Source organism: Sceloporus occidentalis, unplaced genomic scaffold (assembly GCF_023333645.1).
Source record: "Sceloporus occidentalis isolate IW3139 unplaced genomic scaffold, rSceOcc1.0.p SCAF_24, whole genome shotgun sequence".
NCBI lineage: Eukaryota > Metazoa > Chordata > Lepidosauria > Squamata > Phrynosomatidae > Sceloporus > Sceloporus occidentalis.
This window is the reverse complement of record NW_028317004.1, coordinates 12309446-12381534: the sequence shown is the minus strand read 5'-3', so window position 1 is coordinate 12381534 and position 72089 is coordinate 12309446. Positions and strand designations below refer to the sequence as shown.

Genomic DNA, 72089 nt, shown 5'->3' with positions numbered 1-72089 from the left:
CCAAGGGCCAGGGCTTTACTTGGATTTTTTATGTGAGTATGTGACCTATTGATAGCTTTATGTAACGGAGTAAGGAATTCTGAAGACGAATGGAGTATGTATTTACACATTTGAATGCATGCACGTTATTCTGATGCTAAAGGACCGTTTATTGCCCCTGACAACCCTTTTAGACATAAATTCACATTAAAGTTATCTGCGAGTACTTTAATATACCTTCTGCATAAACAAAAAGAAAATAATATTCTAATATTTATAATAATAAAATAGGAACCGTAGACTAGTGATTCTTGCCACCGACTGGCTGCTTAAGCCCTACACTTCTCGTGTGCAGAAAATATCTGGGAGGCAGGGGCTAATGCATATGGAGGGATTATGTAGAATCCCCCCATATGTATTTGCACAGGGGGAAACCGTGAAAATATAAAGGGCCCTAGAGCTGTCATATGTATTAAAGTACATATAATGGCTGGAGTGTCCCTGGCAAAAAAAAAAAATATATATTTTGGCAACATTTCTTCTAAATGTATCTAAAAGTACTTTTTGTGAATGTGGCTTAATGTGGATTGGGAACATTGAGCGATGCCAACTACAGTCTGATGGTAATGGCCAGTATTAGTTAGAGTTATATTGGGTAGGGCTGGCCCATATCAGGCATGGTTGTCTTCCAAGTTCTTCAGACACATAATCCTAATGATCCCTTTGTGATCAGGTTGTGTTTGGTTCAGCTGGGTGTGTGGGGCACTAACTTTTCCACACCTGAATATTGCATGCATGGTTACCTAGCACATTCAATATTCAATTCTGTGAAGATTTATAAAACGCCCTTTGCAATTTGTGACCCATGCATTGGGCAAGACATTTTTTTTTAAGTCTGTCCTACCATTTTTTTGCCAGCTATATTCTGAAGTTTTTTTTGATTGTTTGAAAATGTGCTATCAGGGTTTAATTTGCATCCACCTTTGCATTAAGGGACATATGGCGTATTTGTGTTTTCCTATTCAAATTTGAGAATAAATGTGCCAGTTGGTATATGCCAGACTCCTGTCATATTCTGCTTGCCACGAAATGCAAGAAAATCACTTAGATACTAAAATAAAATAGGAGTTAGCTGCAGTCATTTTTTACTTATTAAGTTAACTGTTGTTGCACAAGTAAGTATTAGCATGTAGAAAAATCCAGATTATAGAAGGATGCATTTAATGTACTCTGAAAAATTTCCTATGCATTCTTTCAAAATGTAAAATAAATAAAGCACTTACTTGACGCAGAATTTATAGCCATGCTGCAATATCTTCATTCTTCCTCCATGATCTGACGTCTCTTGCCACTGACTGGCTGTTTATCAGTGGCAGGAAAGTACTTCCATTGAAATCAATGGGAGTATTGTTCTGTCAATGATGGAAGACTTTACACGTGCACACAGGGGTCTAAACAGACCCCTACATGTAGCTTTCCCTTAGCCAGCAGGAGCTGACCAGAGTACATCACATGCAGGAAGATGCATTTGGCCGAATGCATCTTTTGCAGGGCATATAGCAGGAGGTCGGGAAAGGGGCATTTACAAAAATTACCAAATGTGAAGTGACCATGCACCTGCCATATGCTTTAAAGAGCATATCATGGCTGGAGTGTCCCTTTAGTGAAAAAAAATCATTTACATTTATCTTTTACTTTGTCCAATTTTGCTGTGTTAACCACACTTTTATTAAAAGTAAGTAGCACACCAAAATTGGACAGAAAAATTCAATAACAATATTAATATATATATATATATATGATTGTTAACAGCAATCACACTCCTATCATGCCCAGGCAACCAGTACATGCTAGAACCTGGGCATGATAGGAGCGTGATGTGTGTGTGTATATATATATATATATATATATATATATATATATATATATATATATATATATATATATATATATATATATATATAATGTTGTGCTTAGCAGATTGCATGACATCATAACACAAAAGGAGATTTTGTGTTTAAGTACATATTATATATTGATATTATTATATACGTAATAATTAGTAATTCAGCTATACTCTCAGTCACATATAGAAGTTATCTAATGTAAGCTAATTTATGTATGGAATGCAGGCCTTTGTGGACCACTTTGCTTCAAATCCAGATAAACACTGATGTATATAAAACAACTGTGCTCCGCATGCTTTTTTTCTACACAACAAAAGGCCTCCCGGAGCGACGCCTTTGTCTCTTCTCCTTTGTAACAACATCTATTATTATTTCTAAAAATAAAGTGAAAGATATCCCCCCTTATCATTTATATGTTGAGTTTCAAAAGCTGAACTTGCGAGATAGCAGAGCAATGGTTTTCATCTTTTTCCCATCCCTGGCTCATTCTCCCTCAAACTCCTGTGTTAGCTGAAAGCTTTGTGCGGACATTGCTATTTATTAATAGACAGTGGCTTGTATGCTCAGTGTCTCTATCCTGTCATAGGCACTTAATGGCTGCTGTACAAACTGTGCCCCATTTTATGCCCTGTGTCCAGAATGCAAATGCTTCAAAACACTGCTATTGACATTAACTTTGATTGGCTATAGTGAGACTGGTTCCCGGATCATAGAGTAAGTTTGTCATTGGTTAAACCATACACTAAAGGCTATGTGGTAATTTTCTTTGAGGAAAGTACACCCTATTCTTGTGTCTCTATAACAGTGCTATATAATCTAAAATATTATTTATATATACAGTATTATGTCAGGTTTAGGGCTGCAACTAACGATTATTTTAATAATCGATTAGTTGGCCGATTATTTTGTCGATTAATCGGATAAAAAAATACATTATTTTAGATTGAAGAAAAATTGCAATAAAAAACGTACAATTTACACTTTCATCTCTTTATTGCAATGGCCTCTCTCTATTCACCTTCTTATTTTACTGACATAATAATAAAAGCTACAAGAACCCAAACACAGTGTTTCTCAAACTAGGTTTTAATACAGTTATTAGTAAATATTAATTCATATGTTAACTGTTTTTCATATTTAATAAAAACTGAGAAAAAAGCCTTGTTTACATTTTTTTTATTTACCAAACTGCCCCCAGTTATGCACATCTGACCCCCAGCTTGCCACTCTGCCCCCATATATGCCTTATACCACTTATATGCCAGATTCCGCTGTGCCCCTGATATGCCTTATACTCCTTATATGCCAGTGATATGCAACTGAGCCCTCTGATATACCTTTTACCCCCAGATTTGTTTTATGCCCCCCTGATATGCCTAATATCGATATGCCTTATACCCCCTATATGCCACTGAGCCCCCTGATACCTTTTACCCCCAGATATGTTTATGCCCCCTGATATGCCTATATGCCCTGAAATTCATAATACCCCCCATACACCACTATAACTCACCCATACACCACTCTGGCTCCTCCCCCTCCCATACACCACTGCCTCCTCCCCCTCCCATACACCACTCTGGCTCCTCCCCCTCTCATACTCCACTCTGCCTCCTCCCCCCTCCCATACATGACTTTGGCTCCTCCCCTCCCATACATGACTTTGCCTCCTCCCCCTCCCATATACCACTCTGCCTCCTCCCCCTCCCATACTTCACTCTGCCTCCTCCCCCTCCCATACTCCACTCTGCCTCCTCCCCTCCCATACATCACTTTGGCTCCTCCCCATCCCATACTCCACTCTGCCTCCTCCCCCCTCCCATACTCCACTCTGCCTCCTCCCATACACCACTCTGGCTCCTCCCCCTCCCATATACCACTCTGCCTCCTCCCCCCTCCCATACTCCACTCTGCCTCCTGTGAACCTCCGTTGCTGACAAGACACCAGGGAGCCGGGTAGAGAGGCAGAGTGCCGTATGGGAGGGGGAGGAGCCAGAGTGGTGTATGGGAGGGTGGCTCCCATACACCCCTCTGACTCCTCCCCCTCCCATACACCGCTCTGCCTCTCTACCCGGCTCCGTTACTGAAGGCACTTTCACTGCAGCTTCATAGAAGCCTCAGTGTAAGTGAAGGTGAGTAACGGAGTCTGTCTGTGCGATGCAGACCCTCACCGGCTGACAGAGAGGATGATCCTCTGTCAGCCGGTGGGGGTCTGCATCGCACAGACAGACTCCGTTACTGCCCTTCACTTACACTGAGGCTTCTATGAAGCTGCAGGGAAAGTGCCTGTCAGTAATGGAGCCGGGTAGAGAGGCAGAGTGATGTATGGGAGGGGGGAGGAGGCAGATGGGAGGGGGGAGGAGGCAGATGGGAGGGGGGAGAGAGACGGAAGTGAGAGACCGGCCGACAGTGAGGAGAATCCAGGTCCCCTGCAGCGTTGCGGGGGATCTGGATTCTAGTGTTATAATCCGATCTCTGTTTGAGGTCGGATTATATAAGGAGAGGAGTTTTTCAGAGCATTTGCTCTGAAAAAAACCTCTTTTTTTAATCGATAAAAATCTATTCGATTAATCGATAATGAAAATCGTTGACAACGATTTTCATTATCGATTATTATCAATTTTATCGATTAGTTGTTTCAGCCCTAGTCAGGTCACAAAATGTATATATCCAAAGATGTGCAAAATGGTCACCTAAACTATAAACAGCGGTTCATGGTAGGGAATTGTGTGAAGACCATCACTGGCTTTCATAAATTCTAATTTTCCACAAATACTTTCCCATTCAATCTTGTAAATTCCATCCCATAGCTTTGAGGAGATGAGACAAATTAAGCGATAGGAAATAAAAGCTATCACTGAATTGTGATTATAGCACTGACAGAAGCTGATTCCTAAATCAAGTTCTCACATGCCAGATTATTGTCATCTCTTTGGAGAAAGGTCAACCTGTGTAAGAGAAATGATGAGCAGGACTAACCCCTGATTCATCTTGAATACAATGAGCTTAACTCTTCCAGGCTGGTTATGCCGATCAATTACACAGATTCCTTCACGGCTGATCACATCGTGGGGACCTTACATGACATTTGAGCAACTATTTACATAAATGCCAGATGTGATTAAAGCACATTAATGCTAGTGTGCAGCCTGATTCCTATTAGGGACAAACAAGACAGACCAGGTATGGTGGAATGGACACACTTTAATGACTATGTTGCCCAAATCCTGTCTTTATCCAATTTGATGTTTTCATAGACCCATCTCAGTGCCCATCACTACTTGCACATATACAGTGTACAGAAAAAGCCAAGTTGGGAGCAGAGTGGTGCGACTGGAAGCTTATATTGTGATAACCTACTATCTTTTTATTTTGGGCAGTCCCCTTGCCCTGGTACTAATATGTGCATGAATGTAATTTCTAGTGTGCCATATACCCAAAAATAACAGTCCAGCTGCTACAATTGTACAGTGACTTCTGTGTAAACTTTGGGATCATGGCATGGATACAGCAAGTATTTTGATCTATACTTTTTTAGCTTATGAAAATTATATGTGTCATAATAAGAAGGTTCTTAAATCAAGCACAGTGCAAAATAGGCTTTTCTCCCAGGCTGCCGTGCTGAAATGCAAGCGCCATAACCCAGAAGCTGGCCGCCATGAGCAGCCAGGGTGCTAACACTTGCAAAGAGAATTTGGCAGCAGATAAGAAACATTTGGCCCATCCAAACATCCATGAGTTATATTTGACACAGTGACAGTCTGGTAAATATTCATTATTTACCCATTGTGAAGTCAATTGTGACTCCTGTTCTTCATTCTCCTCATTTTAGAAATGTTGCTGTTTCTGGTTATTGAGGGCTTTCCACACATATGACTAACATATGGTGGAGCTTTCTCCTACCAGGGCATTGGTGATCTCTAAGGAGATCTGTACAGGAGTTAAGATTCCACAACACACATTGGTTGCTCCATAACATGGTACCCTTTGACAGGGAGCCTGTGGTTTACCTGCATGCAGTGTTTAAAAAAGAGGTCACTGATGGTTTTATAAATAACTCTGAAACAGTTTGCTGTAGAGGAGTCATTATGATTTCTTTGCGTATATGATGGATCACTTTCCTTTTAAACTCTACTTCACCTTTAGCTTAAAATCAAGTTTGACATAGTGTGTGTGTGTGTGTGTGTGAATCTTTTATGTGTCCCTTAACCAGGCTTACTGTGGTGCATCTGGTAGAAATGGTGTCCTCTATTCTTGGGAGCTCTATCTAACCGCAAATAGTCTACTCTAATTTTTATGGTGGTTTACCGTTAACAATCTGGTCCTCCTTATTTATTTTCTTTTAAAATACCTGTTGTTCTGTTGAAAACATATGTTAATTTACCACTTTTTGTATAAAAAAGACAAAATAATTGTGTTTCTGTTTTGAAAAATATACCCTGATTGTATAAAAACATTTAATGTGATAGCAGGTAGGTTCTATTTAGCCCATCATGTCTATACATTTTACTGTTAACTACATACTTAGAAATAGAATGGTGCTTTTTAATGTCCCATGCGACTTCAAGTCGTCTTCCGTGTCAGTGTAAATGGAACAGCCCAGTGATGGCAATTGACCACTTAAATGTACCCTGGCAGAATTTTGGCTTCTCAGGGGCTAAATTGAAATACTGCTGTAGCTGACCAGTTGAATAGAAGAGTTGAGTATGTAATGTATCATGTACACCAACAGCCATGGGCTATAGACATGAAGAGTCAAGCCACACTTTGGCCAATATATATATATATATATATATATATGTATATATATACTCCATAGGTACTAGTATTAAAATCAATTTTCCAAAGGGCAGAAACCTTCAGGGTTCTTACTGTACTCTGCTAGTGTCAGAGTAAAGAATGCTTTTCTCACTTGTTGCATATTGAGATCTCTGCATGAACACAGATTACCTGAGGATATCTTTATGCGTTATTAATCTGCAGCTTCCATGATTACAGATTTTAGAACCAATAGGTGTAGCAAGAGGATTGTATATAATAATATAATCGCATTATTCAGTGCTTTGCAGAGTACATGGCTGTTTGTTAAATTTGAGTCTGATGTTAAAGGCTCTTGAACCTCTATATCTGTAACCGTGTCTCATTCTTTTTACCATGACAGTTAACATCTTTGTCCTGTATAATACAACTTTTTTCCCTGTTTTTGGGTGTGGGCAATGCAGAGAACAAAGCTTGAGGGGATTCTGAAATTCTGTCCATTCTAAAGTTGCCAAAGAGGCTAGGGAATAATTTTCCACTTCCTTATTTGTCCATAGACTTTCGACAAGACTGGACCACTTACACCAATCAGCCATAACATTATGTGGGTGGGATATATTATGCAGCAAGTGAACATGCAGCAAGCAGGAAAAATGGACAAGCATAAGGGTCTAAGTGCAACTCCAAAACTCCCACTCTTGTGGGGTGTTCCCGGTCTGCAGTGGTCAGTAGCTATCAAAAGTGGTCCAAGGAAGGAAAAGTGGTAAACCAGGGTCACGGGCGGTCAAGGCTCAGTGATGCACGTGGGAGGCGAAGGCCGGACCATAAAATCCAAGAGACGAGCTACTGTAGCTCAAATTGCTGAAAAAGTTTATGCTGGTTCTGAACACACAGTGCATCCCAGTTTGTTGTGTATGGGGCATGTGAGCATAAGAACTGGACCATGGACCAATGGAAGAAGACGGGCCTGGTCCGATGAATCACATTATCTTTTACATCACGTGGATGGCTGGGTGCGTGTGAGTTGCTTACCTGGAGAACACATGACATCAGGATGCACTATGGGAAGAAGGGAAGCCGGCAGAGGCAGTGTGATGCTTTGGCCAATGTTCTGCTGGGAAACCTTGGGCCCTGCCATTCATGTGGATGTCACTTTGACATGTACCACCTACTTAAGGATTTTTTGCTGACCATGTACACGGACACGGTATTCCCTAATGCCATCGGCCTGTTTCATCAGGATAATGCACCCTGCCACGAAGCAAAAGTGGTTCAGGATTGGTTTGAAGAACAACAACTTCAAGGTGTTGACTTGGCCTCCAAATTCCCCAGATCTCAAGCCAATCGAGCATCTGCGGGATGTGCCAGACAAACAAGTCCGTTCCATTGAGACCCGACCTTGCACCTTACAGGACCTAAAGGATCTGCTGCTAACGTCTTGGTGCCAAGAAACCACACCTTCAGAGGTCTAGTGGAGTCCATACCTCGACGGGTCACAACTGTTTTGGCGGCAAAAGGGCAACCTACCGAAAATTAGACAGGTGGTCATAATGTTATGGCTGATCGGTGTATACGCTCAGTATTGGGCTTGCTTTGAAGGCCGTAAGTTGCTAGGCGGATCCTGTTTTTCTTTTCTGCTTATTTGAGAATCCAGCTTCACTTAGCTGTGTGGGTGAAAATATTTTCCTTTGGTATCTTTTGAATTACTTTGCTGAAGGTTAGCTGAATGATTTCCTAGCATTTGACTGAAATTACAACTCACATTATGTGCCTTTTTTGTGTCGCCAGACATAAATTTATGTGCATACTGAATCGACCAAATGTTAAACATAGATTTTCTTTCTTTTTTTTACGTGAACATGCTCATGAGTTAGCAGTTCCCATGGTATATTTCAGAGTAGTGCCATCACGTAAATTTAACATAAGTAACCACCAGCTACCACAAGTTTCTCTTGTCATGCATGATTCATTAATTCTACTTTGACTCTATTCATCTGTCCATCGGTCAGCGTACATCATCTCCAAGTCAAATACAATCCTGATATCTCTTTTCAGGTTGTCAGTCAGGCTGTTGTACAGCTGTCATGTTCTGAACTTTGGGATCAGTGAAACCCCCTGCCTTACTGTGTCTCTCTGGGAGACATGACTTTCACTTGTTTTACCTCAATTACAGAAAGAAATCATATTTAACTAGGTTTTAGAAGTAGTGTCTTAACAAGATGCTCCTTTAGCTTCCATCCTTGAAAACATAAATATTTGTTATTTGAACGAATAGCACAGCTCTTATGCGCCACCTATTTTGTGATGTTTAAATGGAGGAATGCTGGGGTGTCGGATCAGCACCTTATGATTAAGGCTTGGCAGCTCAAAGCTGTTGTGTGTGCCAAATGTTTTGTTTGGTGGCACCTGTCCTTTTAAAGAAATAGTCCTGTTTGTCATTCCAGATCCTCATTTAAGATATTATTTGTGCTTCACTCCAAGTCCTGGGCAGTAATCTTCTGCACGTGTCTTAATGAGCTGTGCTTCTTTATTACACCAGTAACTCATAGTCATACAACATATGAAGGTTTGTTTGTTTGTTAATCAGGCGCTTTTCATAATAGGTTTTCAGGTAGACTGGAGGTTTGCAAGCTATTAAAAAATATATATATTTTGAAAGTGACAGGATACTTGTTAAATTACCTGAATACATTGCAAGGGCCCTCAACGCCTTATGTTTCTGATCATTGTCCGTATAAATCATTGTATGCAAAATCTGTTGGGGCTGCAAAAATATAAGATAGAGTGAAAACTCTAATTTAAGTTTAGCAATACCATAGTTGCAAACAGTGGTGGGTTGGCCCGGGGGTCAAGTGTATGTGTAAGGGAGTGGTGTGTTACCGTGAGTGTGTCTGTGTGAGCTGCTGCTCCGGTGCCTCTCTTCCACCATGGGGTTGTGTAAGGCAGGGCTTGACAAATTTGTTGTGAATCTAGGCGCCAGCTAAAAAAGTTAGGAGCCAGGATTTGACCTGGTGACCCTGGCAAGTGCTCCTAGAAGCCAGGAAGTGATTTCTTGTAACCATGGTGACCCGACGCCCAGGGTTTGTCGAGCGTAAATTGATACGTAGTGTGTATTGTGTGTCTATGTCTTAGCGTGAGTGTGTATCTGTTATAGTGTGTGTGTGTGAAAATGTGTACTAGATGAGGGGGCAAGGGGCCAGTGGAGCCACTTGGCTTCAGCCATAATCCCCACCCCCCCCCCCATCAAAAAGTGCCAGTTCTCCCTTGGCTGCAAAACAATATAAGACTACATTTTCAGCTTGAGCACAAGCACAAAGGATAAAGGAATTCCCCGAATTTTTGCGGCCCTCAAGGTCTGGAGTTGTGCACCCTTGACCTAAAACATAGTAGAAATTACCAAAGCAATGTGTACTTCAATGAGTCAATTTAAAGGACTACAAAGTGACTTACCATTTAGGGTTTTCTGTCTTTGATGGACTGTAATGACAGATACACCAAGTATGTGGGACATAGTGGCCAAATTAAACTTGTGTATATTATGTCAATTATTATTCGTTAATAATAAGGTCTCCTATAAGAAAAATAGAAACCTGTGTGTTTTTCCTAAAGTAAAATGTATGTATGCAGTTTCTGCCCTTTAAAATGCAAATTTCACGTGGCCCACCTTTTTTTTTCACTCTATGGGTTATTGATGGAACTTCCAGTCATTTAAATTCCATTGAGTTCAGTATGATGAATATATTAAGTAGAGCCGATCTACAAAATTATGCACGTCCCCCTTGTTATATGTATTTTATTAATTGGTACTTCATAATCCATGATTTTTTTTTTGTTAAAACAGAAGGCATTGTCATGTTTTTTATTCCTAACACCCCAAATGAAGTTGATATTGTTTGTATGGCTTAGATCTCCTGGAGAATAAAAGGGCTCAAAGCCTAGTACATTCATTGACATACAATGATCATAAAAAAAAAAGTATCTTGAAAGGAACAAAATAGTTAAAATCGTTAATGACGCAAATAAAATTAATCAATAAATCTTGACTTGTTAAAATTAAAGGGATTGGATTTTTTCTCTCTAAAACGCAGTGTGTGCTGGCAATTAAAAACCCAAGTTGCATTTATAAAACCTACAATTCATTAAAAACACCACAGGGAGAGAGCTTCAATGATTTTATAGCCTGCAGAGTATGAGTGGCTTCCTCTCTTAGTTTTATCTTGGTGTTTGTTTGCAAAACAGCTCTGTGACCTTCACAAGACATCTTTTTAGGCTTCTTCCTCTGATATTAGCTTTTTGTCTGAAAGGCTGGAACTGAGGAACATATTAATTTTAGGCACACAAGCTAAGTAAGATGAGATTTTGAATAATGGATTTTTATCAACACAGGTTACTGCTTTTACGATTATTTACAGTGTATTTTTTTGCAATTTCCTCACATCCTCGTGTCTCTTATTTATCCTCCTGCTTCTATTTGAACGTAACATAAAACAACATATTATCAAACTCGCAAGACTCTAAAGAAATTAAGCTTGCACTAATAAGTGTTCTTCCTCAAATCTCACTTTGATGTCTCTATGGGACAAGAATCTGGATAGATTACTGTATGCTGCTGCCTCTTCCAGGTGTATGTAATAGCATATTTGCCAAGGTTTTCCCTGAACGTTTAAGACCTTATCCTTTAGGATCCACCGAAATTGCTGGTCATTTATCTCCTGATAAAGTGCAGACACTGCTTGTCTTTCAAACATGCTGTGAACCAACATAGGTAAACCCTTCTTTTAATATTTGTCCAAAGCAGGACTGAAGTTGGAATTTTAGGTGTGTAGTGCAATCAGCTGTTGCAGTCAAGGGAATGGACGTCTGACTATATTTTTCGGAAGCTGACAAGAATGATATCTAAGGTCTAAGCCTAAGGCGTGATTTATATCTAGGGTGCCTCTAATCACATATTAAAGTAGGGTGCCCGAGCTGTCCCTGCAGACTATTAATTGTTCTTACTGTGCTGTCATCAACTATAGGAGCAGAAATTATGTAGCAGACAAGTAGGATATGTTAATGCTGGAAGCAGAATTCGGTGGTGGGGTTTAGTGTCCTTTTTCTCTGTCCTGCATTTTCCCAGCATTTTCAAGTTCATGTAAGGCCATATTCCCATAAGGTGCATTGGACAAGGATGTTTTCTTCACTGAAGCATGATCTCTATAATATAATTAATAGTAACCTTTATCTTGAGGAGCAGGAGGTCTTCTTCTGGGTGTACAACTCCAGGGGCATTAACAGGCCACTATTTTGTATATATGAACCTGACCACAGATATTTCCCTTAAACATTCATTATCTGCCTGTTTGTGGCCATCGTGGCCCATATTTGTATACCCCTGGTCAGTTGCATTTTGCCACAATTTTTTTTTTTGTGACATTGGCATTAATATTACAGAAAGGGATATTATGAAAAATGTCTCTTAATATTTTATTGTTGATGTCTACATTTTGTATGGATCTATTAAACAAATATGGATGTCTATTTAAAGAAAACAAAAAAAGCTGACTCTTTCTGGTCAATATTATCTGCTTAAAAGAATGCTGGAACATGATGTGAATAAAGTGCTTACCGGTTTTTATTTCATTACGTGTAAATGCAATAGTTAATTTAAGTATGTATGCAGTATAAGTAAAGATCAGTTGCTTGTAGAGACCAAGACAGTCCATCTGCTCCAGTTGTATACTAGATTGCGACTTGGATAACTGAAAGACAGATATAAACAAAAAACTTTAAATATACATTTACACTCACACTTTTTTCTTGGTCCTTCAGCTGTCACCTGTCATTGTTATTCCACCTTCAATTGTGGGTGCTCCAAATTCACTGTGTCTAACACTGTCCAGAACCCAGGCATAGAGTTTCCTTGAATATTTAGCTGAAGTTGTAGAACGTCTCATTTTCATTATCTAGATCAAGCTGAATACTCCCCAGGCGTGCCAAACATATGTCGATGTAATGAAACATGCTATCTTGTTTCACATAATTCGTAGGGTTGCAGGTTCTGCCTCCCAATGTTAAATGCATCTGGTATTGGCTGAGCCCAGGTGGCTGCTTTCTTGATCCGAGAAGCATCTAATCTTGGTGAAACAAAGCTGTTGACAGCCTTGTGCGATGCAGCTGGTGTTAGCCATCTTTACTATGATTTTGGCACATGCAAGCTGCCTTTAATGTTGGTTACATGCATTAGTTGTGATTGAGGAAAACTTTACCATAGTCTTCTAACAGAAGTAGAAGTTGTATTACCGGAATCTCAATAGATTTTTCAGAGCAGGCTTCTTCAAACTTGGGTCAGGACCCAATACTGGGTCACTGATTCAAGCCACGCTCCTCACCTACCGTGGTATACAATAGCATTTAACACTGTCATTTATTTCGAAGAAGTTCTGCTGTATTGAGATATCCGTAAGGCTCTTCTTGGCTCTTCTTTCCCTCTGAGCTAGAAGTCACTTGCCCTCCCTTATAAACACGCAAATATGGCCGTAAGTATATGTAATATTAATGTTGTAGGTCTTGGAAAAACTGCTTTAGACCATACATGATGTATGTCTTGGACTCCAGGTGTTAATATTCTACCTGGTTACTGCACAAAGCAGAAGCCTAATGTTAGACATTAGATATGCACAGATATATATTGTTAATTGGCGAAATAGTCGGCATTCCATCCATTTTAATATATTGTCACTTCCTTCTTAGTCTCATTTTTACGTCGTTGTAGTTGATGTTCTATTTTCTATACAACCACTCATTCCCTGGTCCAGTATGTTTAAAGAAAAGGAGAGTCCCAGTGGAATCTTTCTCTCTCTCTCTCTCTCTCTCTCTCTCTCTCTCTCTCTCTACTGGATGACTTTGTGGGAACCTACAGACCCCTGTCCCTTTTTAGGAAGAATAAAAGAGCAGATCTCAAAGCAGAATTTAATTACACTAAGAATGTTTGCTAATCTCTAAAGCTGTAGAGTCAAATGATAAAATGTTGAGCCAAACTTTACTTTTATTGCTGAAGTTAACACATTTTAATTATGCTTCTCATCAGTAGTGTTTGCACAGGGAATGCGGAGGCTAATGCATTGTTTTATTGAGTAGTAAATGGCAGAATAAGAACCCTGCTGTTGCATTCTTCTGGGTAAGCTTTCCAGAGGTTTAGCTGCATGATCACCATTAAGAAAGTTCTAAGGCTCACCATTCCAGGCAACATAAATAGCAAGCCCGTGAAATAAATAAATGTAAAGAATACGTATATGCTGCAAAGAAAAAAACCAAATTAATTACATTGCGAGTCCAAATTAAACATTTCCTTTTGTTTTGACATTTACATATGAGTTTGCTTTTTTTTTTTTTTTTTTTTTTTAACATTTTGGATTTCAGGATTGTGATTTCAGAATCTCGCCCGAATTAATAGCACTCTTAAGCTAAAGTCTGACATTGTATGCCTATGGTTTAGCACACTTTAGTGGAGAATTTAACAAATGCACTCCGTAAGGAGAAGCACTTTGCAATATTTAATGAATGTTGCTTGACTAAGGATTAGCTCGCTGGATCTAAAGTTTAGCATTGAATGCCAATTTTCAATTTCAGCAAATCTAAAGTTTTTTTCTCTTATATTTGTTTTGTTTGCTAAGTATAAATTAATTTTAAATTAGTGTATAAAAGATGATTACAGTACATTGAAAAATTATTATTATTATATAGGTGGCATGGCATCTGTATGTACATTGGGCAAACCGGCCATAGGAAGTAGCACATCACATAACAATTTGGGTTTATAGAAACAATAGGTTAGGCAGTTTTGTAAGCTGCCACATCACATGACATATCTGTTGTGACGCCTTAATTTATGTCCCACATCATCATTATATGGATTACAGTTAGGTTGAAATATAAGTATATTGTTGAGAAATGTGTGAATGATTGTCAGATCACATTGGTACTGGTACAAGAGATAGACACGTACTATAGAACGCCTGTCAACCTTTGGCCTTATGAATTTGGAACCTAATAGTTTCTGAAGGTTTTCTTTAAGAACATTAGTCCCCTGAACTCAGGTACAAGAAACATCTTTGGTCATTTAATATCACAATTTGAACAAAAGGTTGTTGTTGGCACTTGTTTGGAGAATAAGCAGCACTTTATTATAGTTAGAGTTGTAAGCTCACATTTACAAGCCAAGATCACTGAACTTTCAAATTTCTTCCAAGGGTTGCAGAATAATATAATGTTCTTTCCACTTTCCTCACTAAAAAAATAAGAGGATTGAATTACAGCTTGTATAGTTGGTAAATTAAACTAATAAATGGAGGTATGTGTTTAATTAATAAACATATCTGTGTTTGTGACAGTACTCTGACTTCATGTATGGTGCATCTGACGTCAGGTCAGGCTTGTTCCACCCCTTAGTGCCTGCAATCCTCCTAGTTGACATGCAACTGTAGTGAATACTAGGTTTTAGGTAAATTACACCGGGGAAACAATGAACTAACCGATATCCATGCAAAACTTTATGTACGTTTACCTGCTTTTCTGCTTCAAGTAACAAAAACCTGCTTGGTATACATTGCTAAATACTCTACTGGCAATACAAAAATGTTAATTGTTTTTAGTTTTGAGATAAGCACAGGGTGATAACATCTAAGGTTTAATAATATAATGTGTTTTATTTATTTATTTTTAAAGCTTATGCTCTCTGGACAAACTATTTACAATCACACTCTACTCACATATGCCTATGCCTATTGAGCCTACAAGATTCATGAAACCATTCTCGTATTGTGGTCTTATTCTTTAGCTTTTCCCATTTATACTCCCTTGCTCTTTGCTACCAGCTGTGTAACTGCAGCAGATGTTTAGTGTGAGTGCTTATTATGTAAAGCTGGATGGAACGATGAGGCAAAAGGCATGGCTGGAGCATTTATAAGTTATAAGAAAGGTCTGTAATTTTAACATCACTGCAATATTGATGACATCGTAGAAGGAATGTGAGAGGATCACAAAGTTACCTTTTGGCATAGCAACAATTGATGCATGTTCTGCTAAACAAACTTGGGTGTATATATATATATATATATATATATATATATATAAAAAAAAGCCCATTCCATAATGGCGATCTTATATTTAACATTTGAGCTTTCTGGAAAAGGATAACCACTGCGTCTCAGGTTCCAGTACGAGTGTGTTATGTGCACCCATGATGTCATTCTGCTTCAGACTGTGTAGAACCGAACCATGACACCATGGCATCCTATAAGAGCCAGCAGCTGAAGGAATCTTCTCTGTTGGTTTCCCTACATCACAGTGTCTACCTTGTTGATCTTATTACCTATAGACCTCGATAACATAAGTGGAAAGAAAATCACTGTGCACTAATATCATTCACAACTGAAAAGGGGCTGTGCATATATATGAATGTAAGTTGACTCTCTGTAATACATTAAGACCAGGGATAGCCAAAAGGTAGAACGCTGGCTATTGTGGAATTCTGACTCCAATGATTTTTGAAGACCGTAAGACTTATGTCGTGGGGCATCTGTGGGTTAGGGGGAAAAAAGCATTTGTTCTCTCTACTCCCCTACATGTAATGCTGTATGTTTTCTGCACATACTCTGTCTAGTCTTATCAACAGCATACACTAAATGTATATATAATATATGTTGCTTGTCATGTAAATCCACCAATATTGTTATTACTCTTCATTTATATAGTGGTATACTGAGACTTATTCCTTTGATTTTATCTGGCATGTCTATTACCCTTTCTTTTGGATTTTCTGGCTCTACATAAGTCAAGTGTGCAGAGATGGTATCTACACATTGTTAAAGGTCTGCTAATCGAAACATCTGATATCTCCTAGATGTCGTATCAGTAGTTGTCACTTGTAAAATTACAAATACGCTCACCGTAAAAACGAGCTTTGGTAGTTTGGCAAAATCCATTCTAATCAGCAAATTGAACTTTACTAAAATGTAAGTAGGTATTTGCTCTCAAAACAGAAAAATATCCCAATTCATGAAGAAAATGTGCAATTAATTACATATTATACAGGCTAAAATGTATAATTAAATAGGTAAATGTTTTGGTTTTTTTTGTCTACTTCTTAGATACGGTGTTTGCTTCTATTTCTGCATTTGTAGTTTTCTAAATTAATATTACATCAAAACTTTCCTAGTGTATTTAAAGTGGTTGGGTTCATGTTTTTCCATCTGAAGTAGAGCTCATTTGATTGATAAAAAAGAAAATTCCCCACTGCGCTTGAAAGAAAATTAAAGCCTTTTATTTAGCAGATTAAACCTAAAGACGTTGCTTCACTTGTAATGTAAACTGACAGTCAAACGTATATCTTAAAACAAATCTTTACAAACCACGGTGCGGAGGAGACTAAATTAGCTTAAAAGAAGAAAGACCAGTGAAATGAAATGCCTTGGTTTTTTCTCTCTCTTGCAGAACGTGTATAGATTTGTTTGATAACGTAATTGATTAGGTCAGACAATTAAGCCAATTTGTCTATTTAGATGTCGGTAAAATCCCCATTGCGTGTTCAAGTGTATTAAATAATCTTCAGATTGCTTTGCAAAGACTCATGCAAAACCTCCAGGAACATGCGTTTGTTGTAAATACACTTTGCTTCGCACGTCGTAGGGGGGGGGGGGGTTGGATTCTAATCTTGTCGTCTTGAGCAGCTGGGCTTGTGCAGTCCTCTTTTCCTCCTTCTAGGGGTTAATTAGCCTTCCTTTAAACCGTGGCCTATTTAGCCGTGGATCTTGCATGATTCAGCCTGGGCTGGCGGTACAAAAGCGGAACCATTAACTGGCGGGTGTGTCCAACTGCTTAATTAGCCAGAATAAAAAGGCCCTTTGTCGTACAAGCATCTGTTGTTCGTGACACACCTGACAGCCACATTAGACAAGGATGACTGGATAAAATTTTTACCCACACTCCCTACAGTCCAGAGCCCCTCATTTGCATCTGGGATGCATCAGTGACAGACTGCAAGTTTAGTCAGCTTATCACTGTAGATTAGTGTCTCTGATAAACAAACAGCAGAGAATAGACGGGAGCGTTAGGCGTTACTGCTTGTTCGGGATTTGGCTGCTTTTTGTTGTCATTGTCTTTTTTTTTTGTTAGATAGTGTCAACAGATCCCACTGCGTTTTAGAATGAGCTATACAGTCAATTAATAGATGAAACAAAGTTAAGCAGGGGCAGACGGTATGGCGGGTCCTACCGGCAGAATGTATGGTGAGGTCTAGGAGGTATGACGAGGTCTAGAGGCTGGAGGTATGGCGGGTCCTACGGGCAGAATGTATGGTGAGGTCTAGAGGCAGGAGGTATGGCGAGGTCTAGAGGCTGGGGGTATGGCGGGTCCTAGCGGCAGAAGTTATGGCTCCCTCTAGAGGCAGGAGATGTGGCAGGTCCTTGGGGCAGAAGATGTGGGCGGGTCCTTGGGGCAGAAGATGTGGGTGGGTCCTTGGGGCAGAAGATGTGACGGATCCTAGGGGCAGAAGATGTGGCGGATCCTAGAGGCAGAAGGTATGGCGCATCCTAGGGGCAGAAGGTATGGCGCATCCTAGGGGCAGAAGGTATGGCGCGTCCTAGCGGCAGAAGGTATGGCGCATCCTAGGGGCAGAAGGTATGGCGCATCCTAGCGGCAGAAGGTATGGCGCGTCCTAGCGGCAGAAGGTATGGTGAGGTCTAGAGGCAAGAGGTATGGCGGGTCCTAGTGGCAGAAGTTATGGCTCCCTCTAGAGGCAGAAGATGTGGGCGGGTCCTAGGGGCAGAAGATGTGACAGGTCCTAGGGGCAGAAGATGTGGCGGGTCCTAGGGGCAGAAGATGTGGCGGGTCCTAGGGGCAGAAGATGTGGCGAGTCCTAGGGGCAGAAGATGTGACGGGTCCTAGAGGGAGAAGATGTGACGGGTCCTAGGGGCAGAAGGAAAACTGCCTTTTTGAATAAGTTCAGATTTATACTTAGTGGCAGAAGGTTTTAACCCTGAACGTGCAGTAGCATTTTAATTCATTCTGTGAGGTCAGACTGTGGAACAAATAAAAGTATGCCTGGAGAATATTTAACCAAAGCTGGGTGACAGCAGTCACAAAGGAGCAGTATGAACCAAATATTTATTTAGTTGCAATCCGTTTACACGCCAGGATATCGAAAACTAGATAAGTTGTAGATATACAACATTAATCATTACAAGAATTCAACTACGTATGGTTAAGACCCAGTCTCTTGGCTGTAGATTTCCCTTGTCTGTATAATGACATTAAAAAAAACCAGCTGCAATCAGACTGCTCTTACCACAAAAAGAATAATTCTAACCTGCATGCCTAGTGTCCTTTCAGTGCAGTTATCCTCTGAAGCCATATGAAACCCTATATGTAACTGCAGTTCCCTTGAAAAGTTGCAGAAAGCCATGCGATGAACACTCTAAAGTTACCTATATTTTTATTTACAATCTCAAAGCTATTAACAGGTGTTCAAGGGTTTTTGTTTACTCTCTCGAACGCATAAGCTATCCTCAATATAAGATGAGACCAAGGACCAAATATTTGAGTCTTTTTTAACTGCAGGAGAAATTGGGTCCTAGACTAGATGGGCCAAATGGTTGTTCAATGCCGTCGAACTCTGTTTTATTGTACTTTGCATGGCCTCCATTCTTATTTGCTGAGAGTCCAGAAGATCCTTGTCTGGGTGCCAAGTCTTGTGTCTTATTAAGTGACTGTTGGGCCACTTGAGTTTGCATGTCTTCAACACAACTACCCAGACCTTTCACATATCAGAGATCTAATGCAGCTGTCGGGGTTATATTGTTTGTGATTTTTAAATTATATCATGTTGCTTTTGAATACAAGTTTTCTAGCCATATGTAGTGTTTTTCACCCCGGTTTGCCATTTACTGTGTCAGTTAGTTTCAGTGCAGGAAAATTCTACTTGGCAAAAAGCCATCGAATTAAAACTGCTGTGGCACCTACTTTGCTGAATGTTACAATTTTGGAAAGAAAAACAAAGCATTAGAAAAATAATCCCTTCAACACATTTTTGACCTACGTTATGAAAAAGCATGTCTGATTTCACTAATAATTTAAAAGTACATTCTTAATAGCAGATAATATGTAAAATTACCATGGTGTTGTTGAGTTTAACATGCTGATCACTGATTTCACCAAGAACTTCACAGGTTCTTATTCAAAATTAAAAGATAATGGTCTGAAACCTCATATGCATGCATAAATTCTCTCTATCATTTCCCAATATATTGAAATCAGGAGCTGATCAAAATAGGGGATCTGGATTTGTTCCCCTTTACTAGCCATAGAGCATCCCACTGAACCTAGTTACATCTCTGAGCAGATATACTTCTCTGTAATCACACTTGTTCTGTAGCCATCCCTTATTTTATATCATGATTTCATAATTAAAAGAGGATAAGTCCAGACAAACATACCCTCCTCCAATGTTCTTTGGTAGATGAGTGAAGGTTTTTCCTATCTGAAACCTTTGGCCACCTTCAAGCTTCAGGCTTGTGGTCTACTTTTAGTCTATCAAAGTCCAGTGTAGCGATTACAGCGCTATTTTACGTGTTTGCTTCACAAAGCTTGTATTTTGCTGTGATCACAATAATAATTTAAGTCATTTTTTTTAATTACAGAAACTACAATGCAGACGTCCGAGACTGTGTCGGACACGGGTTCCACAGTGACTTTGCAGACGTCTGTGGCTGGTCAGGCAGCGGTTCCCACCCAGGTTGTACAGCAGGTACCAGTGCAACAAGTGAGTTCATATACGACCTTTGTATGGGTTTTTGTATGGGTCAGTTCAAAGCACTACATGCCAAGTGTCAAAATTGCAGCCTGTTTTTAAGCCTATTAAAACTGTCTGTATGTACCTGTGTTGATGATAACATATGCCAGTGCCAGAATGTTTTTTAGACATTCTGAAAGGGATACTGCATAGTATCTCTCCAGTCCAACCAAGTGTGTTAGATACCCAAGATGCCTGTCAATCATTTTACCAAAGCAAGTATTGGTTTAGTACATGCTTAGTGAGCCAATCACAGCATACAATTGGTGTATGCACTTGGTTTGGAATCACGGCATCGACGCAAAGATGAGTACCGTAAAGAAGTAAGAGAAGAACAATCTGGATATTTGAAAATAATAAATATCAATGTATGTCATTGCTTATGTATTGAATGTAAGTTAAAAGGCTTCCTTTGCCTATGATTACTGTACCATTTTGTTTTTTAACAGTTAATGTCCTTGTAAGTGTTTTTTTTCCCTCTGCATTTATCTTGCAGTGCGCTAAGTGGCTTTGTAGTCCGCACACTGCCAGGGCCTGAGATATCATCATTTACAGTCCCTGGATCAAAGCTTTGTTTGTTATGACCTTATTCCTTAATGTGATTGAATTCTGTTGCTCTAGCTCTATTTCCTTTGCTTTCCAGATCGGGTTGGCTGGTTTCATTAGACTGACCGTGGCACTGAGCAGTGATGTTTCTGTACTCCGTGTATTGGCAGGGTGCAGACAAACCATTGGATTCATACCTTGTTGGCAATGCTGGCAGCCATTGTTTCCTGTGTTTACTTCATCCTGCCATCATGGTCATCTTGTGAATGCAAGGTTCTGCTAACTAGACTGTACCACTGTTCAGTCAGACATTCAAATCACGTGCATTCAGCCTGAATGGTGGTCAGAGATACATAGAAGCGCTGTCACATAAATCATTTTCTGTGCTGTCAGTATTGACAAAGAATGCTGCTTATCACTGCCCAGAAATCCAATAGTGTGGCATTTCCTAGTGTCTGGGAAGGGACTGATAGATGGGTATGAACTATAACAACACCTTGATTGCTCTAATCAATTTTAAGCCTTGTCACGGAGATCTTGTGTATTATTTTATGGGGGGGGGGGGTTAGCCTCTGGTGGCTCTTTTTGTGACCTTGCAAAGCTGAGCTGTCATGTGCTTTTTGGTAGCATTTATTTTCGCAGTTGTTATGCGCAGCTTGTTCTTGCGTGAGAACTCAACTGCCTTTCCTAGCCGTATCATGGTACAAAAATGAGGGTCATGTTATTAAACAAATGACATTATAAGTGGAATGGGACTCTTGGCTCATGCCATTTAAAATTCATGTCCATGTAGTTGCTAAGTAAGTCCTCAGGTACAGTTTTTTCCACTCCGTCTTGCCTTTTAACGCCGTCTGTAAATGGAATGTAAAGGACCTCAGTCAGAAAAAGGACAGATAAATCAGTGTCGCCTAAAGGGATGCCCCTAAATTTGCAAAACTGCTTGCAGGGTTATTTAATTAGTCACCGTTGGCACAGGTAGTTCCAGACGATTGTAAACCGCTTCTCATAAATATAACTGAAGATGTGAAAAAGAATCGTTAAGTATCTGATTGTAAGACATTTGCAATATCAGTCTCGTCTTTTATACAGGGTCACTAAAATAACAGACCACAGAGAAGCAGTTGGTTACTGTCCCTTGTAGAAGACTCATAAATAAATTACATTGTTTGCCTTATCCATTTCTAAATGGATAGGACAACAGCTAAGAAAGAGAGAAGAGATGGAAGGTTGTGATTATGGTTCATATTTAAAGGAAAGTATTGTTACTAGTGGTGTATATCAGGGGTTAGTACTTGGACCCATTCTTTTTAGTATTTCAAAAAAGTCTCAAGGCATTGCTTTCTGCCACAAGTAGTAATGGCCCGAAGTTGAAGACTTATGCTAACACGTAGAAAGGACCAGCAAAGCCTTGCAGCCATTCATTGCTTCTATCATTCAGTGACCTTTTGGGACATTTTAGCTATTTTTCCACATCAATCTATATGCTTGATGATCAGCATTCCGTAAGGACTCGTTACAAATATGGAGATGTCTATTATGCCAGTCAAGTGAATATCACTAGTTCTGTTTCTATTGCTAAGCAGGTAATAATTGAATAGTATGAAAACTCATTTGTATTAGATGGGGACATTTTATTTTGTAAAATAGACAGTGGCCAAGTCATACGATAATACATTTTGGACATTTAATACATTTAATCCCATAGAAAATCTGAGGAGGGAGCTGAAGGTTCGAGTTGCCAAACGTCAGCCTCGAAACCTCAATGACTTGGAGAGGATCTGCAAAGAGGAGTGGGACAAAATCCCTCCTGAGATGTGTGCAAACCTGCCGGCCAACTACAAGAAACGTCTGACCGCTGTGATTGCCAACAAGGGTTTTGCCACCAAGTACTAAGTCATGTTTTGCAAAGGGGTCCAATACTTATTTCACTGAGTAAAATGCAAATCAATTTATAACTTATTTGCATTTGCATTATTCAGGATTTTTTGTTGTTATTCTGTCTCTCACGCTTCAAATAAACCCACCATTAAAATTATAGACTGATCATGTCTTTGTCAGTGGGCAAACGTAGAAAAACAGCGGGGGATAAAATAATTTTTCCTTCACTGTAATTGGCACCATAATAACCAGGCGGAGCAAAGTTATGCTAATTATGTGGAGTGGGTGGATTCTTTAAGGCAATGGGTGTGGCCAATTTTTTTAAAAAAACAATTGATACTGGAAAGTGTTCCTGGAAATTTTTATCAAATTTTGGCAACTATGCATTAGGGCTCTTTTGTCCAATAGTAACATAAATTATATGATCTTAGACTTCCCAGAAGGTGCCGAACAAATCTCTTTCCCTTGATTTCTAGATTGTTTCTACCTGTCCATGATAAAACCTCTGTCCTACACATACTCGCTCGATTTCCTGCTTAATAATGTAATTTGCTCACCAAACAATTGATTATTTATCTCAGATCATTTTCCCCATGGGACATCCTGTCATATTAGGTGTACTTTATGTGCATAATTACTAATAATTTTGCCTCCCACACTTGAGCACCCAAGGAAGCATGATTTTTATTTTGTCTTGCAGATTTCATTTTTTCCCCCTTCTCTTTAAATGTTTGAATATGCTACAACTAGTGGTTCCTCACTGCAGGTATAATTATGCAGCATAACTTACTAGCGAACAATGATACATTAAAAAAAAATATAACGAAGTTGAACAATATAATTAGCATGCTTGGGTTTTAGAACTCCTGCACAATGCCCGTGGAATGCTCCAGAAATCTAACAAAACAAAAAAAAACATGTCAAACTGGATTAGTACACAATTTTAGCTAAGATCACAATCTTGGTAAGCATTCTGAGAATTGACCTTTTCCACAAAATAAATTTATATCAAGGAACAATGGAAGTTATGCGACAAGTTTCTGACAATATGCTCTAAGGGTCCCGGGGTTCGGCACCTACCGGGACGCCCGCCCGTCCGGTCCGGCAGGTCCTGCGCCGTCTCCTCCATTCGCGGCACGCCAGCTACTAGACGCGCGCGCGTCACAACAAAACTTTATGCGTTCCCCGCTGCGGACGGCGGGGAACGCGCCTGAGTGACGTCACGCACGTAGCCGTGGCGTTCACGAGCGGGCAATTCAAAAACTGAGCAGTGAGACTCATTCAGTGCTCAGTTATTGTGCTGTGCAGTTCGTGAGTTTCTCTCCTTTCGTTCCTGATTTAACCTCTCGTGTACCAGACCCGGCTTGTATGAGATTGACCCTTGTGTACCAGACCTGGCTTGTATGAGATTGACCCTTTGTGTACCAGACCCGGCTTGTATGAGATTGACCCTTTGTGTACCAGACCCGGCTTGCTCAAGATTAACCCCTCCTATACCAGACCCGGCTCCTGTTCCTCAGCCTGCTTCCTGCGTTCCGGTCTCCACCTGTATTTTTTGAGGAACTCCTCTAGGGTTCCCTACATATACCGATACAATTTCAAACGGAGCCGTGCCAGATTAAGACCCCTAGGGCCTAACATGTAATCCACCACTGGAATGGAGACCTATGTAGATCAGTACACATCTATATCATATGCAAAACTGTTATTTGGTCATTTTGGAGCCTGTTTCTAATTTTTAAGCAAAATAAGGCTATACCCATAGACATAAGACTTCAGTATAAATGATCACAAAACGTAGTAGCCAATATTAATGTTTTAATAACTATGGCTGTGTTGCTCCTGAATTTGTCAAGACTTTCCTCTGATGATATTCCATTGGAATTTCAATAAATTTACGGTAGACATGGAAAAGGGTTCCTTAAGGTTCATTGCCGTTGTGTCAGTAATGCTGTGGTATTAAATATGGTTTAATGAAGTCAGAAGGCATCTGATGTACCTTAGTGTTCCCTTAATGTTGTGTTTTCTTTCTCCTTGTATGGCACGTCATGGTTGTCCAATGGAGTTTTTTGGGCCTGACACCCTGCTTTGTTTTTGGATTTGTTTAATTTACATTAAATCGCTAAACATTATGCGTCACTAAGTACCATGTATCAAAGAAACCTGTTGAGGGCCTTGAGAAGAGGAACTAGAAATTATTAGTTCTGCACGCGAGAACATGGATTAAGAGGGCCACCCACAGCCTTTTGTAATGATTTGGTCCAGCAGCTAATGTAAGACTACAAGATTTATTGTAATTCAGTAACCCCTCCTGTCTTTAGAGACTGCCAAGCAGGGATATATCAGGGATATATGTGGGATATATGTACATTTAAATGGATCTGCTAGCATTGAGTTACTACTTACTAAGGCTTCAACTGAAGGTGAGAAATTAATCTGAAGAATTTAGTTACCCAAAACTTCTCTGCTTCCCATGTGGTGTTACCTTCACCTCAACTAAATCCCTTGTATCTACTTAAAATGTTAAAAACATTTGGGTACTTTTATGTACAAGTTAAGAGTCTGAAACTACAAAAGAAAACCTAAAATTACTTGGAACCTTGTCCGTTGAGTTGTGTAAAGGGTAAAAAAAAACAAAAAAAAACTATTGTTAATCCAAATGTACAAGCATATCCCAGTAACTATTTAGAGAGACAACCAGTCGGGATTACACACATATGGCTATGGGATCTAGAATAACAACATCATCCAAAAAAATATTTGAAAAAAATTATTTTAAATGATTTAGAAAATCATATAGAGGGTTTCTACAAGCTGCTCTTAAATGTATGATTGGGGTTGATGGTGAGCTGGAAGTGCTTTCTTTTTAATTCTTCACATTTTAGGACTCATTATACTGATATTCTAAATCCTCTTGAAACACCCTTGTTTCCTCACAGTAAGATCTATAAAGATAAAGGATTCACATCTTTCATAGCATGCTAACAGATGTTAGCTTGAATTAACAAAGTAACAAGAATGAATCATACCGCATCTAGAGGACTGCAGAGTATAAATCCATTTAGGAAAAATGTAACCACTTACTCCGGGTTAATAGAAATAGAAAATGACCTTGAGAAAGGTTAACTTAAATGCATGTGCATTTTCTTAAACTTCAGTCCCTTCTTTACACCACATGGATGCTTTGGATGTTTTCAATACACAGCGATTCAAGTAGAGGATTGTATTCACTAAGCAAAGGGTTTGGAGGCCAGTTGATCGTTTCGTCCAACTTTGCAATGTTTTAAAAAAGACCTACCCCATAAAAAAGAAGCTTTCTACTGTAAGAAGAAGCTTACTGGGCCGAGTGCTTCATAATGCATAGTGTAGTCAGGGTGTTTAACTCCCATGCAAACGCCTGAGTTGATGAATACATACCATAGACATAACAACACACTTAATGATGTTTTTGGTTCAGCAGGTACAGACAGTCCAACAAGTGCAGCATGTGTACCCAGCACAAGTCCAATACGTTGAAGGAAGTGATACCGTCTACACAAATGGAGCAATGTAAGTTTACAGCATGATTGCAGGTATACTGATTTACTAACCTTGGGTAGAAAATAAAATGTAAAGAAAATGTTACCAGCTTTACTTCGTAATCACGTAGCTTAGCAGAACCTGCATCGTTGCACAATAGTGATTTGATTGGCTGGTTAGACACTCACAGCAGAACAGACATTGATCATTGTAAATCTAATAAATTATTGGAATAATCCTTGATTGCTTTCCAGTCCCTTTCGTACTTTTGGTTCTTTGACCATCGAGAGAATGGGTGTGTATAAGGCCACTAAACTTGGTGGTGTTCAGTGTGGGGGAGCCATCTATATCTAATACCCACATTAAGCATACTATATATATATATATTATATTTAGTGCTCATCCAAGGTTTCAAGGTGTGAGCTTTCCTCAAGGCAAAAAACCTGACAAAGGCTATTCTTGGTTGGAGGGGGGTTAACCCTTACTGCCTCTTCTTCCTTGTGCTCAGATCTGACTGGTATTGGATCTGATGCCAAGAGGCAAAGGGTTAATCGGAGATGAAACACAGAGGGAGAAGTTATGGTCTAGAGATCTCCTGTTACAGGAAATGAGCTAATGATAGCTTGAATTTCTATGAGTGGAATCTCAGTGTTCCCCTTTTTACCTATGTCTTAGGTTAAAAGGGGGCACTGCGCATTGCATATTGAGTCTTGCCTTCGGTGGTGGCTGAATGCTGGTTCTCTGAACATTTTTTAACATCCCAATAATATTTTTCCAAAACTAACTGCTATTTTAGGTACACTTTCCCTTTAAATCTAGCAGATAATTCAGGTGAATTACTAATGAACAAGAAAGAGGTCAAGTGGAAATCCTACACAAGGATCATGTAAAGCTTCACTGCACACACTGCTTTGATGCGTTAGTGATCCATGTAGAAGGGTCATGTCTTCTGCAATTACAATTTATAGATTCAGGGATAGAGAGAGATTGTATCAAAACACAGAGATTAATAAATCCATTCTCTATAGTATACAACATAATATGTCAGGAGCTTAGGTCTGTCTTCTTTTGTATCACACCTCAAAGCTCTTCTCCTAATTGTGACTGGAGTTATGGAAATTAACAGAGGATGTCAGCTGTAATGTAATAATAAAGCAGAAGGGAATGCAGTTATGGCTTTCAATTATGATTCAAACGAGTATTTAATTATGGTTCGGGGACTTTTATTCTCGGATCTCTAGCACAATGAAGCTTCTTTTAATGTCAAATTTCATCATAAAACATTGCAGAGTGCCACATTAAAATGTAATCTGGATCAATTAGGATAGCTGAGAGTCAAACAATCTTCATTTTAGGCCAGAGCTGACTCAAACTCATAATCTTTGGGCTTTTTTCACCAAATGTTCTATTGCATTGTTACAGATGTAACAATGTTCTAGGTATGTCTACTCCAGAAAACCAGCAAAACCATTTAGCAAGGCATTGTTGAGAAGCATGATCAGGGCCGGCCTTTGGGGTGTGCGACCTGTGCGACCGCACAGGGCGCCACACTGCAGGGGGCGCCGCCTCCCGGTCCGCCGCCGCCGCCGCTGTGGGGTCCGCTGCCGCTCCCTCTGGACCTAGATTAAAACATCGGGGTTTTTTTGTTGTTGTTTTTTTAACTTTATTTAAAATCCTCCATGTTAAATAAAGTTTTTTTAACTTTATTTAACATGGAGGATGTTAAATAAAGTTAAAACAAACAAAAAAAACCCCCAATGTTTTCATTTATGACCCGGGCAGGGGCGCCGAGCGGTTGCTCGTGAAGCTCTCAGCAACCGCTCGACGCCCCTTACTCTCCGTGACTCCGTCGCGGTGCCGGCATCTCATGTTGAGCGCCGGAATAGTCATGAGATGCTGGCAGGACTCCTCAAGGTAAGTTAGGATAAGGAGAAGTAGGGGCAGGGGGGGGGTAGTTTGAAGGGGCAGGGGGGGGGTAGTTTGAAGGGGCAGGGGGGGGTAGTTTGAAGGGGCAGGGGGGGGTAGTTTGAAGGGGCAGGGGGGGGTAGTTTGAAGGGGCAGGGGGGGTAGTTTGAAGGGGCAGGGGGGGGTAGTTTGAAGGGGCAGGGGGGGTAGTTTGAAGGGGCAGAGGGGGGGTAGTTTGAAGGGGCAGAGGGGGGGTAGTTTGAAGGGGCAGGGGGGGGTAGTTTGAAGGGGCAGAGGGGGGGGTAGTTTGAAGGGGCAGGGGGGGTAGTTTGAAGGGACAGAGGGGGGGTAGTTTGAAGGGGCAGAGAGGGGCTAGTTTGAAGGGACAGAGGGGGGTAGTTTGAAGGGACAGAGGGGGGGGTAGTTTGAAGGGGTGGGGGGGGGCGCCAGAGGAGTAGTTCGCACAGGGCGCCAGAACACCTAAGGCCGGCTCTGAGCATGATTATATTTTTATTAAAGCTGGCCTGGCTTATCAAAAAGGGATGGGTGGGAGCCAAGCTGATGCCCTTTGTCCTCCTGGAACTTTGGCCCTTTCTAATGCCCGTATGGACCTGTGTGAGGACTTCCTGCATGCTGTAAGAGAGTCTTATTTGCATTGAGCATGGTTCAACAGTATGAACTAATATCTCGTAAGCTTCCAAAACATTTGTCTCAATAAGAAACAGTGCAAAGAATACATAAAACACTCTACTGTATAAAAATGGAACTAAAAAAAATGTGTAAGGAGATGAAAAATAATTCTTCAATTTACAGATACAATTTTCATGACGTAATTTGGCACCTTGTGTAAAAGAACACTTATCAGATCAGTTGCTTGCTTTTGTGACAGGCTGTGCAGATTTAAACTGGTGTCTAAATGATGTCTGGCGAAATAATGGAAACTTTGTCGCTCTTCATTTAAACATTACATAAGATGAGTATTTCAATTAACGATAAGTTAATGAACGGGTACAGTGAACATGATTCAGGTGGAAGAAAAAATGCAGGAACATGATGTAACTAAATTGCCCAACAGAATGAATTAATTTACAGTCTTTCCCCTGTTTATTAGTACATAAGAGCATTCATATACTATTATACTAACCTTAGAAATATCACTGTTGTATTATGTTCATTATTATTATTATTATTATCTTATAGCGCCAATAATTTTACGCAGGGCTTCTTACAATACATGTATTCATTGGGTATGACAAGACTAGAATTGACAGACAGACAAACCAATACATTAGGTGGAGAGAGCCCTGCTTGCAAGTCTACAATCTTAATAAACCTCATTTATTAAAGGGGTCATGCCCCATAAAATCAAGTGTTTTGATTTTCAGCAACTTCTGAACCCTTCATTGCATCTTTTGATTCAATCAGTTTCAGGTATGAGACATTTATATTACATAAAAAACTCACAATTTTATACTGTGTTTTGATGCCCGGATAACAATCTCTGAATTGTTGACATTTTTTTTTCTTTCTTTCAAGTCGGACAACAACATACCCTTATACAGAAGCCCAGATGTACAGCCAAAACACTGGAGGAAGTTACTTTGATACCCAGGGTGGATCTGCACAGGTTACTACAGTGGTCTCATCCCACAGCATGGTCGGTACAGGGACAATTCAGATGGGCGTCACTGGAGGACAAATCATCAGCAGTACTGGTGGAACCTACCTGATTGGTAACTCCATGGAAAACTCAGGCCACTCTGTGAGTCACACAACCAGAGCCTCTCCAGCAACAGTAAGTACATGATTGGACAGGAATTTCCAAAATGTACAGTTAATGTACAGTGCTAGTTATATCAGTCATCAGGAAAACAACCAGATGTTCCAGATATTGAGCAATTTTAACTAAATCGTGCCCTTGTCATTTTGCTCTTTATCTACTTATCTATCTAACGGTGCATCCAATCATCCCTATGTTCTAGATTATATTACAACAGGGTTTTGTAAAAGAAGTACATTGGTTTATACTTTTTAAAAAAATTGTCATGGGGAACTGATGCTATAAGGGTTACCTATTTATTATTTTGCGAAAGGTTGATATTGGGGATGGGTGGTACTTGTGGTACTTGGTAAAAACTAAAGACTTTAGATCTGAAGCTTGGCTAGATTTCAAGACCCATATATTGTCTTCCAAGAATGGTTCTTGCCTTGCCTGTTAATGGCTCTAGGGCTGTACCGGTATGTTTATACTTGCAGGTATGCTTAATTTGTAGCATAACAGGTACAACACATGCAGTGTGGTCCCAATCGGTAGTGTGAGCTGGCGGAGGATCAAGAAAACATTTTTGCCACCATTGGAAAATAAGCCATATTAGTGTGATGCTTAGCAGATTGTTTTCCTTTTTTAAATCTGTATAGTTGGACATTTATGATGGGAACTGCGGTATTCATGCATTGAGGAAAACACATTAGCTGACATGTTTCAATAACAAAAGAATAAAGTATGTTTTGTGATGAATGTGGAATTGTTCTAGAAAAACATGACCTTCAGCTGAGTAGTCCTTTTTTTTTTTTTTTTTTTTTTTTTTACATTCCCCACCATGCCTGACCATATTCACGTTATATATGTAAACACTGCTCTATAGATGTGCCCTCGCTGCGTTTTAACCTTTTTGATCTTTGAAGTAGCAGCAACACATAGCTATAGAAAGCCCTCTCAATGTTCTCTCTGGCAGCTTAGGAGTTAATGCTCTACTCTTATGCGTTGTGTAGTTATAATTTGATTTAGTGTTCTAACTAGTCTAGATATAATTGTGTAGATTGCAAGAAAAACCCATTATCTGTCCATGAATTAAAACAATTACACAATTCTGTCTTCCCTATGTGTTCTTGATTGCTTTCTTTTATGGCACGTTTTATTCATATGCAGAAGCAAGAGTTCACCTTTTAAGACACTTAATTTAATTGGTGTATTTGCGTACTTTTTAAAATTATAGAGAATTCCCCAAATGAACTGGATCTCTTACATGATGATCATGCTGTGATGCTGAATTTCGTTTCTGCTTTTTTTCTGATGTCTATACAGAAAAAAAGGTTAAATAAAGGATTATTAGATATAAAAGGTCACGTTCCAAATTGATAATGAAATGAATCATGTTGTTGGTATAATGAAAAAGAATCTTTATAGGTGAATGCATGTCTGAATAAATATTCATTCTTATTTCACTGCAACCTAATTACACCCAGGGTTAGTTCAAAATGTTCCAGCGTATATATTATTTTTTTTGTTCATGTTATTATCTTCATAGTCTTAGATTAGGTCTCAAACTCTTCTGCTGGAAAGTCTTTAAAGTTAGAGAAAATCTAAAATAACGCTGCACAAATTTTGCAATAAAAAGACATCTGGAGTGGCGCTTTTCATCTAAATTCCATATCATGCAGAGAACCCAATTAGACAGGGTGTTCTGGCTCTGGATTAACTATACTGTGCAGAGACTATACTCCAACTGGGTGTATATCCTTAAACTTTGCACTAATCGTGGTTTAGATTTACTTGGGTGAGGAACAAAGACGCAGCGCAGTACAGTGATATTCTATGGAGGTCTGGTTTCACTAACCCATATTAAAAATATTGGGGCAATCGGTGTAAATATTCCAATAACTTTTATTGATTTTAGTTTCAATGGAGATTTCACGGAACAGTACAGGATTATGGAAAAAAATAACAATTCTTATTCAATGTCAGCCCCCCCCCACACACACACACTTACCAGATGTAACTTTGAAAAAGTTTTGACTCACCAGTCCACATAATCCTTGGGGGTCATCAAGATCTTTTTCGGCAAATGTGAGAAGAGCCATTGTGTTCTTTTTGCTGGCATTTTTTTGGATGCCATTTTTGGAAACCAAAACTGAGGCTAGTGAGGCCTGCAGTTCTTTACATGTTAGTCTGGGTTCTTTTGTGGTGCACTTTTGGAGAAATTTTGTTAGGCTGGCCATTCCTGGGAAGGTTCACCACTGTTCCAAGTTTTCTCCATTTGTAGATAACACCTCTCTCCTTGAGTTTTGCTGGAGTCCCAGAAATGGCTTTGTAACCTTTCCAGACTGATATATGTCAATGACTTTGTTTCTCATCTGTTATTGAATTTCTTTAGAATGTGGCATCCCGTGCTGCTTTTTGAAACCTTTTAGCCTGCTTCGCTTCGCAAGACAGGTTCTACAGTTATGCTGTCTATGCAGAGGCTCCACCACACTTATAACCAAGTTAACAACAAGTTACAGGACAAAACTAGCAGGTGTGTTATATCTCATTTAGTGTAAAGGTCCACAAAGTAGTTTTTAATTGATCTTGTAAAATATTGCTGGTGTTATTGATGGGTAGCATGAGGCCAGTGTGCCAAATGCAAGTTATTTAGAAATAGCCTTAAACATAGTTTGCATCTATGAGTACCAAAGATGCCAGTGATCTCTAAAAAGGATCACTCTGCCCCTTCAGGGGTATATTGCTGACAGGGCCCTGTCGCAGAGCATTTTATAGTTATAGTAATCACTGAGATGCTTTATAAGTAATATAAGAGCCGATCGCAGCATTATAACTGTTGCTGCAATCACACGTTTGAGAGGAAAGAATAAATCATAGGATCCAAGTAGCCAAGATGAATAAGGTTATTGGTAGTGTATCTCCTGTTCTTGTAGACTGAGTGCTTAAATAATCCAGTTTCCAAATTTGGCATAGTTGTCTCTTTACAAGTAATCATGAGAAACTAACATAACTTGCTACCTTTACTATTCCAAAATTAAAATACTATATATATATATATATATATATATATATATATAAGATCTAGAGCAGTAAATCATATCTATTGACAACCCAATTAGAGATGGCTGTGAAAGATTCATCAGCCAAATAAGGAAAATATTATAAGACCTTAAAAGGTAGTGATTGACAGGACCCTTCTAATTTTTACATGTCTTAAGGATCACCTTCCAGTGAAGAAGTGATTATTTCTGCCATACTAAAAATAACATCAACCCTTCATAGCGGCGTTCCAATGTCAGCCTTTTAGTGTCAAGCTGCTAAGCATTGCAAAGCCTTGTCAGCTCTTAAAAAATGCTCTCAAACACTGTCCTATTTCCTCTCCCTTTCACTCTCAATGAGTTACCTGTCTGAAAACCTATTACTTTAGCCCAATCTCCTCTCCTCCTCTGTACCGTCTTCTGTCAAAACAGAAGTAGTGTAAGCTGAGAAGAGGTGACTCATAAATGTCTCGCAGACTCTCGTCAGCGATGTCAACTCCCCCCCCACACTTAAATTCAGAGGGGCACACTAAGTATTCAACTTGTCAATTGCTTTGTTGTCGCTTAGATAAATATTATATATATTGGGAACTAAAGGAAGGTGAAAAGACCTGACACCTTCTTTCTTGTAGTACGTGAGTTCTGCTCCACCAGACATACACGTGGAAATTAATATATATATTTAATGTACCTTGCTGAAAAAGATATCAGGACTTTATACAACTACAGAGTATTGCTAGACCAGCAATACCGTATAGCTAGGACAAAGAAGGCCACCTTACAGGGTCATCGATCTTACGTTTCATTATAGAGCTGCATGTTATTTTGGAGAGGCGATGGGGAAATATTTTGCCCACAGTGGCATTTTTTGGATTAAGCATGTATTTTAAACTTGTAATACAGTAACTAGAAATGTCTTCAGCTTATATATTGAATTGTATTTCTTTGAGGGTTAGTTATGCCAAAACAGATGCGCACACCACATCCTACCTGTTGTAGGGTGTTTGTTTTATTTCTATATAGACCTCTTTTAAATATCAGTGGTGCTACTGACCGCTTGAATTCTGATGCAGTTGGGGAGCTACATGCACAACATCTTATGAATTCAAGGGTTTTTAAAGTTAAGTTTGTATTAATAAAGATAGTTTAAACATTAGAGTAGCTAAATGATAATTGTTACAAATGTTATTAATATGTAAGCACATTACTTGTAAGGTGGCTCATGAAAAGCGGATATTATCTGCAATTCTCACAGTTTTCCACCTGTTAAGCTAAAGCGATAAATATATATTAATAATATAACACATCAGACACTACTGGAACAGCATTCTGCTAGCCACTTTTTTCACTTCTTCTGCTGGTGTTGTGTCTTTCGAATCTAAAAGTGCAAGGCATATTGCGGTGAATATTAATTGCTTGCTCAAGGTGAATGCATTCATTTTAGACTATATAAAAGTTTGGTTGGAATAGGGGATATTACATGAAATGCTCTTGTCTCATAACTGATAATAGATGTCGCGCATTGGCATGGTATACGGGTTCTTCAATATTTGAATACATTTTGTCTTTAGAATTACCGGTAGTTTGTATTGTATAGGTATGGCAGGGCCAGGACGACAGGGTGTTAGAACTCTTTGTGCTCTCAGTTTATCTGGAACACAGGTGCTATAAACGCAGCCGCTAATTGAATAATTTATCCGTTTTAGAGGTTGTAATTGTTCAGGCAGGGGGAAATGTCCATAGCCTGCTATGGGCTACCTGTGTACCTGTGTACCTGTATGGAAACGCATTATTACGTGCATGGACAAGTTCAGAGACCTCATTCCAATTCATAGCCTAGTTACAGTATACATTGATATATTGAGTTGACAATACTGTGCAGCTAATACTGTGAGGACCTATACTTTGTGCTCAGTAAGAACCCGGCAAGCATGTAAATCCGTACACATACAAAAAAAACTGTGCCTTACTCCCCGGCTGTGCCGAGCAGAGACTTGGCTTGCTCAATGAGATCGTATGGTTAGCTACACTGCATCATAGTTGTGCAACTCCTAATATAACAATCTCTACAGTAACATGCTACTCTCATGGATCTAGCCAATTCTCCCAGCTTCTTGTTACCATCATGGCACGAACCGGATGTTTTAAGTTTGTGAGTGACATGTTGCCTCCAAAGGGAGACATTTTGTGAAATTGTGCAAAGCATGTATGAACATTAGATCTGTGGGACAGAAACATGTAAATGATATGGCTTCTACATTAAAAGCCAAATGCAAACTCTAATCTCTGGTGGGCATTATTTGGACAGAATACCGTGTTTAGGTCTTTAGTAACTAGATTTCAAAGTAAATTAAAAGCAATTCTAAATATGTAGTGTATTTCACATTATTCTGACCTTTTATGATATTGTCACCAAATAACTATACCGTATATTGTTTGGTCCATATTGAGAGAAGCAAAGTTAAAGGGAAACTGTCACTGTTACAGCCAAACTTAATTCAGTTATCAATACCATCAATAGCTTGTTTCTTCATCAATCAGTGAATTTATCTTTGGATACAAGCTTTGGACTAGCTTTCTAATCATCTCATGTCTCGAAGTCCTCTTCCTTCTCCTCTTTACACCCTTACAAATGATTCCCAAACCAACCAAAAATGTATCAATAGGGCCAAATAACTTAATGGTGAGAAATAATGATGGAGACCCTGAGAAAGGGGTTTAAGGTAACCTTTTTAAATATTACGTAGGCTTTTTATACATACACACTGCCTGTTTTGATCTCTAAACATCATTACACGTAATTTGTATGTTTACAATGCCTGCATTTAGTGTATAGATCTTTAAAATGTAGGATTTGGAAAAACTGATTGATCTACTTTAAGTAGGGACAGATGTTTCTTTATGCCCTTTCTGTCATCCTGGAGCAGCTTTCTGATTCATGTTCCTGGGCCTACATTGATGATAATATTATTATGCAAGCAGTAAGAAATAGGAAACAAGTGTTGGGCCAGCTTCATAGTCTTGCTTTTCTCTGATTTGGTATATCAATGCTTGAGGAAAAAAATATTTTATGTTTTGCGGAACTCCTTTAACCCATTTTTAAGGGCTTCTCCTTCCATTGATTTGGTGGCGGGTGCTGGGATAATGAAACGCATGGATTTTCTACTTGTATTTTTCTTTGGAGTTGTTGACACTGTTTGACTAGTTGCTTTTGGTAAAAGTTCACTGTTTGAGTGCCAGAGGAGTGGGCTGCATGGCTCAAGCCTGCGTCACTTAAGCAGTTAAGCAATCTTTTAACAATGTTCTGCTTCTTAATGCTATCTTGTCTTGCGCCTTTTTCCCCCAATAACATCTATTATCAGATTGAAATGGCGATTGAGACGCTGCAAAAGTCTGACGGTCTGTCAAGTCACAGAAGTTCTCTGCTCAACAGCCATGTAAGTCTTTCTTGTCATGTTTTCTCCTTATGCATGTTATGCATGTTTAATTCTTTTGCTTGCAGATTGTTTTTTCTATTTCCTGACTTTTGTGCTTTATTACAATTTCTTAAAAGCTTTCTATACTCATAGAAAGAAAGGGTTCACTCCTAATTGTCTAACCTAGATTGGCATCATCCATCCCTATGTTATGTTAGTGATAAACAACTTTTATTATTTTGTAAGGTAAATGGCAGTATTTCTCAAGTCACCTGAACCCCGAACAGTCTTGAACATTTAGTTAGCAGGATGTTGCCTTCAGACACAAAAGAACTGGACATGTTCTGAAAAGCAACAAGCAGTTTGCGTCATACAATGACAATGGATATTTTAACTATAGCCTTCCTTTAATCCTAATTAAGTCAATTTTAGGTGCTCCTTTCATTGTTTAAACAAATGTAAGGAGAAAAAAACATTTGAAAAGGTGAAATCAGTAAGTGGATGTCTTCTATTATGGCTCGCCCAGTTATTTCTGATGGCACCTTTGAAGATGCAATGGTCCGGCCAAATCCTAGTCTGTCTCATATGACTTCCAGCCCCAAAAGTTCAAAACAGCTGACACCTGAGCACAGTGATACACAGAAGTCCTGACCCGTTTAGTGTGATGATGAGCCGCCTGTGGCATATATTCCGTGGGAGCTGTTTGCAGATGCTGCCATTAACTGTTTTTACTTTCCTCATAATACCAGTACAATCACAATGCTTAATTAATGATATTATGTTCTTTCACATAATCACAGCATAGCATAGTTTGGTGGTAATCCACCACTAGTAAAAACTGTTTTCAACAGAATTGATCTCCTTTGTGAAACATGTAAATACACCGGATTATACCCTCACATCAACGGATTCTTGTAGAATGCAATAGTATTATTTCTTGAGTATCTTCGGTATAATAGGTTTAATGGGATTTCTGATTTCATGATGGACTTTGAAGTTAGGTCTTTTTTTTTTCTTCTGGGGCCACGGAACATAATTTTTGTAGCATTATTTCAGAAGTATGTTATAGATTTAGATTAAATAAGACTTTTTGTATCATTTTGTAGATTTTGTTTTTTAGTAACATGCTCATTGCATGTATTTAGAGTTTGATATGTTGTTTTTGTCTACTCTTATCACTCTCAGCCTATTACTGGCTAAATGTAGTCAGATAGCTGTACTACACTTACATGTTACGATTCTGATACACGTACCATTTGTTATTATGATGACATCTCTCCATTCTCCAAAATTGACAGTAAATATATAGCTATGAAGTGATACTATTGGCTGTTATTGAAATAATGTTTCCTTTGTCTGACATTTGTAGCCTTATAAGAAAGAAATTGGTGCACATGCATCAACATCATGTGCTGCTGTATTTTCTATATTATTTTCTTTTTTGCATTCTTTCTTTTTATCAGTTGGGGGTGGGGAGAACGTTGATAGAAAGCCTGGTTACTACTGTTGGTAATTTTATGGAATTTTATGGCACTCCTGGGACTCTGCCAAATATACGGTATAAAATTATTAATTTATTTTGGTTAAAAAGATAAACTAGCTAGATCATTAAATCATTTTAAATATTTAAAAAACGTTATTTCCCTAAAAAAAACTAAAAAAAAAACAAACAGTTTTACAGTGTGCATTTTCAAAGGATTATTTTCTCCTTTGCTGGACAGTAGGCATTCTCCTACGGTGGTAACACAAAAGAGCATATTAAAGGGCCACGCTGGGACCCCATGGGGCAATGGCCCAAACCTTCAACTGCACGTGTTCCATTACCAGCCCTCCTCTTGAGTCAAATCAGGCAGTATTTGTAAATGCATAGGGGGAGATAAGGCAGTGGGCTGCAAGAAAAATGATATGCTAAAAACAATACAAAAACAAAAAGCTAAAGGTAATTTAAAAAAAAAAATTGAATCATGCCTATAAATGTTAAACTTTTATTTTCAAGCTCATCAGAGCCACATGGAGTGCATACTGAATAAACTGTTGCCATTTTGATCACTGATATTCATCGTTACCTATAATATTAGAAATGTATTTTCAAGTGTTTATTTCTTGATTTTCTGGCCACATCTTTTCAATGCCAGGTTTTTATAGCACAGATTTGAACAAGGCATCTCTGATTGGCCTTATGGGAGATAGTCAGTGGTCTAAAGACATCTGATTTTCTTAAAAGTAAATACAGTTGAAGGTTGTCCATGAGAGTTGAAGTGTTGTTTTCTGGGCTGGAACAGGTCCTTAGGCAAGGAAGCACCTAACAGTAGTAGGTTCAGAGGAGGAGCTCTTCATTAATTGGAGTATAGTCACTGATGTCTCAATCAGCTTTGTCTAAATGGTGACCCTCGTGCCTTATTTATACAGCACCCATGTATATTTTAACTGTTATGTTATTACCGGGAACTGTTTTTTCAACTGTTACAAATGTATTTTTCATAGAAATGCCATATCAATTAAAGATAGAACCACAAATTGTAGGAACACTGAAGAGGTCACAGTGGAGGTAGGTGAATTGGTAGGGGAGATAGGCTGGCACTTTGGCTACCATCTCCCATTGACCTCAGTGGTTCCCCTCTTTTGAAGGGGGGTGAAGAAGCCCCAGCCCTCCCATTTGACCTTTGCCTGAAGAGGAAAGGAAGGGGTTGCATATCCTTTCAGGAAATGCTTTCCCAGAAGAGGAAGACTGAGGATGCAAAGAACCACTGTAGCACTTCCTACTTAGAGACAGGCAGAGAAGAGGCTTTGTGGCTCTACCAATTTAACCATAACCATAAGACAGCGCTTTATCTTGTCAATTTGTCTTACATGCACATATTGAAGCAGGTGACTTCTGCAGCATAGCAGAACAGCACCTTTAAGGCATTTACAGATTCCAGGTATTCACAGTTTGATTTTTTAAGGCAACACATTTACAGTTACATGGTTATAGATCAAGCTGTGCATCATACAGGCATAAACACTAATCTAGAACTAACACAGTGATGCCTTGCTACTTACTGCCACAGGTTGCCAGGATGCTTCGTACTGTTGGTCTCTTTTGCACAGCTTAATTTGACATGCTCAAGGCAATAATCAGTATAAATACTTAAAAGACCACAAGTTCTTTATTTGATTATAAGGAATTAAAAAAGAGTGCTTTGATAAAATAGGAGCATAAAAAGCATCTAAGTTTTTACTACATTTTGCTCAACACCTGTAACCATTTTATATTGAACAAAATTAGCTAAATATTCATTTTCCTTTTAAAAAATAGAATTTTAGATTGAGATATTAAGTGGCCATAGGTTAATTGCTTAGAAGAATTTGTTAGTATTTTTTAAATGTCTCTTCAAATTAGCAGCAATGTTTAAACTGGAAAAATCAGTTTAAATAAAGGCTTTGTTATAGTTATTTTTTTGTTGAAATGAAAAGAAAAATACAGAAAAGGAAACAAATCTGACTGGAATAATACGTTCGGTTTATGTACTTGTACATGTTGTGTCTTGTGAGTCAATGTTGTAGAAGATATTTGTGAAATTTGTCTGTTGTAAATATTGGGGTTTATCATAAGGTATGTAAGAGGTTTATTGAGACCTAGCATATGTTCCCTAATTGGCATTGGTAGATATAACTGATTGGTCACCACACACCATAAGATACACTGTATGGACAAAAGTATTGGGACACACCTCTTAATTATTGAATTCAGGTGTTTTAATCAGATGCAAGCACCTAGCCATGTAGTCTGCATTTGAAGGGAAAAAAAAATGGGTCGTTCTGAAAAGCTCAGTAAATTCAAGAGTGGTACTGTGATAGGATGCCACCTTTGCAATAAGTCAGTTTTGATTTTTGTCAACCCTTGCTAGATATTCCACAGTCAACTGTAAGTGGTATTATTGGAAAGTGGAAGTACCGTATTTTCCGGCGTATAAGACGACCCCCAACTTTTCCAGTTAAAATATAGAGTTTGGGCTATACTCGCCGTATAAGACTACCCCTCTACCCAGTATACAACAACCAGCCAATCACGGCAAGCGATGTACCTTACCAGTGATTGGCTGGTTGTTGTATACAAAGCCTGCTTGGATTGGGTGGGTCAGCTCTCCCTAACATATGCCTGTCCACACACACATGTATAGACATACACTGCCCTCACACACGCCTTCCTTTACACACATATACACGTACACACCAGCTTACAAACACACATATACACATACACTGCCCTTACATACACCTGTCCATACACTGCCCATACACAGACATATACCGTATTGGCTCGAATATAGGCCGCACTTTTTTTTAAAGACTTAAAGTGGGGGTGCGGCCTATATTCGGGGTCTAGCGCCCGACGCCCAGGACATGCAGTCCCGGGCGCCGGGCAGAGTTAGGATACAGATCCCCCGCAGCGGTGCAGGGGACCTGCATCCTACTCCCCGATACGCTCAGACAGCCTCCCCTGCCAGCACTTTCCACGGGGGGGGGGTGCCGGCACGGGAGGTTGTCTAAGCGCATCGTGCGGATGGTCCGCACGATGCGTTTTACCTCTGCCCCCAAGACTTACCAGAGGAGACTCCCGGGTGTCTTGCGGGGCCGGCGGGGGACATCTACGCAATACGCGTACACAACTTCCGGTGCCGGCACATCAGCTGAGCACTCTCACCTCCTACATAGTAGGCACACAAAGGTTTTGGTAGCAGTATAAACTGCTTTGTGTGCCCACTATGTAGGAGGTGATCGTAGGTTCTCACCCTATTGAGAGTGTGCCTTAACGTGGCGGGTGAGCTTAATTATGCTTTGGCCAATTCATATAACCAAAACCTCTCATTTATATTATGTTTATATATTTGTTGCCAACTTTATTAGGGTAAGAAGCGCAGACAGTTTTTTTTTTTGTATACAAGAAGAAAATAACACTGGAATCTGCGTCTTCCATAATAGTCAGTAAGTTACAATCTTTTTTGTGACTTTCAATTATGCAAGTAAACAGTTATGTTTTCTTTCAATTAACTGAAGCACAGACCTATAAAATATTTGGCTATCGATAACATGTTGGAACCTCTAAATTAGTAACAAACATAATATAAATGCTTTCACATCCCTTCTGTAATAATAGAATGTTGATTTCCCCAATACTAGTATTACCACAAAGACCGTAACTTATTGTAATGTTCTGTAATTGACAGAACATGGATCTTCATTGTATGGAGCTCCTGCTTTCCATATTTTGTGCCCATGCTTCTTTTGGTGGAAATTCCTTTTGAATGATTCTTATATAAATCAAAGAATTTCAGCTGCACATATTCATATAAAGTGTTATATGCTCACACATGTTTATCACAGCCCAGATCGTTATATTATAATTGCAAAACTTGCAATATTAAAAACACACACAGACACATTGCCTCACCAGTAATCCTGGTTATGTTGAGCTTTAGATTAGGGCTGTCTTCTTGATTACCTGTGGAGAATGGTTCTCTGTTCTTTTTTCTGCTTCACATGTGAAGACTTCATCATTGAGATAATTACAGATACAGTTACATCACAGCCTGCCTTTCACCAGGCATGTTAAACTAGGCGCAGCGTCAGTAGGTAAATTGAATGTACAGAGACGCATTCCTCACTCTACTCATTACTGAATCAAGGGTTGTGACTTATTTGGAGGATTTACATTGCCACTGTTTATTTTTTTCTTTATGTCTTTTCTTTGTTCACGCACACTCGTTCACACTACACTCCCCCATGCTGTCGCAACACTTGTAGAAACATGCTGTGCCCACAGTCATTGAACCAACGTCCTCTTGGGGTGCAGCCCAGACAGATTTCAGTATAATACCTTGTTTCGCACTGACCCGCCATGTTAATAAAATCAGATCTCAAGTTGGGAAATTGGTGTGACGGCTGATAGCTTGTGCTTCTGCATTTGTGGTGCCTGTCCAATTTCTACAATATTTTACAGTGCATATGACCTCCGGCTTGCTAATGGTCGTGTTGATGTTTGAGCCATGCCATTTGTGTGTTTAATAATTTCTGCAAAGATGCTGGAACATCTTCATTAGTGCATATCAAGTCCCAGTTTCTTATGAAATACTTGATCCGAACAAAACATTAGTTCTAAACATATGATAACCGCAAATGACGACAGCTTTTACATACAGCATCACAGAAATTAACAATAGTAATTGCTCTATTAATGCTTAAATGAAAAGAGAGGAAGGCATGATTAATACATTAGACGAGAATACAACAATATGAGAATTGGGATCAGAGATATTATGTATTCCTTTGGTCTGTACTTTTGTTCAATCAGTACCAACATTAATCTGCTCCAACATAACCACTTGCTTCTGCTTTTGTTCTGCAATTGCCACAAAGGACACTATCCTCTTTGCTTGTTTAGGAAACAAAAATGAACACTTAATGTAAGAAGACTAGATCAGTTACAGAGATATGTTTAATATATTATCATGATAGTAAGGAGGTCAGTATTCACATTCTCTTATACCTAACTAAATGTTATATAGTGAAATAATTAATTACCTGCTCAGTGAGATATAATTAGTCTGTCATCTGGGCTTAGCATCACAGCATATGGAACTGTGACATATCATGAATTGAATTGATTAGTACAGGTATTGTACGAGAATTAGTGCAGAATTACAATTTTGCATTTTCTCTTCTAGAAATTTTAAAAGCTTTGCAATAATACCTAAAACTAAAAATAATCATTTTTAATATTCATAATATTATGTATATAATCATTGAATTAAATACTTTTATTCATTGAACTGGAATTAGTAATATTTATTAAGGCCATGTATTATCATATGGCATGTTGATTAATGGGAATAATTATGTACGTTACTGTGCATAGATAGGCTTTTAAAGACCTCCTATACAACAAAAGGAAGATGATATAAATCATTGTTTAGGGGCTGTATAGCCGCCAACCTGTTTCAGTGCATCGGTTGCATTGTAATTGCACATGATTACCGAAATATTGCCACACTCATGTATCACTATGGCTACAGTATAACATTTAGAAGGGGTGAATAACAGAATTAGATTTAGAAATACAATTGAGTCATATCAATGATACCTTTTATAAGGCAGTAAGTGCACAATACTCCGGGTTATTTGGTCACATCCCTCTTACCAGCCTCGTACCCTATTAAAAAGTTCCCAATACACCAAAGACTTGTTTATGAGCGTATAAAATTACCTTTTTTTTTTTTTTGCAATGGAAAAACTTGGTACTTAACCAGTGATAATTCTCTGCACAATTCACACACCATTTTTTTGGTTATAGAAATAATAAAAAAAATTAACTTCACTTGATAATTGTCTTGGTCTCCTTAGTAGAAAATTGCATATATAATTACAGAAGCCATGGGAATAATTTTAATAACTTAAATAATAGTGGTTCAACCCAACATGGGAGCATCAATCTCCTTTTTTTCCCCAAATTGCCAGCAGACACTTGGGGATATATTCACACAACATATATAAATACTAATTAAGATCTACACAAAGCTTCGTCAAACAGCATGTATATGGTAAAAAAACTTGGTTTTTTTTATTAAGGTTAGCCATTTAAATACCCCTTTCCCCTGAAAAAAAATCATGATTCTTAGTGGGAAAGTAAAGCCAAGTAATTAACATTTAATTAGGAAATTAAACTTTCTCTAATTAATATCACCTTTTTAGTTAGAAAATCTGGTCTATAGGTTTTTTCCCCCTGTGTAATTTATTCTCCATAAATGTCTTTTTACTGTGATTTATATTGTGCTGGTTATCCCATGAAAAAGCCAATATTATGCATGCATAAATCATACCTCCTTGTGCTCTGTTTCTAGTCTTTCAATTTTAATACTAGGCTTTATCTGTATTGTGCTTTTGTAAAAAAACAAGATGCAATCTAAATGCAAGAACCTGGGCCCTTTCATCTTCATAGTCTTTTCACTGCTTTTTTTTCTGTACACCTGGGACCAAAGAGGCTAACTCTTTGGAATTATTCACAATAGGCTCTTATATATAACACTGACATTTATTTATTTTTTTGTATTTTCCTTTTATATAATTTCCTGTCTGCAACCCCCTCTTTTTTGAGATTGTCTATGTGTTCCATGACATTTAAACTCTTTCTTGGATCTGTCTTACAGCCACCGTGTTTATTTGACTAGGATATTTTTATAAAAATGTTTCTCTTGTGTAATGTTGTGGTCACTAGATGCAGAATTTCAAGAGGGATATTCATGCTCTTGACCAGCAATGAATTATGTATTTCTTATGACTCTCAAACACTATTGTAATTATATCAAATAAGTTAACTTATCATTCCTCCGGGAATTGTGTTCTCCTGTAAACCCCGGTATATTGGGACCATAACCCACATCTTTAAAAGACAAAACAAAAAAAGAAACTTTGGGTGCCATGAATATCTATTGAAAGCTTACTGAGGCTCATGATGCTTCAGAATGGATCTTAGGCGTGCGTCTAATTTTTATGCCAAATATGCTGTTAACCTGGGAACAACTTTACACCCTCACCTCTAGCTTATATAGACTACCATAAATCAGAAAACGGTGTTCGGTAGACCGCTGGTTCACTAACTACAGCACAAATATCTGAAAAGAACATCCAGAGCACTCCAAGATGATAAATACTATGTCAATTGTAAATATAATAATTTTAATCATCATTGGCTCTTTTAACATCTTGGTATACTCTGGATATTCAATTGAGTGTGTCACAATGCTACACCCTACCTCTGGAAGAAGACTGATGGCTTTATAGTAATCCAACACCAACTAGCGCTCTTACCAATGCCAGCATCACCGACAGCTGAAAAGATTCATCTGAAATTTGAGTATGGTTGCATGATGTAGTTTTTTTTTTTGTTTTTATAGTTAACTAGATCCATTATGTTTTGTTTACGAAAACTGCAATGCGTACATCATATTCAATCCCAGTTCCCTGCCGCAATGAACTAGTTCATTAAAAGTTCTTCTTATCGAAAGTCCTCACCAATCTCTGAAAATCAACTGTGAGAATTGTTTGTACTTTTTCATGACTTAACAACTATCCTCCCACGTTCTTACTGGAACATTGGGTCAGTGTAAACAAAGATTATTGCACTTACACGCTCAATAAATGTAAACGTCTTGAACTCGAAAGAATTTCTACTTTTTTGTCGTGAAATGAGTCTAGGGTATGGGGTTGTGCAGTTCATGAGATTTAAGGAGCAGTTTATTTTAATAAATTAGTTTTTTCCATGGTTACTAGCCAAGCTGTAAAAAATATGACTTTCATGTGCTTGTGGGATATTTTATTATACATCCTAAATACATCCTAAATGCAGTCATTTTTCTAAAATAGCATTGTAGAAAATGTTAATTTTAGGCCATTTAGGTTACTTTATTTGTGTGTTACTCTTAGTTTACTCAGTAAAGGAAAGGAAAGTAGGAAGTAAGTTAAAATGTCATCAGTGCTCCACTTGCTCCATTCAACTGTTCCTCCATTCAACTGTTCCTCCAATGGGTATAATTACAAAACTAATACCCACTAGGGAAAGGAGGGAATTGGAAGCACTTCATGATAACTAGAGCAAAAAAGATTAAATTGCTGATTTCCAGCTGTTTTTAAATGAAAGCAAGTATACTTTTTTGGTATCACTTTAATTTGAAATCTAGTATACTGCATAATCAGTGGAAGATCTAATGTTTTATTATTACTTCTTGTATTACTCAGATTAATCTCACATTAGTTAGTCATTTTTTACTGAGAACACAGTTATTTTTTTTACGTAAAAATAGGTAAAAATCTTTATTTTATATTTCATGCTAATTTTCAGGAAAAAAAATAGTATAAATCTGTATGTGTTTTTGCATGCTAACAGGAATCGTTGTCACATGGAATTATACACAGTGCCTATGATTATATATCTTTGAAATTTGAAGATGCTAATATCTGGCCTTGTTTCTACTATAGCTCCAGTGGCTGTTAGATAACTATGAAACCGCTGAAGGTGTAAGTCTCCCCAGAAGTACTCTTTACAATCATTACCTTGGGCACTGCCAGGAGCACAAATTAGATCCAGTCAATGCTGCATCCTTCGGAAAACTCATACGTTCAATATTCATGGGGCTACGAACCAGAAGACTGGGAACCAGGTCAGTACAGGAGTTTTGACTACTCTACATATCAACACTAATGTTGCTTGTAGTGAAATAATCACACAACACAGTGCAGCTCACGATCAAGAGAACGAGGTTAACTGAAACACCACCTATACCTCAAGTGGAATCAACATATGGAAAAATACTAAAACAATTGTATCAGTCCTCAGTAAACCACAATGACATTTGGAAATGGCAGTTTAGAGAAATAAGAAAAATCGAGAAATATATGTGACAGTATAAAAACTATTAAAAGTGGTTTTTATACTGTCACATATATTTCTAGATTTTTCTTATTTCCCTATACTGCCATTTCCAAATGTCATTGTGGTTTACTGAGGACTGATACAATTGTTTTTGTAGTGAAATAATACATAAGGAGTGTCACGCTGATCATATTTACATAATAATTGCATAAGTATTGCTTTTATTATGGTCTTTTATAGAGGCTGTTGTGTTCTCAAACTTCTAGAAGGGGAGTAAAAAGTAGATATTGGAACACTGGTGAGACGAGACCTCTGTAGGTCACTGAATCACCATGTATGAAGAAATACAAACATATTTTACAGAACAGGCAATTACCTATATATCACATTCTGCCTTTTATCTATGATAGTGAAAAATTGAGAAATAAAGTACAAGTTTACAGTAAAAGTTTAAGCTATATATCAGTCCACCTACAATACACCTATAATGCAAGTAAGATATACCATTGTTTTTGTTATTAAAAAATTACTTGCTTATTTAGTAAAGCTTTTCATGGTGACAGTCGGTACTTATTAGTACATAAGAATTGATCCTAATCATTCCTGTATAATTACAAATATGCAGAATATATTATCTTGCGGTATCTGTCACAGTGTGGTTTTCTTTATAACATTAATGACCGTTTTCAAAAATACAGAAATAGCATCAGATTGAAATTTTAATTGCACGCATGATTTCTTAATCTTTTTTTTTCTTTAACACCTTGATCACTTTGCAAGGGCTTCTTTTCACACCTTATGTTTTACACAGGGGCAACTCGAAATATCATTACTACGGGATACGCGTCAAGCCAGACTCCCCTCTTAACCGGTTACAAGAGGACATGCAATACATGGCTATGAGACAGCAACCCATGCAGCAGAAGCAAAGGTAAATGTGCTTGCTCTAGGCCCGGACTGGCCATCAGACAAATGGCATGGATCTGCCCCTCCTGTGGTTGGTCCTGTCCTTTAGTGTGCAGCCAAAATGCTGTAAAAGTGTTATAGGGTACAGCTGTGTATGTCTGGCAGCCAGTCCCATGCACCTCATTTATCGCCCACCGTCCTTTTAATTCCCATTCTTTTTCACTGCACCTGCTTTACTGTACACAGTTATCAACATAGATACATCCAAGGTATCCATATTTGTGTTACTGCTCCGAATGTACCTCCCAGATACTGCTAGCATCTGACATTATTATTTGCTGCAAGCATGGCGGATGTTGTAAGCCTGGATCCCACTCCTTAATGAGCACAAATGTATGCCCTTTGGATATAAGCATTTAATCTAAGTTCTGGTGATTCTGACCTCCTGTTCTTTAAGCTGTTAAGGTTCAAGTGCTTGTGCAGTTCTAGAATTCAGCACCAGAAATAATATATTCGCCTCGTAGGTTTCAGTTAGGTTATAACTCAGTAAATAGAATGGCTCATTCTGCGCTCTGTTTTGTAGTAGTCAGTGATGGAGGCTTGTATTAACCGTGAAATCAAATCCCATATGGAAGACTTTAAATACATCCAAATAATCTCATGGGATGCTGCTCTTAAACTTCTGTCACAGCTGTGATCTTTTGTATTTCTTGATGATAAGAAAGTAGCTGATGAAGGCAAAGTAAGGATAGGCTAAGGGTCTGCCATTGTTATGATCATGTTTAACCTTACCACTTTGTGTATGGATTCCAAAATGTATCATTTTAAATTAAGAACATATAATAGTAATTTTCTAGCTTTCAGTGGAATGGTGTTTTGTTGTGTTTAAAGATCTTTTGAATTCCTTGAAACATGCGATTAGGGAGCACAGTGTTGTTTAGTGGTTGGGCACCTAATCAGCATATTCTTTGTATACTGACATTTAGAGTAGTTCTTGATATGTAAAAATACTGTTCTGATGGAAAATAAAAACTTTTTTTTACAGTAACCTTTTGAGATAAACACATCCCTATAAAGGAGATATATTTTTCTTGAAATTATACAGAAAAAAGAAAAAAGGGCTATTTGTATCATAACAATCATTTTATAAATAAAGCAAATTAGTACATTTTAGTATAAAATTACTATTTTGATACAGCATGTGTGTTGGTACATTCAATGTGTCCATAGTTGTACGGTGATGTATTTCTTCTTGTGAGATCCAAAGTTTGAAAAGTGTTCCATAAGCAATGGGATGGTCATACTCAAGAGATCAAGCTGTAAAATGATCTGAAAAGGTCAGCGATAGAATTTTAGACTTAATGACATATATTCTGAAAGCACACACATCACTAGCACTCCTCATCCCCTCTTATGTTCTAAAAGAAAAACAACTAAAGCATAAAATGGTGTGGAAGCATGATCGAAGTGGGTGCCATTTACCTGAATTTGAATGAGTTATTGAATAATTACATCTGTCTTTTATGACTTCTGTTGTAGGTACAAGTCTATGCAGAAAGTGGATGGCGTGGGAGATGGATTTGCAGGCAGTGGCCAACATGGTGGTGCATCTGTAGAACAAACGGTGATTGCCCAAAGCCAACACCATCAACAGTTTTTAGGTAGGGTTGCAGTACTCAAGATTTAAAGTTACAAGGGTAGAACAGCTAATTGAAAAGGTCTACTTTTTTTCTTGATCATACAGCTTAGTGGTCACTTCATAACTATTCTCTTGCCGAGTACACAATGCTCATATTTATAAAGAGCAGTTCTAGGACAAAACAGCAGTGCAATCGCTATGGAATGTCCCTGATTGCACTACATTGAGAACTTTGGACCAAGGTTGCACCTTATTGATAAGGTCCTATGGTTTTTCAATGAGAGTGTAGTAATATGCAGGAAACAACCACATCCTCCAAACAGGGATCACATATTAAAATTTCCTTTCTGTTTACTAAATATATGTAAAAAACTGTGCCTTCATTATGATGCTGCTCATTCAAGGCTCTCTTCATTGCTCATTGACCTGTGTTACTATGAGGGTCAGACTTTTAGAGACTTGTACAGCAGATATTTAGCTTTTTGAAATTTTACAGTCCTGTATACTAAATGAGCCTGTGATTATTTTTAAAGCAATCTTTTTAAGGGTTATAAGGAGAAGGGTGAGAACTTAGATAATGCTGGCTCTGCCACAGGCTGCTTCCGTTCTAAGCTTCAGTATGAAGAACTTTTAAACTTCATATCTTCAAAATTGCACAAAAAGCACAAGCTGCAGGTAATTTTTAAATAAACGCATTTAGTTATAAAAAAAAGCTGTGACTTTGACAGCTCCCCTTTCATAAATGCTGAACACATTAGAGGTGCCGCTGAAAAATGATGGACTTTATACCTGGGTTTCCTACCAATTACATAGCCTCGTTACGACAATAGGGAACATTTCCTTCTTCTCTAAACAGCCTCATACAGCATGCGTTCCTTCTCAGTAATCATACATTACACCCAACACCTGTAAGCAGCTCGAAGTCGGCAAAGTGTATTATTTCAGCACGTACTATAAAAATGTAGCATCCAGAATTTACTGTAGCATTTATTTTCCTCCCTTAACAGTTCCTTGGGGATTCTACCTTTATGAAGAAATAATGCAGACAGTCAGATGTAGAGTTAGATTCTATTAGCCCTAACAAAAGTATTTATATTTCTCTAGATTGCTTTGCATGATACTCCTGGCAAATTATGTAGCGGTTCTATAGCAGGTTAAGTAATTGACTATGTGCGAGAGGCGCTGTGCTTTGCTGTGACGTTTATCAATTAAGTGGCTTGTTTGAAATATCAAATATCACTTTGCATTGAATAAACGGCATGAACCAATTAAATGTCAGCAAACGGGCAACAGCATTTAATGTTTCTATGGTAACGGCAGCTATAACCAGTTAGCATTCTCGCAGTGGAATAAAAGTAGAGTACACAGCAGTATATATGTACTTATTTGTAATGGCTAAGCCTTTTCTGTACTAAAACTTTTCCAGCGGTTTTTGGAGAAGTCCAATAAAATAAGTATTGGCAAGCAAATGTATGCGTACTTTTATTATTATTATTATTATACATTAATAATTTGTGCTTCCTGAGAGCACAACACTTTTGCAGAAGGAGCAGCTTAGTGCAAAGTGGTGTAATCGTCATAGCAACCAGTGGAATGTTTCTGCCGCTTGCTTCACTTTCACCACCTTGCGTGAGGATCCCCTTCAATATACAACTTGTTTAAAAAGAAAAGAGTGAAGGAAAAGAAATCCCTGGATAGAAAGGGCCCTGGCTGGGAGAGTAAAGATTGTAGGAGCCAGGGCTATATAAATATAAGGTTATGTGGGAGGGTTAGGAAAATGGAGGAACCTATAAGGAGAAAAGTTAGTAAATATAGCCATGGAAAGGTTCACATGTGAGAAACTTTAAGCAAGGAGTGGTGGGAATCAGTCTTCACAATGTACAAGCCAAAGGGGGTGTATTAGTTATATATTTGTCCGTTGCAGGCTCTGCTGATAGAAATACCATTACTAGCTGCAAGTCATGTTCTCTTCTCAGCCTCTACTTACTGGAATAGTCTATGCCATGCAGAATTAAAGCTTTTGTAAATAAATTCACCATTAGAAACAGAATTTCTAGTACTGGTGAATGTTCAAACCCTTTCCAAAAATAATAATTTATTCAAGAACAAAAAGAGACACTGGTAGGTTAAAAGTTTTGTTTTGTTAATTCTTTAGGTGAAAGAATAAGATGCCAGATCTGCTATTTCTAGAGAGTGTAATGAGTGTGTGACTGAATGGGACAGCACCTTTAATTCCCTGTTTTGGGATCTTTAGTTATTTATTTACAGTTTTTGTCTGCGTATATTTATTTTTAGTAGCCCATATGTCTTCTCCTGCACATTTATTTTGCTCCTGACCTATGACTGTGTCATTCTTTAGCCTGCCTTCCATTATTCCCTGCTGTGTCATTCTTCGTCCATCGCCTTGCAGCTCCTGGGGCCACAGCCTCTGAGTTTTAAGGGAATAGTTTGCCCTGCAGGACCCTTGGACAATGAAGAGAAATTGCAGGGTTAGGGAAAGACCTGCTGCTTGCATCCTTTACACTAAGGACACGCAGTTGATCTGATATTTATAGAAGTCTTTCCAAATGTTAGCCGTTGTGCCAGTATACCGTCGTGTGTGATAAAATATTTTAAGCACAAAACAAATTTGAAATACTCTTTAAAGTACCTGATAAGCGGTGTGTGTACGTGTATGTCTTTCATTCATTGTCAGTTGTACATTCTTTTATAAACAAAAATAGGCTCAAGAAAAGCTGCATCTCATAAGGTTAATGCAGTACCTCACAGCTCCAGCCAAGCGTGTCCAAAGAAGTCCACAAAGAGCTTCTCAAGGGTTCAATTTAAAAATCAATCATTTCATTCAAAATAACATATTGGGGGGGAAAAAAACACAACAAAAAGAAAAAAAACAAGCGTTCACAAAATACAATGAACCCCACACCTAGTGTGTCTAGACACAAACTGCCTGATTTGGTGTAAGTACTTACTCTTCCGGTTTTTTATGCTTACATGAGAAGTGTATTTGCTATGGAACACATATCATATCCCAGAGTTTGTTTAAAAATATTATCTGTTTTTTATAGCAACATTAATAAAAGAATAAAAATAAATTCTTGCCAAGCTCTGCTCGTTAAGTAATATGACCTTTTAGAATGTCTGTCTTGCTATGCTTCTTAAATATTTCTCTAATGAAGCTGTAATTGGCACCAACTGCAATATCTTTCTTCCATTATGTTGTTATGGCAACAGATGCATCTAGAACACTTCCAGAGTTTGCAGAAGTTGAAATATCTTCTCTGCCAGATGGTACAACCTTTGAAGATATCAAGTCGTTGCAGAGTCTTTATCGAGAGCACTGTGAGGTAAGACAGCAGCCTCCAATACATCACGGCTGCCAAGTCAACATTATCTGCATGGAAGATGTTGCTTCCACACAAATATTTTTTTTTCTTATAATTGGACTGTAAATTTCTTTGACTGAGATGGGTTTAACAGTGAATGCTGTAGAACATGCTCAAAGTTAAAAAAGGAAAAAAAGAAGCATAAAAAATTTGAAAAAATCTATAATACAAATCTATATAACTTTAGTTTAATTAGCTGTTAGAAAGATGATTTTGCCAGTTACATTGAAATGTAATTTTTTTATGTTAGAAGTTTTGATAGTATATGGCATTCTTGAATGTAGAACATCTATTTAGTTATGTGTTGTCTTCCCAGCTGCTCTGTTTAAGGTAAAACTCTGTCCCCATCTCAAATTTTCAGGCGATCTTGGATGTTGTTATAAATCTCCAGTTTAGCCTGATTGAGAAGTTGTGGCAGACCTTCTGGCGTTATTCACCAACATCTACAGTTGATGGCACCACCATTACGGAATCAGGGTCAGTAGAAGCCTAAGTTTAATAACCACTAATTATTTATTTTACCCTCTTGTAAGGTGGATAGAATGTGATCTGCTTTTTCTGATTCATTTGAAAGCTTTATTAAATCCAGCGTTGGCATCTAGATCGACATCCAAGTGTAATATATAATTTGACTATATGGGTGTAAAACCTACCAGTTACACCCAAAGTGATATTTTTAGAGTTGTTGACATAATGTTTACTTTATCATGTCTTTTTTTTTTTGTCATACAGCAATCTGAGTGAAATTGAAAGCAGGTTGCCCAAGTCCAAGCTGATTTTGCTCTGTAAAAATGAGGCTATTCTGAAGTGGATGTGCAGCTGTGACCATGTGATGTACCAGGCCTTGGTGGAGATTCTCATTCCTGATGTCCTAAGACCAATTCCTAGTAAGTTCTCTCTTTGACCTCACAGAATGATCAAGACATGTCTTAGTCAAGTTCAGTGCATTGCAGCTTGGGATGCTAATAGATAGCAAGGCTCAAGAATGTTTGACGCATAAAAGGTGGATAAATATATATATATATATATATATATATATATATATTGCCTAGTTATTTATATTAAAGCCAAAGAGGTGCCACAGTATTGAAGATTGTGGCTTTATGGTAATCCCAGCCACTCTTGCATGTGCTCTAACCATTCAATGGCTCTTATGCCTAGGGGTGCCTGGAGTGTAGATCTGGCCCTGATAGTAAGCTCTTTTCTGTAACTTTCTGAGCTGCAGTTTGTCCCATGGGAGAAACATGTGCGGTACATGTTTTCATATATATGAAATGTATGTATTTCATATATGTGTATGTATTAGCTATATTTACCCAGGGCTTTTGTGGTCGCATCTCAATTTTTAAATGTACTTGGCATATAATGAAGTAAACCACTCTAAAAAATGCCTGATGAATGTGAATAACTATCTATTAAATAAATAAAATGTGAGTTTAAAACCATACCACTAGCACAACCAGTATGTGCAGCAAGGAATTATAAAAGCCTTGTCAGGTAACTAAATTGCTTGTCACACTGCAGTGTATCAGTAACTGCTTTTACATTATAAAAAAACAGCTTGTTCATGAGATTGAAATTTGTGCTTTTGAGCTCCAGATGCTTTTTAGTACATGTTCTATAATCCACGAACAGTATTATTTCATGTCACTTCAGTAAAAGGTGTCACGACCCAGAAATAATCCACTCATGGTAGAAGAGAGCAGGTACAATAAATCCTGGCCCTGAACAGCGTAGCCTATTTTCTTTTTTTTCTTCTCATCCTCTATTAGAATGGGTACAGGTATAAAGTATCTCGCTCAAGGCTTCGATGGGCTGGCACGTCCATGCACTGATTCACTAGCCAATCCTCCTGCATAATACTTGGTCAGCAGGCTCAATTACACAATTTTCGTAGCTCAAACATTTGTGTTTCTTCTAAGAGCTGTGCTCACTGTTTCAAATGCAAGTAATCTTGGCAGTGGGTATTACAGATAATCTGTTTTCTCTTTTTTTCTCGTATAAATGTAGAATTTGTGTGGAAGGTTTACAGGTTACAATATTTTTGCCCTTTCAGCCATTATGGTTCAGCAGTTTGAGTTGTTCTTAGGAACCAAGTATCAGGAATTTTAAAGCCTGTGTGCTTTTCTCAAGAGCAGAAATCCCTGGTACCTTGTGACAAACAAAGCCACCTTCAATTGATGTGTGTATCTGTGTTACACAAGACTTATTACATGTCGTATAGTACAAAACAATCTAATGCCTACGGCTTTGTACTACCAGAACAAGCCGTTGACCTTCACTATGTAAATTGAGGAGAGAAAAGTAAAAACAAATGTAAAAGTTAGACATGCATTTACTCACTCAAATTTCACATTAGTAGAGGTGATTTTAATAAAACATAATTTTTTAACATCTTTTTTAACCCCTTGAGGACAATTGCCGGTCCGGGCACGTCACAGAAAAACAAGTCGTTTACGACAAATGACGTGCCAGGACCGTCATTTGTTAAAACGGGTGAAAAAATCGATCCGTGATCGATTTTTAAACCCAAACGGCGTTGCTGTAATGCCTCGACCTCGAGGCATTCAGCAACACCACGATCGGCACCAGGGGCCATGTCTGGCCCCTCCCCGGGGCGTCAACATCCGCCATACATTGGCGTTTTAAATGGTGTCGCTGTAATGCCTCGATCAGGAGGCATCCAGCGACACCAAACACTTACCTCAGGATGGACGGCGGCCCAGGAAAAAAAACAATAAAGAAGAAAAATTTCGCTAGATGGTCTCCAGACCCTCTAGAGAACTCTGGCTCCACTTGCATAAATTAATAAAATTAAATTAATAATAATTAGAAAAAAATAGTAAAAAAAAACAGTAAAATGTAAAAATAATTTCCCACTGATGTCACTATCAGGGGAACCTTCAAGTTGAAAAAAAAAAATTTTTTAATTTAAAAAAGGCAAAAAAAATAAAATATATATATAAAAAATATATTTTTGTGAGCAAGTCCTTTTGCAATTCTCGCATGGAAAGAGTTAAAATACTGGCATATTAAATGCCCATGGGGTGTCTACTTTTAAAAAATTGTATGATTTGATGGGGTAAATTGAATTGGCCGGCTTCCACAGTGTCCCAACACGGAGGGAAGGATGGCCACACATCTAATTTCCAATTAGAAAAATGCACACGTACCAAATGTGGCCTTTTAGTTACCCCAAACAATGACAAACCCATGCATGTGGGATATCACTGTATTCAGGAGATGTTGCTGAACACATATTGGGGTGTCATGTGACAGCGGCATATACCAGGAGCTGTAAATTCATACATAAAGTAGGTGTGTGGGGGAAAAATACACACAAAAGAATACTACTACAAACTTTGAAAAAATGCTGGTGGTAAAATGTGTGCATGCAAAGAGTTAAACTACCAGCATTTAAAATACCCTGGGGTGTCTAGTTTTCAAAAATATATGTTGGGCACACTGAAATGGCCCGGCTCAAAGATGTACCAAATAGGGCATGGGCAGTGGATCCAAATGCCAAAGTTCAACATTGAAAAATGCGCATGTCCCAAATGTGGCCCTTTTGCCCCCAAACAGCCAGGCAAAATCATTCATGTGAGGTATCGCTGTACTCAGGAGATGTTGCTGAACACATATTGGGGTGTTTTGTGATAGTGACATATACCAGAACCTGTTTATTCATACCTGAAGTAAAATGTGTGTGAAAAAACAAATGCAAAAAAATGACTACCACAAAGTTTGACAAAGACTGGTGGTAGATATGGTGCATGGAAAGAGTTAAAATACTAGCATTTGAAATACCCTGGGCTGTCTAGTTTTCAAAAATATATGGCTTTATTGGGCACACTGAAATGGCCCGGCTCAAAGATGTACCAAATAGGGCATGGGCAGTTGATCGCCAAACGCCAAAGTTCAACATTGAAAATGCGCATGCCCCAAATGTGGCCCTTTTGCCCCCAAACAGCCAGGCAAAATCATTCATGTGAGGTATCGCCGTACTCAGGAGATGTTGCTAAACACATATTGGGGTGTTTTATGATAATGACATATACCAGAACCTGTTTATTTATACCTGAAGTAAAATGTGTGTGAAAAAACAAATGCAAAAAAAATTACTACCTTTGCTAAAGGCTGATGGTAGAATTAGTGCTTGGAAAGGGTTAAAATATTAGCATTTGGAATACCCTGGGCTGTCTAGTTTTCAAAAATGTATGACTTGATGGGGTAAATTGCATTGGCCGGTTTCAAAGATACCCGAAATGGCACATGGGGGGAAGAATTACCAGATTTGGAAAAAATGGCTTTGAAATAGCAAAACGCTACCTGTATATATTGCCCCATAATGTGTAGAAAAAAGCAAAAAACATTGGGTATTTCTAAACTCAGGACAAACAGTAGAATCTATTTAGTAGGTTTTTTTATTACCTTTTATAGATGAGTAAAAGATTTTTCAACCATATTTCACCATATTTTATATATGTCCTGAAAAAAACAATATCTAATGTGTGTGGGTTCAGTAAACGGGTAAGAAGAAAATTACAGCTAAACACGAGTAACACAGAAATGTTAAAACGGCCTTTGTCACGAAGGGTACAAAAAGTAAAATCAGCCTTTGTCACGAAGGGGTTAAACATTTTTAAATGGAAGACAGCTTAGATTTAAGAGAGTTCTACTAACACTGCACACATTTTCCAGCCATTGTGCAAAATCTCAGTTATGGTGCATATCACATTTTGTACGCCATATTGATGCATGTGTCAGGCCGACTACATTTTCCTGGCAGTAATAAAATGCTGGTTTTGACCAGGGGTGGTTCCAGAGCCTCACATCGGGAGGGGCACGCACACTAACACACACTCAGACACTAACTCAACCAGACACTAAGTGTAACTAGCACTAAGTGACACTAACCGGACACCCAGAAACTCTAATACACACAAACTACCGCAAACACCCATTCTACTACCCAGACACTCATTCTAACACAGAGTTACACACCCAGAACACTCACACTAACACACATGCACAGAGAAACTTGCACATACACATACGCTAACATACCTAGACATACATACACACTAAAGTACCCAGATATACAAAAACACAACATGCCCAGACCCAAACATACACACACTAAAAGTCCCAGACACACACACTGACAAACTCAAACACACACACATACATACATTGACATACCCAGGCACACATACACACACTATTGTACCCATATGCACACACAAACACTACTCGCTAACACTGCAAAGCCTCATTCTATCTTCAGGGTCATGCATCGTTATGAGACCCTGCTGAACCCCATCTTTTCCTTGGACTCCAGGACTCAGGACTTACCTCTTTATCTCTACTCCCCTAGGATACTGCCTTGTTGCACCCTCCTCTCCCAGATTTGCACATTGTTTTGACCCAATTACATAAATGTTGGTGCGTTGACTCATTTATGCGTCTGTTGTTTGGCTTCAGGTCGTAGTACAACCCAACACAATTCATCGGACATATTATTTTATGAAATACCAAGTGTTATGAGCTTTTTAGTGTTATAAGTCTTTGCAGAGATGACCACGTTGGGCGTGTGTGTGTGTGTGTGTGTGTGTGTGTATTTCAACCTACAAGACTTTTGTTCAGACTTGTCTGTTTTTGGTGGTCATTCTGAAATTATCAGAGGTCTGAACTCTTGGCAGTTTGATCCCCTTTGATTGTACAATAACTACAGCTAACACAAGTTGTTTTTTTTTCTACATGACTTTAGTACTTAGCAGAACAGCTTGAGGAAGCAAATAATGCTTCCATAAGTACTGTTTCCTTGCTCTCAATCAGTTCAAGAAAAACACTTTCATGATGTGTATTATGTGTGTCACCGCTTGAAAGAAACACTCCAAGCTATCCAATAAACCAATTGTCAAGAATAACATGAAAAACACTGAACACCAGAAAACATAACAAGAACAAACTTTTCCTATACACTGAAACTGTGCATTTGCAATATAACATTTAAAATCGACACATTTTAAAGATTTACTTTAATTTTCTAGAAGTATAATATAATACAGTCTCTTACTGGTTATTTAATGTCAGCCTTCCATGAGCCTTCCTGCTTGTTTATTCAAATATGTGTAATTTAAGTGTTTCAAGCCCTGATGCATTTGTTCATATATTCAAACATTTTTTTTTTGCCCTTTTTAGGTGCCTTGACCCAAGCCGTCCGCAATTTTGCAAAAAGCCTTGAAGGTTGGCTCTCTAGTGCCATGTGTAATATTCCACAGAGAATGACACAAACCAAGGTATGTTATGTTTAATTGGGCACTTATAGTGTGAACACATTTCTGTTTTTCAGCTGGGATACTATCATAGGCAATCCAAAACATATGCTTGTCACCCTATGTGGTTTCCTCCATGGCTTGGTGCCATACGCAATCAGATTGTGGAACTGTTACTGAACACAGATTGCTCAAGTCAAATGCACATCAGTTTCCATTGGGCATAATGACCCTAATGATCCTTAGAATAATAGCAGTCTGTATGACTGCAATTTTTCATTTTATGTAACAAAAATCTTCTATTGGCAGGTTGCTGCTGTAAGTGCCTTTGCCCAGACTCTGCGAAGATACACGTCTCTAAATCACCTGGCTCAAGCTGCACGTGCTGTGCTCCAGAACACATCTCAGATCAATCAGATGCTCAATGACCTCAACCGTGTCGATTTTGCCAATGTCCAGGTAAACCAAATTCTTTGTATGTGAATCTGTGGCCTGGAGCTTTAGGAGTTGAGTACCAGTCATTAGTCGATTTCATGGTATATGGGATGCCTGTAGTATTTGTACCTATAGTATTCACTATAGACGAAATTTGAAAAAAAAATGTATTGTGGGAATGTTATTCATGTTTTTACCTGCTTCTGAGTTTGTCTCTACTGTGCCTGTGGTATTCCCTGAAATGTCACGAGTGGTTGTGACTTAGGCATCACAGTGCTTATGATGAGAACGACTATGGAGATTCAGCTGTGGAAACGTTTAAATGGGATGCTACTTTTGTTTTTCGGAAGTGGGTGAGTTTTTTTTCCAGCCAGCTCCAGATTCAGTGAATCAACCATGTTAGTCACTAGCATTTTCCCACACGTTTCCCCCCAAAAAAGAATCCCTGTCAGCAGCATGTAAGCCTAGCCAAAAGGCATAGAAAGAGGATCCTCATGTCATCTAGTACCTAGCAAGTAATGGGAAATCAATGTATCTGTTTGCTTTACTATTCAAAAGTTTAGAAATGTCCTTGTTTTTGAAATAAAAACAAAATTTTACCATTGAAATGAGATGAAATTGATCAGAAATACACTGTAGACATTGTTAATGTTGTAAATGACTATTTTTACTGGAAACGGCTGTTTAATGGAATATCTTCATAGGTGTACAGAGGCCGTTTATCAGCAACCATGTGAGCCCAAACGTTTGGAGTGCTGCCATAAGAAAAAATAAAAAAAAAAAATTTAATTTCATAATACGGCACTTACAGTGTGTCTGTCATGTATTTAGAAAACCACTTAAGTGTTTAACTCCTGTGCTTATTTAGTATATTTAGTATATTCTCACATGTCTTTTTATTTGCAAATACTATAGAAAAACAGCCACAATATGTTTACTTGCAGGTGAATTTACTGTATGTACACCCAAACAGCTTGTCAGTCTGTATAAAGCACCGGCAGACTTTTTGAATATGCATGAAAAAGAATGTTCATTTTTTTTTTACAAATTCCTATTTTTGCAAATACGACCATAGATATTAACATTAGATATGAAGTATCCAAAACAATATACAATTGCCATGCACAGCATGGTCAACCGCAAAATGTGGAAGACATATTTTTATTTTATTACATTTGTGTAGGTTGTTAGTTAATGCAAGTTCAGTGGTGTGCGTCGTCTATCACGATAAAGCACCAAATTCTCTTTATATATTGCGGTCCACAAAATGATCTGACCGAAAGCAACGTGAAACGTGTGCATCCGGGCAAAAGTTCAGACTGGGAGTAAATGACTTGTCATGCTTGATTAAATGGTTTCTAATGGGTTAAAAAAACATATAGATGTATTTTGATAGTAGAAGCCAAGAATGATGTTGAGCCCAACCCCAGCATTTTGAGAACATGAACATTAAAGTATAAGGAATGACACTGTAAGATAGGCAGCAAAGCTGAAATAAAGCTGTTTTCATCATGTGTATGTAAATTGAGATTACATGATGTCATCTTTTTTTTAAACTGACAACTGAGAATTATCAGAAGCTTTATGGCAGCAGCGTCACAGACGCTTCGCTGATATCGAAGGATACTTGTTGTGGGCATGCGACTTGTTGTGGGTGTATAATTGGCAGTTCTGTTTTAATATTTAACCTTATATAATGTTATAGTTATTTTGCCATACTGATGCAACTTTTATTTTAAACTAGAATAGTCTTATGTGACAGAATATAGGAGGCTCTTCTACTGGGTTTCTGTTCATCCGTGGTAACATTCTAAATTAGCTGATCCTTGGATATGTCCGAGGATTATACTCTCAATAACACATCACAGTATTTCTGTGCAGTGACCTAAGAGTTGTGCTAACCCTGGAAATTACAAATCGTAATACTTGTCCAATCTCGTCTGCCCATTTTACTTGCTGTAAAAGGAGCAAAACTCACGTGGTCCTCGATCTTGTCTTAGATTCAGGATAACCTTGTTGCCTATCCCATGTGTGTTTTAAGTTCCTTTACTGTGTTAACCATGAGACTGAGCCTTAGTCTTCATAAGGAGGGCAAATGTCCAGGTATAAGGCAATTGTGGGAAAACTGCAATTTGGGCAGTCTAGCCCTAAACTGTAGTCTTCATGAGAAGTAGATCCAGCTTTGAATGGTGAGCACGACTTTACAGATCTTTGTAGGAGAAAATGCTCACAGCACCAAATGAAACAAGCTACAGTACAGGCATTTCTTCTGCACAATCGAATCGAACGGTTGTTTATATTTTGTGTGAATAAGCACTGCTAATTTTCATCATGCATCTTTATTTTTTTTTCCATACATAATTTAAAAAAATGAAATGTGCAGAAATCTCAGCACTAGTAGGGTTTATATACACAGGTACAACGGTGCAAATTAGAAATACACTGTCATAAAGGATTCTCTTTAATGAGGCGAGCAGCAAAAATTAATACACATCTCACAGTATGTTCTGTGAGATCATTATCCAACGCAAAAAAAAAACCCTGAATAGATCAAGGTACATATATATTCATTCTAAAAGTGTCCTAACCTTCTAAGCATGTCTTGTAAAGTATAATCTAGCCTCGGTAAAGGTCACCAAATATAACATCACATTATAATTGTAGCTCTCAGCTCTGACATCTCCACCAAGTAACATGCACACACATTCGAGGCAATTCTGTGTAATAGTCACTGGCTGTAAAACATTCAAAGGGTATCTTTAGTATCTAACAGATACACAGTATCGATGTTTTCTGCATGGTCAAGCGCTGAGAGAGCTTAAATGTGACTTTGAAAACGGAAAGTTACACGATTTCTAATACAGAAAAATCTCTCCCGAGTTGCTTTACGTTCTGTAGCATGTTTCTTTTTCAAAAAAAAACACCACTACCTGGTTCCCAGTCAGTTCCCTTTTTTAAGATTTGCACACTATATACCTAGCAAGATGGCGTGTCAGTGGCTTGGATGGGTTCAAACTGGAATCCTGCATCTAGGGCAAAATGTATTCGGAATGTGCAATCCTGTGGTCCCCAGGTCTGTACAATTATGTTCAGAGACCTAGCGATGCCAGATAAGGGACCATTCTTTTCAGAAAAATCTCTATATATCATATTATTACTACAATTTCATCTTTATTTTAAAGGAAAACACTATTGCTGTTACGATACCACTGCTTTTATCTTTTTATTGTGATTTACTCCCAAATCTCGTTGCTCTTCATCCTTGGGGATTATCTTTATATGTTGATGTGATTACTACACCACTTAGAAACCTGTTTGTAGGATATTGTAGTAAAGGTTTGATGCGTCCTCGGAGTGCGGTGTGATTGTCCTTTGCTTTGTGATAGGAGCAGGCTTCCTGGGTGTGCCAGTGTGATGATAACATGGTGCAGAGGCTAGAGACGGACTTCAAGATGACTCTTCAGCAGCAAAGCACTCTGGAGCAGTGGGCTGCCTGGTTGGACAATGTGGTGACGCAAGCATTGAAACCGTATGAAGGCAGGCCAAGCTTTCCCAAAGCAGCCCGACAGTTCCTGCTGAAATGGTCCTTTTACAGGTAATGCGATATGCTGGCAAATGTGAGGCTCAAAGTGGCATATAGATATACTCCTGCATACAGTGAAATTCGTCGGAGAATATCATTGTTTTGGGGCAGATCGGGTATGCGGGGTTTTAGAGACGTTTTAAAAATAGAAAAATGCATCTCTTCACTATAAAATGCTTTTGCAATTGAAGTTATAATGCTGTCAATACCATCTACGTTATTATCATGATTATTATTAATTGTTATTATTGGTATGAGCCACTTGCTGGTTCAGTCATTGTGTTCTCCATCCAATGAGACAACGAACTGTGCGCAACGCCTAATAAGTTCCAAGACGTCCCCAAAGTTTCATTTTAATGTCTCAATGAAAGAGCTACTTCCAGACACGGACAGGAGTCCGTGCTAGCTCAGAGGAAAGCACTTAGCTTTCATAAAAATTGCTCACATACATTTCCTTCATGCATAATAGAATAGCAAATTGATGCCGTATCCGTCAGAGATCTGTGGACCGTAATTGCTGCCTGTAGTTACAAAGTGTTAGATTTTTATTTTTTTTTAGAATTTCTAAATTTTGCAAACAGTTGAGCAGTAAACCATAAATAACATTATGTAATTTAGCATGCCTTACAACCTATTCTTAATATGCACTAAGAATGCATAAATTATTTCATAGAGTAACGATGATATTTTTTATATGGTGGCTCAGATTTCACTTCGTGCGTGCGGGCAGGTTCCCCCCTGGGCTACCTACTACCTCTCTGAATGTTATGGTGTAAACACAACACATACACACCCACCTTCGCACCATAATAAATACATAATACTTGGATCAACATAAGATTGTGTTTTTATACAAAACAGGCTCATTATGTGAACAGTAGCGCTACGGAAGAATTATGTTATTGTGTGCTATGCTAAACCATCATTATCGTCTGCTTTAATCCATTGCATTGGAAATGTCACCATGTCATATAACCATGTAACTTAGAACTTCAAAACACCAACTGTTGAGTAGAGACAATTCAGAGTGTAACCTATAGTACATAACGCTGTCTTAATATGAGTCTTAAATAAATAAGAAAGCTTGAATCTCATGTACTTAGTAATGTCTGAGCTGAAGTTTCTTCTATTTTGTTTTTCTTTCAATCACACAGTTCAATGGTTATTCGAGACCTAACCTTGCGGAGCGCGGCAAGCTTTGGCTCCTTCCATCTGATCCGCCTTCTCTACGATGAATATATGTTTTATTTAGTGGAGCACAGGGTTGCCCAGGCAACGGGAGAATCACCAATTGCAGTTATGGGAGAGGTAAGTCGGTCGGTTTTATTTGGCGATGGCAAAAAGAAGTTTTAATTGGGTTGTTTCCATTTGAGGCCATTCAGGAAATGTCTACATAAATAAATAATTATATAAAAAAATCACACACAAACATATAGTGTTTGTGTTTGGGCAGGTGGTAGAAATTAATACAGAATATATATGATATACGGCCCAAATAGTTCTTACCTGCCATCAAATTAGGTTTCTATGTTTGTTTAAAGGGGTGAGTAGAAATATATACTTTTTGTAATCCTTGCTATGTTTTCTCATTTTAATGTGTAAATTCCTTATATGTTAATTTATTGTTGCTTGCTTGTGTTCAGGTGAGCAACAATAAATTAACATATAAGGAATTTACAATCCATAGAAAGCTAAGTTAAATATTCTCCTTATGCACAAAAAAACCCCTCTGTGTGCAAGTAGCACAATAATCTGAGTCACTTTATTCATTCTCTCCGAGAAAAAAAAAATACTTGGCACGTTATTTTCTCGATAAGCGGTAATGGGAGGAAAATGAAAGACAATTGACTTTGCATTATTCAGTGTCATCTGCTGTAAGCGTTATTTTAAGTGCAATAATCAAGATTATTGGTATTGATAGTATGTGAGATATGTAATGTTTGTAATGTTTAGGCAAGCATACTCTTTTAGTAACTGCAACTAACTAAAGCTTGGCTTTGTAGCACCGCTATCCTGCCAAACATCTCCTCGCTAGTAATATAATGGTAGATAGCCAAGAGGGAGCATCCATCGCTACTATGCATTTCCTATGTTTCTTCATTAGTTGTGAAAAATTGTGGTCTTGCCATCAAAACTTTAATCTTAATTGCTAACCTTGTGCTATTTCTTTCAAAACAATAGTGTGTCATAAATCATCTTCTAATGCTCTGGTCAACGTCCCTAGAACCAATTTTATACTGCCATTGTACAATATCAACTTAAAGTGTAAAATATAAAATGTTCAGCAGTCAGGACTTGGTGTAAGACTGTAAGAGGTCATATTTTCTTGGGTGCTTAAAAACATAGATTGTTGTGGTATATAATCACATGAAAAAAAAAAGTTCTACCAAGCAAACAATTGAAAACACAAAGATTCCAACAAAACAGCCCTGAAGACTGGGCCATATTGCGTCTTTCTTGATAGATTAGAAAAAGAGGATCCCTTTGACGGGCCAGTGGAAAGCCTCCAAAATAACAGCAGTGATAGATTACCACAGTATTTTTCATTACCCTTTTTGATATAATATGTGTATGAGAAATGGCATCTCAATAAACTTCTTAAATCACAACATCGCAACATAAGTCATTTGAATATTGAGATTTGTTTAGTGCCTGTGTATAAAAGTATGTATTCATAAATGGTCACAGATGATCGCAGACAGTAGTTTATAATGTATGTGGGATGTAGTAAATATATCAGTATCCTTGTACATAATTATACGTGTTACAACAAAGTTTACCTCATTGTTACTGGTATGTTATATATATATTGAATCATATGGCCCCCCCATGCAATGCGGCACTTGTTGCTTTACTGAGCACAGTGGCAAACCATTAGACCTAAATGATTGTGTATTTTTATTATTAATATAATAGTACTCGCTATTTTAAAAATACTTTGGTCTAACAGATTTCATTGTCTTTTGTTTTTTCTTAGTTTAGTGACTTAAATGATGCATCACCGGGAAATATGGAAAAAGGTAATTATCCTTCATGTTTACAACCGAGTTTACGGGTGGAACATGATTACTGTGTGATTTTTGTATGCATTTCTGAACTCTGGCGGCACACATTCACTCCTGATTGCAGCTTGTGTTATGCGGTCTACATGCTGTTATAAAAACCCAACTTAGTTTTTCACAAAGACCTTAAAGGCCTTATTGGAATGTCATCAATTGTGTACATGGTCCTCAAATCCTGGCACACAGGACCATGCAGATTAGGGACATAATTTACTATTCAAGTATTCATTTCATAATTATGTACATTAACATCGAATGTAAACAGTAAAATGCTTTGCCACACTCCCCCAAAAAATAGCATTTTCCTTCTTCCCCCAGTTACCATGGTAACCAGACATTCCAACTAACACTGCATCCCCCCCCCCCCTCCACACACCACTACCATCTGCCACCACTATATAGGTGAGAACTGAATGGCTGTAAATGGACACCTGTTTTGTTACCATGACAACAAGCAATACCGCGTTCTTATAATGTCCTCCACTAATTACGGAGGTTTTCAGGGTGCCATTAAGCCATGAGAGAAAATAATGAGATTTACCTGTTACGTTTGAAAAGAGGTCTTATCACCATAGCAATGGATAAAAGGGTGCTGCAAAAAATCTGGGGTTTCAGCAAATTGACAGCTTTTGAACTCCTTGCTAGCAAGTAAAGCTGGAAAGGTCTACCATAATTACCATGACTTTTAGCAGGACCACACCAAGCTGAGGGTCAATCATCCTAGGAATAAAATTTAAAGAATACCACCATCTTTGCTTTATCACTGTACCCCACCTCAGAGTGCTGCGGATAAAAGTGACATCATACAAGTCATGCTTCATGTCACAACATATTCAAATGTTTAACCCCTTGATGACAATTGCCGGTCCGGGCACGTCACCGAAAATCGTGACGATTATGACAATTGACGTGCCAGGACCGGCACGTCTTTAAACGGGTGAAAAAATCGATCCGTGATCGATTTTTTCACTCAAACGGTGTTGCTCTAATGCCTCGACATCGAGGCATTGAGCAACACCAAAAAAAACATTCCCGGCCCCCCCCGATCGCTCCTAGGAGCAAATAAAAAAACATGTTTGAAAGACTGCACGTCTTTCAAACATGGCGGCGCCCGCCGCCGAAAAACGGGTTTAGGAAGCGATCGCGAGTCGCTTCCTTTGCTTAGCTGGTGTTGCTAAGATGCCTCAGTATCGAGGCATCTTTGCAACACCTGTTTAGCAAAGGAAGCGACTCGCGATCGCTTCCTAAATGCTCAACTTACCTTCCCGGTGCCGGCGTCTTCGAAACACATGCGGTGTTTCAAGATGGCGGCGCCCATCAAGCCGGGGGCGGAGCCTGCTGTCATCATCGGGGGGGGTGTTGCTGGATGTCATGGACATCCAGTGAATAACACCCCTAGTGGTCAGATCACTCATAAGAGTGATCATGATTTGATAAATCAAAGGCAATGTTTTCTAAACATTGCCTTTGATCAGTATTGGATCTGCCTCCCTCCTTCACTTGCTTCTAGTGAGGGAGAGAGACAGATCAGTGTGTTTTTAGGTATTCTCAATAATATATATATATATTGATCCAAAGGCTCTTATAAGAGCCACCCATTTAATATTAACCCCTTCATTGCCATTGATCACTGCATAAACAGTGATCTTGCATAGTGGCAATTGTTTTTGGGGTTCTTTTTTTTTTACATTTTTTTTTACTTTTTTTTTTTTTGTACTTTTTTTTTAGAGTTTTTTTAATTTTTTTTATTAGAGCCATTAACCCTTTCCTTCCCCACTATTTTTGCTGCAATTGTTGCCATGCAGCGGTATACGGCTGAGGAGGCATGTTCCAAATTTGGCCCTTTTGCCCCCAAACAATCTGACAAACCCATGCATGTGGGGTATCAATGTACTCAGGAGATGTTGCTGAACACATATCGGGGTGTTGTGTGACAGCAACAACATACCAGGAGCTGTAATTTTACACCTGAAGTACAAAGTATGTTTAAAAAACAGCAAAAACAATTACTATCACAAACTTTGACAAGGGTTGGTGGTAGGATTAGTGCATGGAAAGGGTTAAACTATCAGCATCTAAAATACCCTGGGGTGTCTAGTTTTCAAAAATATATGGTTTGGTGGGGTAAATTTAATTTGCTGGCTTCAAAGATGCCCCAAATACCACATGGAGACAGAATTACCAGATTCAGAGAAAAATGGTTTTGAAATAGCAAAACGCTACTTGTACTTATTGCCCCATAACGTGTAGAAGAAAGCAAAAAAACATAAAAACATTGGGTATTTCTAAACTCGGGACAAATAGTAGAATCTATTTAGCAGGTTTTTTCAGTAGTTTTTTATGATGAATAAAAGATTTTTCAAATAAAAGTGAGAAATTTTTTTTTTTTTTCAATTTTTCGTCATATTTTATTATTTTTATTATAGAAAATTACATCATATATAAAAAATTATGGTGTCTGAAGAAAGCCCTTCTTGTCCTGAAAAAAACAATATATAACTTGTGTGGGTTTAGTAAATGGGTTAAGAGAAAATTACAGCTAAACACAAACACCGCAGAAACGATAAAACAGCCATTGTCACGAAGGGTACAAAAAATAGAATCAGCCTTTGTCACGAAGGGGTTAAACAATGCGTTTCTTCCCCTGTTTATTATTAAAAGCAAATACAGAAATTCAGAGCAAGTACCGGTGGGGATGTTTTGGCACATGATCCTTAAAGTGTATTGAATGTAGCTGTAGATGTGATGCACGTTAATCGGTGGGGAATAAACTTCCACCTGTCTCTCTTACACTCTCCTCCTTTCTTTTTGTGCTAGTTTCATGGTTGTTTGTTTGTGCAGATGAGGGCAGCGACGTGGACAGTGACCTGGATGAGGAACTTGATGATTCCGGAGAACCTCCAGCCAAGAGGGAGAAGACGGAGATGAGTCAAGCCTTCCAGGTCGGCTGCATGCAGCCATCGTTGGAGGGGAGTGTACAGCAGAGCTTGGTCCTTAACCAGCTGCACAGCGAGCATATTGTCACAAGCACTCAGACCATCAGGCAGTGCAGTACCACTGGGAACACCTACACTGCAGTCTAGTGGATATGAAAGCTTTCACAACACAGATGTATAAATATATATGTATGTTGGGCTCAAGAGTATGGCAGTAGAACAGATAATGCCTGAAGGTTGACTGTTGTCAAAAGTTACATTTTGTGACCTTAACATTGTTGTCAACCTTGCCCCGAGCACGGTTCCCTTCACCTCTAACAGTGTACAAAGAAAGTTTCTTTTCTGCCAAATTTTTATTTTCTTTTATGTTTCGTTAAATTTATTTTTTGTATTTTCTCTTGAAAAAAGTACTGTCACGTCTTAAATAACATCACTATAGTTATCCCTTTCGTTTTTGCTTTTTATACGTTATTGAAGGCTTCGATGTAGTTCTTCTTTTTAATCCTTTAAACTGACCACATACACTGGATGAATACCACGCAGAGGCGTGAAGACTGCCCCCTATTTGTGTCAGACACTGTCTGTGTCAGCTATTTATATGTCTTGGTTATTGTAGTGTAGTACAAAGGAGTATCCAAGCGTCTTCTCCTACGAGTCGATATCATGAACTGCAGTTCACAATGTAAGCTAAAGTTGTGACCTGTGATACAAGTGAAAAGCATGCTTTTGTCTTAAGTCAACAATGCAAGCTACTTCCGTTAACTGTATCCATTAATTTTTAAATGATATTTGTAAACCGAGGAGCACAAACTTAAAGATACTGCCTCCACAAAATGCTTAGTGACTGCACCTCAGACCTCTTGTGGTGCACAGTATCTCCAAGTGTTTCTCCTCTGTTTCTCCGTTGTAAAACTACTGACTCTGCACTGGGCATTTATTATTATTGTTAACTGGATGTGATAGAATATGAGTGCAAAATAAAAGGAAAATATTCATATGACAACCCAAGATGATCTTTAACCTCTTCACCCCTGAGGGCTAACTTTAGCAGAGTGGCTTACAATCGGTTTATAGCAACTTTTCGTTATTCAGATAGTAGAGCCTACCTGGGCTATAAAAATGGGTGAAAATGTACCTGATGGTAACCAAACGTACATTTCAAGACAAAAGATCAACTCAGGGAAGATGGGGTTAAAGAAACTAATGTGCTGGTTAGATAGGAACTAATTTTAGTTGCGATTGCGTTCCTTCTGTCCCAGAAACACTATTTTATAACAGTAGTTTGTTCTGCTGCTATTATAAATAAAATATATATGTATAGAGAGAGGGTCTCACATACGTGTCTATATATATATATATATATATATATATATATACACGTGTGTGTGTGTGTATGTTTGTGAAAAATATAATTTATAGAATGCAAGGAATGTAGCAACCTGCATAGTATTTGGGATTCGGAGCTATTGTCTGTTACTTAGACAAGCAGTTCTTGATACCGATGTTAAAATATTGACATTTCTGAGAATGCCATTCAATTCAGCTTTCTTTAATTTCTTTTAATATTAGACTTGCCCCTTAGCTGAATATTGCTAAAAAATCAAATATGAGAGTAAATAAGTAATTGGTTTTTATACGTGAAATTACTGAACTGTAAAAGTAGTTAAAAAAAAATAGAAGGAAAACAATAGTTTTATTATCAAGGCATTATGTTATAGTTTTATCAAGTTATACCTCATTAGTTAAGTAAATAGCAAGCTGTCAAGTTAGTTGTCTTGTCAGAGTTGTTATTATCGGGGTAATATAAATATCATACCTGGGAACCCTCCAGAATTGTGGCAGGAGCTCTGAAAATGACAATATGGGCCTCCCATTAATAGTCGGATTGAGTGGGTTCTGGATCTGTCACCATTCCAGTTTCACCCACTTCCCAACCATGCCAAACCGTAATGCTAGCCCTGGCTTTTTCCTCTCCTCGCTGTTTTATACGGAGGAGGTGGGGAACCTCTTTAGCAGTTTACCCAGAAAGTTCCCAGGTATGGGGATTAGGAAACCACACCAGTGGACCACACATTTTCAAAGACAGGGGTTTTAAAATTCTAACTCTGATGGTGAAAACCTGTCTTTAGCATATTCCAGCTTGAGCACATCCAGCTCAGCCCAAATGCTTGAAATCAATGAAATCCCTTGTGTTCAAACGAGGTATGTCGAATTTCTGGTCTGTTCGTGGTCATCAAGTTTTGGACACCTTCGATTTAAGACAATTAGTAGGTCGCCTCTTGGCTAAAAGTCATGTTTTGTGGGCCAACATCTGTAACAATTGTAAAGAAAGCTTTATTGATGTAGTTCTTGTATATTTTAGCCCAGGTATCACAGACTGTCACAATGGTGTGATTAGATTAATGTGTATGAAATGACTGACGTGTAATACATTTTAGGCAGTGTAGCTGGCACACCTCACTGAAACCTTTCCATTCGTGTAGGATTTGAACAGGTGGCTAGATAGACCATTGCCATTTAAGAATGTACATCAGGGATCACTGTACCTCGCGTATTTCATGGTGCCTTAATCAGAACTGAAGCTAAGGTGTAGTAGTTTTTCTTTGTTCTTGTTAACATTTTTTTTCAGCAAGGTGTGCCTGTTGTTTTTAAAGACCCCAGCAAATGGGGAGAGTCCTAATTTTTGTAACAAAATGAGTAACATATTGCTCCTATAGAATAAAGATAGAAGAGTTCTACCCTTTTCCCATTTTCTACCTAAATGGTTTTGGCTTTATTACCAATATTAGAGTCTGAGAATTTGGTGGGTTTTCCTAATAGCCAGAACGCTAGCTGTTTTGGGAGGGAGTGATTGTTAAATCCACATGTCTCAGCCAAACAGAACATGTGGTTGATGCATATGGCTGGCTTTTAGTGGTGGAAA

At 38.4% G+C, this 72089-nt stretch overlaps 1 protein-coding gene across 1 annotated transcript; it reads left to right on the top strand.

Annotated features, from left to right (window-relative positions):
- The first annotated feature begins 20328 nt into the window (after positions 1-20328).
- Positions 20329-69313, top strand: LOC149300637 (transcription factor RFX3). The gene is made up of 17 exons (XM_089485065.1): positions 20329-20442; positions 20689-20697; positions 26354-26445; positions 29857-30115; positions 36483-36557; positions 46551-46732; positions 47756-47875; positions 49390-49511; positions 52721-52833; positions 53234-53349; positions 53605-53759; positions 59077-59174; positions 59460-59609; positions 62972-63180; positions 64323-64476; positions 66146-66188; positions 69072-69313. Exons 1-17 carry the CDS (start codon positions 20329-20331, stop codon positions 69311-69313), a joined length of 2253 nt encoding a protein of 750 aa, XP_089341191.1.
- Positions 69314-72089: the final 2776 nt, after the last annotated feature.

Excerpts from the sequence above, each read along its gene's own strand:
- LOC149300637 (XM_089485065.1), top strand. The coding sequence starts at position 20,329 with ATGCAGACGTCCGAGACTGTGTCGGACACGGGTTCCACAGTGACTTTG. Across the intron at positions 26,446-29,856 it reads GTCTACACAAATGGAGCAAT|TCGGACAACAACATACCCTT; the intron begins GTAAGTTTACAG and ends CTTTCTTTCAAG. Across the intron at positions 64,477-66,145 it reads CAATTGCAGTTATGGGAGAG|TTTAGTGACTTAAATGATGC; the intron begins GTAAGTCGGTCG and ends GTTTTTTCTTAG.